The 72,089-nt window shown below is 48.1% G+C and overlaps 1 protein-coding gene and 1 long non-coding RNA gene across 2 annotated transcripts; both read left to right on the top strand.

Annotated features, from left to right (window-relative positions):
- The first annotated feature begins 20,130 nt into the window (after positions 1–20,130).
- On the top strand, positions 20,131–25,267 carry LOC120234510. Its single transcript, XR_005529115.1, has 2 exons — positions 20,131–20,670; positions 24,633–25,267. It is a non-coding gene; the product is annotated as an uncharacterized LOC120234510 (long non-coding RNA).
- A 3,446-nt stretch (positions 25,268–28,713) lies between these two features.
- LOC120234526 (translation initiation factor IF-2-like) lies at positions 28,714–37,675 on the top strand. Its single transcript, XM_039236417.1, has 2 exons — positions 28,714–30,339; positions 37,244–37,675. The coding sequence occupies exons 1-2, from the start codon at positions 29,926–29,928 to the stop codon at positions 37,262–37,264; spliced, it is 435 nt and encodes a 144-aa protein (XP_039092348.1). The 5' UTR covers positions 28,714–29,925; the 3' UTR covers positions 37,265–37,675.
- Positions 37,676–72,089: the final 34,414 nt, after the last annotated feature.

Below are 72,089 nucleotides of genomic sequence, written 5' to 3' on the forward strand. Positions count from 1 at the left end.
GCTCCAGTCTCACATTCCTTGCCTCCATTCTAGAACCGACCCTTTCTCCACAGACCGCCGGTTCTTTTTGTTGGAGAAGGGTATTAGCAACCACGCTCAGGATGCAGGGTGTGCTCACTGCTACGGGGCTGCGGAGCTTTCACAACTCTGCACATGTAGCGTGCGACCGGGATCAGTTGCCAGCATCTCCTGAGACAGGATGCAGGCATCAGTGTTTTGAAAGCTTTGTCTGTCTGTCAAGCTGTTTCTACTTTTATATTTGATCAATAGGTAGAGGCCTCCTAGGCTTGGGATGAACTCCTTTACATCAAGCATATGGATACAGGGTGCCCCTCCACGCTCCAGAAACAGTGTGGAATGTTACCATGATGCATGGGGCTCAATGTTTGAAAGAACTTTTGAGGGGCTGAATCCTTTCGTTGTTTGGGGTGGGGGATGGGGGATGGAGGAGTGCCCGCCCCTCCCTCTGTCTGCCTCTCCCTTACCTTTATTTCTTGTTCCTCCATAGGCCCTTGAGAAGTACCTGCCCAGGGATCAGACCATTACAGTCTCAGAGGCCAGACTGGCTCTCAGCTTCCACCCCTCCTTCCTAGCTGGTGACTGAAAGCAAGGGGCTTCATCTCTCCTCCACCTGTAGCCGCAGATGCACTGAGATCACTGCTCATTGAAGTAGGCAGGCAAGCTTAGCACAGCATGCGGCACGCGGTGCGCACTGATACAGCCCCAGGGAAATAAGACAGGCATGCCGCTCGGCTGGAGGCCAGCTTCTCACCTGCCCTGAACCAGAGCTCGGCACCACACCTGGGGGCTCCCCTGCAAAGCAGAATCCAGGTGGGTCTACACAGTCAGAGCAGCTGGACAGACCTCTGGAGTCAGAGCACCCCCGTGTCGCAGTGCCCATGCAGTGGGAGTGCTGTGCGCCCCTGCCCTGTGGAACTTTGCTGTGGTTGGGGCTGCCCCCTCCTACTCACTCAGATGCTCAGGGACCACTCCCACGGGAGTCTGCTTTGTGCCACCCACTGACCAGTGACGACTGTTCAAATCAGAGGAATCCAGTCGATCGTGAGCCATTCTTACTTGGAAATGCTTTGGAGCAACAAGAGTCCTTCACTTTAGAAGCCTGTTTTGTCGGCCAAGGCTGCTTGGGAGGCCAGCTGTGAAGGCCTCTCTGGCAGTCCTGATCGCACAGTGGGGCCCCTGAGAGGACTCTGGGGTGGCCCACCGAACCCGGGGTCCCGCCCAACAGCTGAGCCTCACCTCTGGCAGCCCCCCTGGGGCACACCGTGTGGGGACGTGACTCCACGGGACTCTCGTCCAAGTCTCACAGTCTCGGGAACAGAGACTTCTGACCACCAGGGAGGTGCCTCTCCCTGCGGGTAAATCAGCCACCGCTGGAGGGGCAGAGGAGTGGGACCACAGGCCACTGGGTGAATTATTATCAGCTGAGCAGCCCCTCTGGGGGTCCAGGTAGTTAACTAACAATAAACTCATACCGGCAACAATAGCTCCTCGTGGAGCAAGTATCTCATGCTAGGTCCTGTAGCCATCATTTGCTGGGGACTCTCTGAACAACCATACCGTGTGGACATTGTTCAACCCACAGAGATGAGAAGGCAGGTCGAGGAAGGAGGTCAAGTACTACTGCCAAGGTGACCCAGCCGACACACTTTGGAATGGGGACCAGAGACTCCAGAGTGAGTTGTCTTAGAGTGTGACACTAGTGCAGACAACCTGTACGTGACCATCCAGGTGACAGGGGGACACAGAAGCCATGCTTGCCCGGAGCTGCCGAAGCAAGTGCAAATGGCCGGGTTCCAAGTGCCAGGATACCCGCAACTGAGCACCCATGTCCCACACCAGCCTCGGGAGCTCTTCCCAAACCGGGGCCCTCGCTGTCTCCCACACGTGCCTTCGTTCATGCTGTCTCCTCCCGTCTCCCACCTGTTGGGCGCTGCAGGACTCAGTACAAATGCGTCTTCCTGGGAAGCCTTCCTGAGTGTTCCCCTTTCCACATTACTCTCAGATACTCTTGTGGTTCTCTCTCCCTCTTTAAAGATTTGTTTACTTATTTTTGAGAGAGAGACAGAGAGACAGAGCGTGAAGGGAAGGGGCAGAAAGAGAGGGAGACAGAATCCAAAGCAGCTCCAGGTTCTGAGCTGTCAGCACAGAGCCCAACACGGAGCTTGAACTCACCAAGCACAAGATCATGACCTGAGCTGAAGTTGGATACTCAACCTACTGAATCACCCAAGCGCCCCTTCTCATGGCTTTCAATAGTCCTCCTTGTGATCCTTTGCTTTGCCCTGAGGTACTGGAGCTCATTTATGACTCCTACTGCCTTTCTTCTATCCTTCCCTTCAGACAAGATGAGGGTTTCCTCGTCACCGTACCCTGTACAGTGTCCAGCCTGGGGTGGGCTCTCAGTCCTTGTTGGGTTGAGTTGATTGAGTCCTTCCCTGTGGGGAGAAGAACCTTCTCCATCACACCGATTCCCACCACCTAGAAAAGACATGTTGAGCAGATTCGTGACCAGTCCTTACAGTGACGGAGAGATACAGAAAAATTCCACACGTGACTGTGGACTTTGTGATGTGTGGACAGATCTGGTCTTCTCTGCTGCCCTGAAGGTAGGTGCAGCCACAGGACTTGCTTTGGGCAATGAAATGTGGATAATGGTGAAAGTGTCTCTCCCAGGCGGAAACCGAGGGTCGAGGCACTCGCTGGGCTCCCATGCTCCCTTTGTCCTGGCTGGGCACTCGACAGAGCCTGTGTCTAGATAAAGTACTATCAGTGGTAGGGGGACCCCTACGGTACCCCCATGAGAAGACCTCCCCCGCTGCCCTACACTTAGGGAGAAGAATCAGCCCCTATGTTGAGCCATGGAGACTCTGGGTTATTTGTTGCCATGGCTCAACCTAGCATTTCCATATTGTGCCTTTGTGGATACAAGTGGCACTTTCCTGAATAATCCAGATCTTATCTGTTGACGGGAAAGAGGGTTCATAATAATGACACTAAATAACTGAGTGTGGCAACAAAATGTGTGTAACAGGCCTCAGCCCTATTGTGCAGTGTAGCTCTGAGCAAACGCACACATACACAGAAGCACACAGGGACGACTTTCCTTGGAAGCAATTTTTCATGCCTCTATGAAAGCTGTTAATTTTTCTCGTTGGAGGTAGGCCAATTCGGCTCAGTTCATGGAGGCGTCCATTGCAAAATTCATCTTGCATTGTTCCCTAAAGCTACCTAAGGTGCAGACTGGAAGAATGGGTATTTTCTCTTAATGAAAAGATAGTCAGATGAGGGGGAAAATGCCTTTCCTTTCTTCCTTTCTCTTTCTTCCCTGAAAAAAAACTCAAAATGATGTTGTGATTAACTTGCATTTTGCAGCATAGTGGGTATGACAGTCAACCAAATTAATCCCATTATGCAAAACCCAGTTCACAAATGGTTTTGCATTTTTGCAAAATTATGTCAATTTCCCTATAAATTGGAGAGACTGTGTCAGTTTCCTGAACTGCACAGAGACACTACTTAGTGCTGTATATCTATATTCCTCTAATTCAGAAAGATACAGATTTTAGCTCCGTGGCACAAATTAGGATTCATAACTTTAATGCAGATACTTTTGTTTACATGAGCCTTGCACGAGAATTACCAATAGTTCTCACATCCATTTAAAATCTTCCTCCCCACCGTACTCATCGTGGTGGTAAAAAAAGAATTAGGAGCTCGAACAGAAAATGATGAGAACAAAATCCTGAAATATTGTGATATAGGGACCATGATTCCTTCTTTCTTCCACCCCCGAAGACTTTGGCGGCTCCAGCCAGGCTCCCGCACCCTGGCCGGGGCTTTGCCTCTCTGTCGGTGGCGTGAGCACGGGGAAAGCGGGGTGACCGCCCACCTGCCGTCCTCACGGCCAGCCGCAGACGTGCTGTTGGTGGCCGAGTCTGCTTGCCACGGACCGCGATCTGTGAACTCCCTGTAACTGGACCAACTTGTCAAATGAAGCCCGCTCCTACGTGGAGCTGCAGGGCGGCCTGGATCTGGGAGTCCCGGCTCCCCGACCCCTGTCACCAGCCCTCCGAGCCCCGAACATCTGCTCTCTGGGAGCTGCCTCTTCACCTGGTTCATTTCAGATGCAGCAGAGCCCTCCATCCCGAGCTCAGCATTGCCCTCTCTCTCTCTTACGGGGAGAAAGATAAAGCTCCCTTGTTTCGAAGGCTGGCGCTCTGAGGGCTAAATTACTCACTGAATTCAGAAAATCTATTTTTTAATGGTTATTCTTTCTCCGCGTGGCACTTTTTATTCTGGTAATGCTTTCTTGAGCAGTGGATTGTTGACTTTTTATGCTTTAGACACGTGTCAGCTTGTCAGCCTCCTGCCGTTTGCATTTGCGTCCACCTTGCAAACAGCAGGGAAAAATCCTTTTTTTTTCCCTGAACGCTCACTTCTTGGCAGTTCTGAAACAAATTTTTGAACAGTTGCTGTTCCTATTGATAGCAATAGTTTGATGTTTCAAAAAAAAAAACCCAGGGTTTTATTTTCCCCTAAATTTTTGACATGTTCTGTCATACCCTATCATATCATACCCTGATGCATCAAAAACAAAAAGAAGGGAGGTCCCAGCCTGCACTGTTCACATAGATCACGAGTCTTTGCTAAACACCCCTCCATCTGTTCACCGCGTCCATCCTTTTGTCCCCGCTCCAATGCTGGTTTCCCTCAATAAAATCTGTTCTTGCTTCTTTCTAGACACTGCGCTCTCTCCAGCAAGGCTTCCTGATCTTGGTGAGCAATAGTCTCAAGGAATTAGGAGGCTGTGTGCATTTTCCTTTCGCTGGCGGCCCGGGATTCGGACACTTCCTGCGACGGATGACGAACAGTAATGAAAAAGAAGAAATACAAATGAAGTGAATGCCCCAGCAGCCTCAGGCGAACGTCCCCTGCGATTGCTGATCCTGTGAAAAATAAAAAAGTCGGCCATCAAAACTCCTCTTTCCAGAGACTCTCCCCGCCGGGGTCACCGGGACCCCCACGCTGCAGCTCTGGAAGGAGGGACGCAGTGGGACGTGCTGGCGTCTGCTCTGACCTGGCGGCAGCTTGCTCTCCGCCCCAGCTGCAGCGCTTGCGGAGAGGGGACGTGGGATCAGGGTGGGCCGGACTGTGCTCCATCCTCACTCGGGCTGCCTGGCCACTCTCAGGACCCCCCTTGGATGTGGAGTCTTCTGGGGTCTCTCCCACTAGCTCCCACCGCAGGGGAAGGACCAGCTTCCCAGGGAACAGGTGTCTGGGGAGAATCAGGGGCTTTGGGTAGACCAGGAGGCTCAGGATGACCTTACGAAGGGCTGTGAGGTGGCGCCTCACTCAGTGCACCAGCCTGAGCCGGGCACACGGCCTTGTGAGGATGTACACAGGTAGATGGCGGCTGCGTGAGAGGACCCCGGGCCAGCCTCCCAGAGGAGCTGGGGTCTGCGTGGGGAACTGGAGTGGGGTCCACTGCCTTGAGTGGAACACACATCCATCCTTCTGCAAGAACGGGCCTCCATCCAACAGCGCCTTCAGCTCGGTACAGACACCGCAGCCTCTGAAGGGCTGGGTGGCCTCGTGGGCTGAGGTCGCAGCGCCTAACCCTGTTCAGCGTGCCCACATCCGGCCCTCCACCTGCCAGCCTGTGGCCTTCGGGCAGATCCGTGCCTGACCCCCTTTATCCCTGGAACCCAGGTAAAGGGACTGAAAGGGAGTTGCCTGGGAGGCTCAGGCATGTAAGCGTCCAACTCTTGCTTTTGGCTCAGGTCGTGATCTCACAGTTTGGGGGACAGACCCCTCTGTTGGGATCTGTGCTGACAGCATGAGCCAGCTTGGGATTCTCCCTCTCTCTCTCTGCCCCTCCTCCATTAGTACCGTCTCTGGTTCAAAATAAATAAACTTTAAAAAATTTGTTTTCAAGGAACCTGAAAGGTTATGGGGAAGCCAAGCTCTTAGAGGATTTTAAGCTGGGACTTGAGTAGATTTGCATTTTAGAGACATTTTTCTCTGCGAGACGTGAGAATGGATTGTGGATCTGGGTCAAGGGGCAGGTAGGAGATGTTGGTGATTGTCCTGGCAGAAAACAGGAAGGTCCAACCTAGGGGCTGGGCGTAGCGACAGTGGAGAGCCAGTGGGAGACATTTAAGTGGAAGGGTCAAGAGGATGTGTTTGCTTGTGGGGAAGAGGGCAGGAGAATGACATCGGCGACCAATCAGGCCGGGGCGCTCAGAAGGGCAGGTAGGCTCTGTTTGTGCTGAGCAGGGAAGGGGTCTCAGCTGGGGGGATGGGGTTGGTGGGAGGGCACTGGGGGGCCACTGAGCTCTGGCCTTGGGGTCCTGTTCTGTGTAAGAAGAATGGGCTTGGTTCCTTCCAAGACCAACATTCTAGAACTCTGCTGGGTTTTCCATAAGGGAAACTCAGCGTGATGCCCTTTTTTACGTGACTCCCTGCCTTCCTGGAGCTGCATTAGTTTTCAGGGGCTGCAGAACAGAATACAAAAACCCGTGACTTAAAACAATAGAAATTTGGGGGCACCTGGGTGGTGCAGTAGGTTAAGCATCTGACTCTTGATCTCAGCTCAGGTGATGATCTCACAGTTCTTGAGTTCAAGCCCCGCATTGGGCTCCGTGCTGTTGGTGCAGAGTCTGCTTGGGATTCTGTCTCTCCTTCTATCTGGCCCTCCCCTGCTTGTTCTCTCTCTCTCTCTCAAAATAAATAAGTAAACTTGAAAAATATATATAAATTAATTCTAATTATCTCCTGGTTCTAGAAGCAGAAGTCTGAAATCAATGTGTTGACAGGGCTGTGCTTCCCCCCAAAGCTCTAAGGAATAATCCTTCCTTGCCTCCTCCAGCTTCTGATGGCTCCTGCCAGTCTTTGGCTTGAGGCTACATCACTAATCTCTTGCTCCAGTGTCCTATGGCCTCTGTGTCTTCTCCTCTTATAAGGATATTAGTCATTGGATTTAGAGCCCACCCTAATTCAGTATGGGTGGGTAATCTGAACAGGTTACATCTGCCAAGACTCTATTTCCAAATCAGGTCACATTCTGAGGTTCCTGGTGGACTTGAACTTTGGGGGAACACTATTCAATCCATTATACCTACATTTTCTTTAAAAAAATTTTTTTAAATGTTCATTCACTTTTGAGAGAGAGAAAGACAGAGTGAGTGGGGGAGGAACAGAGAGAGACACACACACAGAATCTGAAGCAGCTCCAGGCTCTGAGCTGTCAGCACAGAGCCCGACATGGGGCTCGAACCCATGAACCATGACATCATGACCTGTGCCACCCAGGTGCCCCTATACCTACACTTTCTTATCATTGTAGGAATTCTTCCCTAAACCAGGGCTCCAACATGGACCATGCATCTACGATCACCACAGGTCAATGAGAAGAAAATAGAAGTTCTATGTATTTGAAATTGTTATCTGGACATAAGTTGTATAACATACATAATACAGTAGTAATGTGTTATGTGTATGTAATTAACAAGTAAATTTACATTCATTGCAGGGCTTACTAACTTGTTAACAACGAGGTCATTCGGTGAAAAAAGCAGGGAGATGCTCTATACGGTGGAGGATCCTGTCTTGAGGCTGCTGGATACCTGTTGCCTAGAATTCCTTACTGTGCAGTAATGAAATGGGATCGAGTTAAAAAAAAAAAAAAAAAACTAAACTAAAACTTAAAACCTTGCTCAGGGCACCGGGGTAGCTCTGTTGGTTAATAGTCTGACTCTTGGGGCTCCTGGGTGGTTTCAGTCGGTTGAGTGTCCAGCTTCGGCTCAGGTCATGATCTCACTGCTCATGAGTTTAAACCCTGCATTGGGCTCTGTGCTGACAGCTTGGAGCCTGGAGCCTGCTTTGGATTCTGTATCTCCCCCTCTCTCTGCCCCTTCCTTCTCATATTCTGTCTCTTTCTCTTAAAAATAAATAGACATTAAAAAAATAAAAAATAAGAATCTGACTCTTGATTTCAGCCCAGGTTACGATCTCACATTTCATGAGATCAAGCCTTGCATCAGGCTCTGCACTGAGCATGAAGACTGCTTGGGATTCTCTCTCCCTCTCTCTCTGCCCCTTTGCTGCTTGTGCTCATGCTTTCTCACGTGCTTTCTTGGTTGCTCTCTCTCAATAAATAATAAAATAAAATAAAACAAGATAAAATAAAATAATGAAATGAAATGAAATGAAATGAAATGAAATGAAAGAAAGAAAACGCTTGTTTCTTATCTCGCCCTCCAGGATGCTGTATTACAGGTGCTTATGAGCTCTGGCTCCAGAGCTCATACCTGTGGCTTGGCCACTATCTGGCCTTGTGATCTTGGGCAAATTACCTCACTGTTAGGAAGGGGGTTGAGATACCACCATCTCGGCCCACTGCAAAAACTAGATTACATAATGTTTTATATCAACAATTCGGCATAATGCCCCGTCCCCAGACATCAGCTGTTGTCTTCACTAAGACAGCAAGTGGGACTGAGGAGGCAAAACCTGGTCCACAGTGGCCCCAGCTCTGCCCCTTCTGAACTTGTGCACCTGCAAAGCCTCTGTGGCCCCCACCTGAGCACCTTCCACCTGAGCACCAGCTCGAGAACTATGATAATGGCCCTGGTGCTTTGCCCCCTCGGAGAGGAAGGGACTTTGGGGAGCAAGGTTGAGGGCCCATGTGAAGCTCAACCCCTCTCTACGCTTGAGTCCCCCTGGAAACTAAAGCATCCGAGGTGAGTGGGTTGGAGTGCGTGTGTGTGCGCGCACATGTCGGAGTGAGCGCGCGAGTGTGTGTGCGTGTTGGAGTGCATCTGTGTGCGCGCACACGTGCAGGGAGAGAGAGGAAGGGAAAGATTCTAAGCTCCCATCCCAGGCTAATGAGGCCTGTAAGTATGGGGCGAAATCACGCTGGACCATTTTGCTGCGGAATTGCACAGTAGAATTATAATTAATTTGTTGTCCGACATTACCCATAGGCCTTTTTTAGCATTTCTACTTTCCTGGCTGTTACTGCCCATTGAATTCCAATGTTTTGGATTAATATCCTCTGGTTAAATCTTCCTGCAGTTTTGCACACTGAGCCTCATTTTATTTCTTGTCCATATTTCTGAGCTCTTTGAATGATTTCTCTGTCATGGCTGGTCTTCTCAACACCTCCCAATTTTGTATAATCTGTGAATGTAATTAACAAGTCTTTACCTTCTCCTGCACATAATTAGCAAAGAAGTTAAATAAAGCCACCTTAGCACCGATCGCTAGGGCACCATGCTAGCCTCCCCCCAACATGTGATATGCAGCTATTCATCATTATCTTTGTTTACAGCCCTTACGCCAGCTCTAGGCAACCCAGCAGAGCTCACCTGCCCATAAGGGGGAACCCGGCAGCGGCGCTGATGGGAACAGACCCATTGCGGCTGCATCAGCTCTGGGACTGGACCGCATCCCCCCTCCCCAGGCTTTGCTGTCTTCGTGCTGAGCAGTGAGTCCAGTCTGGGGCACCACTCCCTCCCCACAGGCGGTGGAGCCTCCTCTTTCTCTGGCCTCTTTAGTTGGCTCGCTTCCTTTCCTGGCTCCGTATTGCTCAACATTGTGTTTACCTGCAAAGAGACCTCTCAAACCAAGCCATGTCTCCCTTAGCCTTCAAACCCGATGGTATCACCGTTATCCCCTTTTCAGTAAGAGCCACCCGCTCCTGGCTCAGGCCCAAAACCTTGGCATTGTCCTTGATTAGGCTCTTTCCTGCGCACCCTGTGGCCAATCTGCTAGCAATCCCGTTGGCACTACCTTCAAAATGCATGGAGACCAGCGGCTGCTTCCTCACCTGCAGCCTCCCTGCCGATGGCCACAACCCTCCACCTGTGGCCCCTCTCTGCCTCAGCATGGCGGCTGGCCTCCCTCAAACTTCTCTGAAGCCTTCCCACCCATCTCGGGTAAAAGCCACGTCCTGGTAGCCACGTATTAGCTTCCAGCTGCTTCTGTAACAAGTCACCACAAACTCAAAGACTTAACAACACAATTGCGTTAGCTCACGGTCCAAAGTCCCAAGTGGGTCTCATGGGCTGAAATCAAGGTGTCGGCAGGGTCCTGTTCCTTCTGAAGGCTCCGGGGGAGGATCTGGTTTTGGTCCCTTCCCAGCCACACGGGGGAGCGGGGGGGCACCTGCACTCTGTGGCTCACGGTCCCATCACTCCCAAGTCTGCTTCCGTGCCCCATCTCCTCTGACGTTCCCGTCTCTCTCTCCCATGGATGAGGACTCATGTGATTACGTTGCACCATGGGATAATACAGGGTTTTATTCTCAAGATCCTTTACTGGATGACATCTGTGGAGCCCCTTCTGCCACATGAAATAACGTGGCTCCTATTCACAGGCTCTGGGGTTGGAACTTGCACGTATTTAGAGCCACTACTCTGCCTGCCACAAATGGCTTTCAAGACCCACGTCAACTGGCTGTCTGATTACCTTGCTGACTTTGTCTTCTGCTGTTATTGCATGCTTCCTTCGGCCAGACTGGCCTTGGCACGGGGTGGGGGTGGGGGTCACGATCCGTCAGGCTCACTCATTTCCCTGGTGTAAATATTCCCACCGTGGCCCATTTCCACCTGTTGACAGGGCATCTCCAGGCGAGGAGCTGGCAGAGGTGCCGGCTGGCTCCCGCTTTGTCTCTGCAGTAACGCTCTGCCCCAGGCTCCGCAGCTCCCACGGGTGACCTCCTCCAAGCCTTCCCTTGAACACCCACCTTCACAAAGAGGCCCTCTTGCCCCCCCCTCCCGCCCCATATTCTCTTTCCTCCTTCATCACACATTCTTTGCACTTCATCATCCTCTAAAATTGTGCATCGAACGTATCTATCCCGTGTATTTCTTATGTCTCCGGCTTGGAGTGTGAAAGCCACGAAGGCGAAGTTTTGCCTGTGCTGGTCACAGCTGGCTGCCAGGCTCCTGACACCATGATGCTCACTGGGTAGCTGTGGGATAGGGGAGTGAATGAGTGCTGGACCGTGCTGAAGACAGGCTGGAGACAGGACGAGACACTCTTCCTGTCATCGCCGAGCCATCGAAGGAGCAAGGTGACAGGACGGTACCGCTCACGCTGCTGTGAAACCCATCTGTGTTTTTCTAAGAGCTCCCTTTCTTCGCTGTGTGCGCCTGTGCCCTTCCGTCTCGGCACAGCTCTGTTTTGCCAGATACCTGTGTTAGATGTGCTAGGGACTCAATGAAATAATGGTCATGCGCTTTGCAGGAAAGCTTATCAATTACTGCTTTGTAAATTCTCAGTTACTATTTCTCTAACTTCTCAGACCTCTTCTTCCATGCAGACTCCAGACTGACCCAGGCAGTAACCTGCAGCCTACACACATCTTTATAACGATAATATATAATTCAAGGAGACCATCAGGGAAAGGATTGATCCAAGAAGTCCCCAGGGAAGTATGTTGACAAGGATTCTGTGAAATGCTCATTTCCATTTAGGGATGGGGTGAAAGCTATAAGCATAACACCCAGGTTATCGCCCTAGATAGTGGAGCTTCGAGGAAAAAGTGATTCCTGTGGGGCAGGAAAGGATTAAGAATAGTTTGGAACTAAAATGATATTTAACACTTGTTGGTTACTCATGAAATGTCAAGTGCTACATGCTTTACTTACATTATCTCAAAACAAATGAGAGAAGCCCATCCAAAGATAACTGTAAGGCAGTAGGCAAGAGCAAGGTACAATCAGTGTAGTTATAAGCACATATAACCATCAATAACTAACTCCACTGTGCGAAACAAGAAATGTTCCATGGTGTCATTCAAACTTTTGGCCGTAAGCACAGGTGTGTTCTTTGACCTTTCTTCTCAGCCCTCCTCTTCCATGTGGACTCCAGACTGAGCCAGGCAGCTCACTGATGGTCTCTGGCCCCTCCAAGCTAGCGCTGGGGACCTGGATCCTGCATCTGTTAATGGAGGCTTCCCCCATCCCATCACCTTGGGGTCTCAGGATAGCTATAGTTTCATCATATTTCTCAAAGCAGGTTTGTGATGGTACTGGGAACTTTAAGAAAGAAGGTTTCCATGATCAATAGGAGCAGGAGATAATCTGTTAAAAAGTGTTATCCTGTTTTCTTTAGCACACAATAGCTCAGAACTCTTCGTGTGTAATCATGTGTGGCAAATCATGGCAAAGAGGGCATTATCTACAGTGTCTCCCAAATTTATGGAAACATGCTTAAGTTTGTTTGAGCTGTGTCCCGGGTAGTTTCTGTTCTCTGGAAAGCACTTGGGAAATATGGCTTTACCTGTACTGTGGCATTTCTTCTGTCTCCAACCAATAATCAATGCTCAGTTGACCATTCGATGGGAATATAGGAGAGGGGATTCTAGAAACAACTGGGTGAAGAGCCTTAGCTTGGGAAATGATCCTGCCAAAGACAATGAGAAAAGACAGACAGATAGACAGATAGATAGATAGATGAGAGACAGAGAGGTAGCTAGCACCAGACATAGCTATTTCTTTAAAAGGCAGTGGAGGGCTGCTGAGGGGGGCAGGACTTAGGGATCGCGACCTTAAGAGGCGGAAACTTCAGAGAAGTGAGCTGATCTATTATGAGCCACACTTTCCCTCAAGATAATTGGAGATTCTTGATATAAAGCAAAATCTAAGAACCTGGGCGGGTGCTAGAACGACGCGAGGCAGAGACGCTGTCAGAGCTTCTGGTAATCTTACAGGGCTGTAGAGATAAAAGCAGGATCTCAAGGATGCCTAAGCAGAACCAAGATCCCAGAAAGAGGACACAGAGAGGTGAGTTCAATATTCATGATTTTCCACTTGAAGCATTTGCCAAATTCTCAATCTGTGCAGCACAAAAAGCTAAGAAAGTAAATAGAAATGGACTGGAATACAGACCAAGATATTTGTCCAAGCAAAAACTATAGACTTCTGGACCTGCCAAATAGGAGGGGCTCCATTAAATATGCAGGCTCTCATCTGAGATGTTTGGATAGCTACACCCTTAAATCAGAGGTGAAAAAGTGAGCTAGACTATAAAAACTCTGAATTGGGCTAGAAACGGCTCAGTTAGTTTTTGGATTAAGATGATATGCTCCATTCTGACAATGAGAGAATAGTGAGCCATCTAGTGTTTCATACACTACACCTGACATTCAATGACAATTACTAAATGTACAAAAAAACCCAAACAAACAAAAAAACAAAAAACAGAAAAACACGACCAAGAGAAAAAATAGGCTATAGACATAGGCAAACAAAGGACTTGACCTAATTATTTGGAGTTCTCAGATATTTACTTTGACCTAACTGTGACAAACATAGTGAAGAAAGCACTGATTCACATCCAAACAATATAATCTCTAGAGTAATTATTAAAAGGACAGTCAAAGAGGGCACCTGGGTGACTCAGTCAGTTAAGTTTCTGACTTGATTTTGGCACAGGTGATGATATCATGGTTCGTGAGTTCGAGCCCCACATCGGTTTCTGCACTAGCAGTAAGGAGCCTGCTTGGGATTCTCTCTCTGCCCCTCGCCCACTCACTATCTCTCTCTCTCAAAATAAATAAACATTAAAAAATATAAAAATAAAAGGACAATAAAATGACATATAACAAACGAGCTATAAAAAAGAAAGATAAATAAAAATATTTTTAAAACTTGAAAATATTTTAACTGAATTATGATAAAAATGTAACATATCAAAACGTGCAGATTTCTGAGCAGCTAAATCTGTGCTTAGCAGAAAATGTATACCTTAAACGCATATATTAAAAGAAGAAAGCTGAAAAATCTGTGATATAAATGTCCATCTCAAAAAGTTAGAAAAAAAGCACTTAGTTAAACCAACTACAGTAGAAGGGAGAAAATAATCAGGATAAGAACAGGATCAATGAAATAGAAAATGAACCAATAATACAGAGAATTAACAAAATCTAATTATTTGAAAAGACTGGAAATTGATCAATTTCAAGACTGGTCAAAATATAAAGAAAGAAGGCACAAATTATCAGTATCAGTAATGAAAAAGGAAGTATCATATAGATTCAGATTCTATAGACATTAAAAGATAAGAGTTTTATAAACATACTTATGTCAAATGATCTAAATTTTTAGATAAAATGAACAAATCCCAAGAAAGAATTATACAAGAAGAAATAAAAATTTGAATTGTCTTATATTGATTTTAAAAATTGAGTCTGTAATTTCAAATCTTCCATCAAGAAATCTCCAGGCCCAGAAAGTATCAACATTAACAAATATTTAGAGAACAAATACTAAGACAAAGATGTTATTCAAAGATGTGTGTGCAGCAAGGATGAAATTGCCCAGCTGATTATTGTAAAGACAGGATAATCTTGATACCAAAACCACATTAAGACATTAAAAGAAAGAAAACTTATGAGCTAATCTCTCTTATGAACATAAGTGCAAAAATTGTAAAAATTAGCAAAGCAAATCTCATGGCCCATTAAAATAACACATCATATTCACGTTGAGTTAAACTCAGGAATGTAAGGATAATTTAACATTAAAAAATTTATTGTACCACATTAATAGGAGAAAATAAATAACTGTTTTAATAAAAGTGAAACCAAAAAGGTATTTAATAAAATTCTACACCCAAAGGTGATAAAAATTCTTAGTAAAGAAGAAATATCCTTTTCTAGAAATTTTTTTTAAGTTTATTTTTTTATTTTGAGAGAGAGCAAGAGCAGAGGAGAGGCAGAGAGAGAAAGAGAGAGGATGAGAGGATCCCAAGCAGGATCCTCGCTTTCCAGTGCAGAAGTCGGCATGGGACTCAAACCCACAAACTGTAAGATCATGACCTGAACCGAAATCAAGAGTTGGTCACTTAACCAACTGAATCACCCAGGAGCCCCAGGAATCTAATATTCTTAATATGATATAGAGTATCTACAAAACTCTTACCTAGAAAAATCATGCCTCATGATCCAATATTAGAATCTTCCTCCGGAGACTGGAGATGGGACAAGGTGCCACAAGCCACCACTTGTACTCAACATTTGATTGGAGGTCTAGTCTTTAACAGACAAGAAAAAGATATGAAGTTTAAGAACTGGAGAAGACATAAAATATCAATACTCATTACTAAGGGGTGCCTGGATGGCTCAGCTTGTTAAGTGTCTGACTTTGGCTCAGATCATGATCTCGCAGTTTGTCAATTCAAGCCCTGCATTGGGCTCTGCCCTGACAGTGGGGAGCCTGCTTGGAATTCTCTCTCCCTGCCTCTCTTTCCACTCCTACCTGACCCATGCTCACTCTCTCTCTCTCTCTCTCTCTCTTTCAAAAAAAAAAATAATAAACATTTAAAAAATACTCATTACTAAAACCGTGATTGCATATGTTGACAATGTATGTAGAATGTATACATATACATGTGCAACATATATGTAGAAAATCTAGAAGAATCTACAGATAAACTCAGAATATTAAAAGAATGTAGCAAGATCACTGGATACAGAAAAAATATATAGAAGTCAATTATACATTATATATATAATATACATATATGTGTGTGTATGTGTATATATATATATATATATATCCAACAGCAAATAGAAAATAAATAAATTTTAAAATACCAAATATAATAAAACACATCCAGAAACAAATATCCAAGAATAAATCAGTAAGAGATGCGTAAGAACACTAAATTGAAAACTACACAATAATATGAAGAGAGATTTAAGAAGACTTCTTCCCAAAATGGTCCATAGATTGAGACAAGATAATTACTAAAATATATGAAAGTGCAAAGGAGTAAGAATAGCCATGTTGATCCTAAAGAAGAAAAGCAAAGTTAGCGGACCTATCATTTGTGATATGTAGGTCCTCAGAGTACTGAATTCAGAAACAGACCCACATATATATACTTATTTGACACATGACTTTACTGAAGTGAGGAAGGGTGTTAGTTTTCAATAAGTGGAGTTGAGTCAATCACATAGCCATAGGTTTAAAAAAAAAATGAATTTTAACCTCCATCTGAGGCTAGACCTAAAAGTCAATCCCAGATGCAACATACAGATTTAAGTGTGAAAAGGAAAGTGCTTTTGGAAGGAAATACTGGAGAATATCTTGGGGCAAGCAGATATTTGTTAAATATGATATAAAGAGCATAGGTCATAAAGTAATAATGGATAAAGTGAACTATTTTATTTTTTATTTTTATTTTTTAATGTTTATTCATTTTTGAGGACAGAGAGAAAGAGAGAGAGCAAGTAGGAGAGGGGTAGAGAGAGAGGGAGACACAGAATCCGAAGCAGACTCCAGGCTCTAAGTATTCATCACAGAGCCCGATGAGGGTCTCGAACCCACAAACCATGAGATCCTAACCTGAGCCGAAGTTGGGGGCTTAACTGACTGAGCCACCCAGGCACCTAAAGTGAACCATTAAAGCTAAGACTTTCTGTTCATCAAAAGGCACCATCAAGAGACCAAAAAGGCAAGTCACAGAATAGGAGATATGTGAAATACAGTCACATCTGTAACACATAAAGAACACTTACCAGTCAATAAGAGAAAACAATCCAGTAGAAACACAAGGGGTTAAAAAAAACAAAAGTCCTTCACAAAGAGGATATCCAAATGGCCAAAGAAGCATATGAAAAAGATCAGTCTTGTTGGTCATCAGGGAAGGGAAAATAAACACAGTATATCCACCTGAATGCCTAAAATGAAAAAGTCTCACGAAAACAGTATTAGGGAGGGTCTGGAGCCACTTGAACTTGCAGTTCAGTCCACCACAGGTGACAGAATAAAGAGGTACGGGACTCTGGAAAACTGACATCTTCAGTGTAAATGCTGGATACATGCACATACTATGACGCAAAGTGTGTTTAGCAAAAAGTATGTACAAAAATGTGTGTTTCAGCTTCATTTGTAATAGCCCCGAACGAAACAACCTAAATGTCCATCAACAGTAAGACATAAATAAATTCCAGTACATTCCATCTGTAAAACACTATAACACAATGACAGGGAACAAACCACACAAAAAATATGGATGAATCTCATAAATACAATGTTGAGCACAAAAAGAGCACAACAACTGCAGAAGAGGAGAGACGGAATATATTCTCTGATTCCATTTATATGAGGTTCAAATAGACAAAATGGATCTTTGGGAGCTGACACGCAGGAGCGGGTGAGGGGGCTTCTGGGACACTAGTCAGATGTTACTTCTTGATCTGATGCTGGCTATGTAAGGGTGCTTAATCTGTAAATTTGCCCCAGTTTATAGTTCAAAAATGCGTTAAAACACCTTTTAGAATGGCCCAAGTCCAGGACGTGGCCAACACCCAGTGCCGGCCAGGATGTGGGGCAGCAGGAAGTCTCCTTCATTGCTGGTGGGAACACCAAACACGGCAGCCGCTCTGGAAGTCAGCTTGGTGGTGTCTTAACAAAACTAAACATACTCTTACATACGATCCAGCAAGTACGCTCCTTGGTGTTTACCCAAAGGGTGAAAACTATGTCCACGCTAATATCTGCTCACAGATGTTTATAGCAGCTTTTTCATTGTTGCCAAAACCTGGGAATGGCCCAAGGCGTCCTTCAGGGGTGATGGATAAATAAACGGTGGTCCCTCCAGTCAATGGAATATCAGTCAGCACTGAAAAGAAAAGCACTACCAAGCCATGAAAAGACATGGTGGAAGCTGGAAGGCATATTGCTAAGGGAAAGAAGCCAATCTGAAAATGTGACACACCGTACATCCAACTATATGACATTCTGGAAAAAGCAAAACTATGGGATCAGTGAAAGGATCAGTAGTGGTTAAGAGCTGGTTGTGGCGGGGAGAGGTGCCCGGTGGCTCAGTCAGTTAAGGGTCCAACTCTTGATTTCAGCTCGGGTCATGATCTCAGGGTTCACGGGTTCAAGCCCCACATCAGTTTCTGTGCTGACAGTGCGGAGCCTGCTTGGGATTCTCTCTCTCTCTCCCTCTCTGTCTCTGACCTTCCATCACTTGCACTCTCTCTGTCTCAAAATAAATAAATAAGTAAACTTAAAATAAAAAGAGCTAGCTGGGGGAAAGCTGAATAGGCAAAATAGAAAGCATCTTTAGGGCGGTGAAACTATTATACTAGTGGATATAGCTTTTTACTCATTTGTCCAAACCCATAGAACATACAATAAGCAGTAAAGTATGGACTTTGGGTGATAATGTGTTCAGGTAGGTTCATCAGTTGTAACACATTGTAACACCCTGACACGGGATTTTGGTAGTAGGAGAGGCTGTAAGGTGGGCAGTTACGGGATATGTGGGAAATCTCTGTACTTTCTGCTCAATTTTGGTGTTAATTTAAAACTGCTCTAAAAAAATGAAGTATATTTAAAACTGTTTAATCCATTAAAAAATAATGTCATGCTTGTTTCTTAAATAACAGCATATTTAAGTATTTTTTTATTTTTTTAAAAATTTTTTGGAACATTCTGATATTTTATTTTATTTTATTTTATTTTACAAATAGTTTATTGTCAAATTGGTTTCCATATAACACCCAGTGCTCATCCCCACAAGTGCCTTCCTCCATGCCCATCTCCCCCTCCCCCCTCCACATCCATCAGTCCTCAGTTTTTGTCAGCATTCAAGAGTCTCTCATGGTTTGATTCTCCCCCATGGTCCTCAGTTAAGTTCCTCCTAATCCTCCTATACGTGCAAACATATGATATTTGTCCTTTTCTGCCTGACTTATTTCATAGCAGCACTCTCAACAATGGCCAAAACACGGAAAGACCCTAAGTGTCCATCAACAGATGAATGGATCAAGAAGATGTGGTTTATCTATACAATGGAATACTACATGGCAATGAGAAAGAATGAAATCTGGCCATGTGTAGCAACATGGATGGACCTTGAGGGTGTTATGCTTATTTTTAATTTTTGAGAGAGAGAGAGTGGGGGACGTGCCAGACAGAGAAACAATTTTAAGCAGGCTCCACCCTCAGCATAGAGCCGGACACAGTGCTGAATCCCAGGACCCTGGGATCACGACCTGAGTGGAAATCAAGAGTTGGGGGATTAACAAACTGAGCCACCCAGGCGCCCCCACCTTCTTAAAGTATTTTAAACAGAAAAATGTGTGTGTGTTACCTTCACAGCCAATAGAAGTCCTTGTCCCCACGGATCCCACCTCAGAGACCCTGCTGTTAAGAGTGGCTTTATATCCCTCTTTCCAGCATCTACAAACACCCAAGGGCTAACGCCCAGGCACGCCCACCACCTAGGGTTACATCACATGATTCAGTCCCTCCACTCCTCTGGGCTCTGGTTTGCTCGTCTTTAAGTTGCCAGTGTTGAGTTAGATTAGGACTGGATTGTAAGGCCTCTGGCAGCTCTGAAATTGTACAGTTCTCTTCGTCTCCTGTATGAATTCTGCAAACTTGGCTGGGCGTCCCTCCGCCCAGTGCTAGGCACTATGTTAGGCGGGTAAACGACAGATGGTGAGTGTGTCGGAATGGATGTGTGAATGAATGAATGAATGAATGAATGAATGAATGAATGAATGAATGAATGAGATATGAGGCCCAGTCATGCCTTCCAGGAGCCTCTGGGGAGGAGCCGAGCCTGCACCTTGTGAGCAGAGGAGCAACCGAGTGACGTGTGCGTGCGGGGACAGCAGGAAGCGGAGGGCACCTCGGGGGGCGGGGAGGCCCACCGATCCTGGGGCAGGGGTGGGTGGGTGCTCGGAGTGCGTGTCCTGCGTGGCTTCCCAAGGTCCGCAGACGTTAGGCTGCCCCGCGGGCGGGTGCAGGGGGACGGGGAGAGCGGTGTGGGCTCTCCCCGGGTGTCCCTGACGCTGACACTCCTTCCCTGAACCTGTTCGTGGCCGAGGAGGTGCACTGTGGCCCTCACTCTGCTTGCAGAGACCCCGGAGCGAACCCCTGACGCTGAAATCCTGGCGAGGAGACTATCTGGGAAGGGGGCTTGGGTGCAACCCCACCTCCGGCCACGCCCCTGCCGCCGGGCCCGCCCACCTGCCGGGACGCCCACACCCAGAGCCAAATCTCGCGTGGCTTCAGGCTCCGCCCCGCCGCTGGCGCCCCGCCCACAGCAGGTGCGCCTGCGCCGCTGCGCGTGGGCCGGGTCTGGGCGGTGACCTCTAGAGAAGTCGCTGCTGGGAGTGAAGTCACAACCCCTTGGCCCGCTAAACGGCAAATAAAAGGGCTGCCCGAGATGTAAGGCAGGTCCACGGGAGAAGGGGAGGGATAGGCCCAGTTCCCCTCCGTCTCCTTCCTTTCTCCCTGAAGAGGCCCCGCCCTTCGAGGGGGGAGAAGCCCGCGCACCTGACCTTGGCACTTGGGACAGAAGGCAAGCGAGGGAGGGCAGGCGCCGTGGGTTTCCTAACGCCCGTACTGATGGACAGATTTTGCTCATTTCCCCAATGAACATAAGGCTTTGAAAAAAAAAAAAGTTTAAAAAAAGGAAAGAAGAAAAAAAAAAACAAAAGCTGTGCTATCGATTTAGCCAAAAAGACCAGGAGAAGCAGCAGCATCTGGCTGTAGGAACACCTGCCCCCCCACCTTCCAGGCCCCCCCCCCCGCCCCCCAGCACATCCTGAGAAGGGCCGCAGCGAGCCACCGCCGGAAGGAACAGAAGAGCAACTAGCAAAGTCATCTGTCGGTGAGGAGGTGTTTTTATCAAAATGTGATTGTTGTGGTAGTAATCGATGGTAATTACCATCACACCCGCCAAGCCCGGCCCCGCGCCTCCGAGGGTGGGGGGCGCTGCACCCCGCAGGTACCCGCTCCGTGCACAGACCTCTCCGAGAGGGGGCTGAAGCACTTGCCGCAACATGTGAAAAACAAGCCAGACATATCTCAGACTCAGGAGATATGCCTGAAACTAGCAAAAAAATTGATTTCCCCCCCATATTCGCTGCCAGATATTGCTACACTGCAGGGCTGTATGCAGATAGAGGACACTTCGCCGCTTATCACGCCGGTGATAGATCCCACACTGTCTTTAAAGGAATAAATCATTAATTTAAATTGTGCAGGTTTCTTCCATTTATAGCATAGCTGTTAGCTTTTTAACCATTTTCTCCCATTTGGGAAGAAACTGACTGACTCGTGGGTGCGTGGGCCCAGGAATTCAAGCTATTTCTTCCTTTTTTTTTTTTTCTTTAAAAGGCCATTGTTGATGAGTCATTGAAGTTTACCTTGTCATTTTAAAGAAAGCTCTTATTTTGAAAACTGATATTGTGAAATTAGTATGTGCCTGGGGGAAACTCCAGTCATTCCAGAATGGGAAAGGGAAAGTGGGTACAACCCTGTAGGGGGCAAGTCATTCATCCACCGGGCCAACCACTCACCACGAGTACTCGAGGTCATCTGTTCCCACGAAAAGCTTGGGCAGGGCCCTGCTAGGTTCTAGGCATCCGCCAGATGGGGGCGGAGCCAGGGCCCGTGTCCTCCCGGGCGTGCGATCCTGGGACTCAGGGCTCAGTCCCCATGTGAGCTGCCGCAGGTGCGTGGCGCAGTGGCCCCCCAGGGCCGGCATGGGGGAGGCCCGTGTCCAGGGAGGATGGTGGGGAGACTGCAGGGAGAAGGCTGTAGCACCTGCCGGGGACCTCACCTGGGCCCAGGTGCAGGGAGTGGCCTGGCATCCTCAGGGCGGGTGAGCTGCTGACCACCGGGTGGTGGTGGAGGGGCCAGCCTCACACTTCCGGACTTCTGGGAGCCCCAATTTCAGACATTCTTTCCCTGATATCAAACAGCTTGTTGGACTAAACCTTCCTATAGCACTGGAGAGATGCTGGTGGTTTTAGCAGGGGAAGGCCAGGCTCTCAGGAAGCGGGTCAGAGTTCCCCACGCTCCATTAAGGAGATTGGAGCTTATCCCGTGGCCCGTGGAAATCCATCCACCATCTTTGGTCAGGAGAGCCACAGGCATTTCCCGGGACTGTTGTAACAAATTGCCACAAACTGAGTGGCCGAAATAACACAAATTTATTGTTTTATATCTCTGGAGGTCAGAGGTCCCAAACTGGCTTATGCAGTAGTGTTTCTTCTGGAGGCTCTTGCCTTTTTCAGCTTCTAGAGGCTTCTGGCATTTGCTGGTCTGTGGCTCCATCCCCCATGTTCTCTCTTCCTGATGGTTGCTTCCATTGTCATGTCTGCTCTCTCCGATCTCCTGCCCCCTTAGAAGAACCCTTGTGATCACACCAAGTCTTCCAGAATTCTCTCTCCATCTCAAGACCCTAACTACAACCCCAAAGTCCTCTTTGCGCATCAAGTAACATATTCACGGGTGCCGGGCACTGAGACGTCGCATCTTTGGGCACACATTATTCTCTACATCGCAAGAATGATCTAGTAAAAGCTAACAACAGTAATAATTACAAGTAGAGTGTAGTGAAATCTATTCTGTGTAGATACTTACTTGAGATTCTATCAAACCACTGCTCCACACTGGACGTTACTCCCATTTTACAGAAAGGCAGACTGTGAGAGGTGAGGGGCTTGTTCAAGGTCTTCCACCTAACAGGACCCGTACTGGCACTCAAACACCCTGAAGAGCCTGGAAGTGTGCTGTGGGCTGGGCTGTGGTCCACGTGGCTGCTCGTGACTCAGCCTGGCGTGGGGTCTGCTTCCCCCAACACTGTTCAAGCCCAGTGTTCGCCAAGCCTGCACTTGACGCCGGCTCTGTGCTAACCCCGGAGACAGACAGCGCTGAGCCCGGGGCCTGTGGGGTCCCACAGCCTGGCTGGTGCGGGAGACAGACGGGCCCAAGGAGACAGCGTTTACCTCCGTCTGGAAAGGTTAGGGAAGATTCCCAGAGGGGGAGACATTTGAAGGTGAAGAACGAGGAGGAGTTTATCGTGTGCACGAGGCTTGGGGCACCGTGGGAGGAAAACGCCTTCAGGCGGAGGCAATTTCCTAGGCAAGAAATGTGTGGGTGAGAGACAGAGAGACAGAAACAGAGGACAGAGAGACAGAGAAACAGACTGAGACAGACAGACTGAGGGGGAGACAGAGACGGAGGCAAACAGGGACAGACTGACAGAGACACAGAGACAGAAACAGACAAACTGACAGAGACACACAGAGCATTACAGAGACAGAGAGATAGAAATGGAGAAAGAGACCCCCATGGAGACACACACAGAGACACAGAGAGTGAGAGAGACACATGGAGACAGAGACTGAGAGAGACATATACATAGAGATAGAGACAGAGAGCGTGAGACAGGCACACATGGAGACAGAGACTGACAGAGACAGAAAGTGAGAGAGATATACACAGAGATAGAGTCACAGAGAGAGAAAGTGCACACGTGCTCAGGAGGGAAGGGAAACCGTGTGTCCAGAGATGGGAGAAAGCAAAGGCAGGGTCCGGACGGAGACAAGGAAGGAAGAAGAGAGTCTGGAGCCAGGGGAGCCTCCGGCTAAGGGGGCAGCTGCCCTCCAGGAAGCTGGGGTGCACTGCACTGAGACCCGGGAAACACAGAGCACAGTCAGGGGAGCAAATGACAAGTGACAAGACCTGGTCTGAGTCCCGCTGCTGCTACTGACCAGCCTCCCTGCACCGCACTCTCCCCACCTGAACGAGGGCTCGCAGGCAGCCGCGTGAGGTCTCCCGAGTCCCACGTGGCCTGGCTTCACCTGCCTTGACGCTGTCCCGGGATGCAGATGTGCCTGGTGGACAGGGTGATGGCCCCTCAGGGTGGCCCCAGGCGCAGAAGCTACTCTTGTACACCAGACCCAGTGACATGGGAGTCAGGGAGATGCCAGATTCCCAGGGCCGTCGAACCTAGAGAGACGCCCCTCCCCGTGCCACCAAGCCCTGAGGGCTGGCAGCAGAGGCTGGCGACTGGGAACAGGTGTCTCCAGACTCGGGCAGCGGGCTGCTCCCCAGGCAGGCTCCTCCCCGCTCCCCCAACCCACTCTGGTCTCGAAAAGACTATTGCATAATCCAGCCGGAGGAAGGCTATACGCACAGGGTGCTCACTGCGTAAGCAGTTACAAACGTGAGTGACTGGGAACCACCTGAATACCTATCCATCGAGGGGTGGCTCACCACACTATGTGCCCCTGTATGCGCTGCATTTCAGAGCACGGGAAAAGCACGTTTGGAAATATTAATTGCCGGGAAGGACGCTCACAACAAAATGTTAGGGCAAAAGCCAGTCCCTATTTCCTGGTGTTTGAACCATGAATATTAGTTAACCATTCAAAATTCAATTCCAAAAACAATTTTAAGATGGGAGAATGTTTGCTAACCACATATGTGTATTTATAATGGCATGTGCCAGTGTGAGTGTTTTGGGGGTGGGGGCGTGTGCGTGAAAGAAAACCCCTAACAATGTGAACACGTGTGATCTCTGGGAGGGAGGGTGTTGGAGGATTATTGTTTTCTTTTTCATATTTTTCCGTATTTCCAAATGTAGTAAACATGTATTAATATTTAATCTGGGGGAGGAAGCTAAAAGAAACCACTAAATACGGGGATTTGCATGTTGTTGGACGGGATGGTGAGGATTCAGCTTGAGTCCTAGATCCCAGGGTGAGCAGGTAGCTTTCTGCGTGTTCCCTCAGTCACCTGCAGACATACTGAGGTGCTGGCCTCTGGTTATTCCCGCAGGCCCTTCACATGAACTGGAGACAAAGGCAGATTGGGTCCGGCCGCCCAGAGTTGGCAAGTACGAGCGAAGGCACTCACCACAGCAAATAAATGCATGTCGGAAAGCATCACAGGTACCTTGGAGTTCCTGTGTCTGCAGCCACGGCTCTGGGCTCGGGGACAGAGACGAGGTCGTCCTGCCTGGAGCTGGTAGCAAGAAGGCACCAGGATGGGAAGCTTAAACACACACGTTCCAGCCCCTGGTCTCCCGGGGGTGTCTGTTCCAGAACACGGCTCCCTGAGAAGGTCGTGGTGGATTGCTGATTCTCTGAAGGCAGAGGAGGCGAAGAGGAAAGATAAGCAGGTGTGTCTACAGCTCGCTCCTGCACCCCCGTCCCCCACCCCACGCCTGGACACCTTGCGTCGGTGTCCATGGCATCCGAACACCACTCTCCAGGCTCCCGGGTGCCAGGAGCGTGCTCTCACCTTGAAGATAAATTTGCACAGTGCGCACACCGTGTTCTGTGTGGAAATTTTGCCTCTTTTACAGTGATTCCAATAGAGACTTCAGAGAAATACTGCCTTCCATGAAAAAGTCTCAGTAAATACACTCCTCAGAATTTTCATTCTTAATATATCAGTAGCTTTTCAGTTCATCACAGTGTTATTAGTGAGTCTTCATAAAGTGCTATGCATCTTTATTAAAAATGGAAGTTCACATCATTTTATGTTCCCATAAAAATGGGTGGTGGTAGCTTTGATTAATTTCTTCACATACAGTGAACTTTACAGCAAATTGGACAGTGTAATTCAATTCCTATTTCTGCAGATTTTTTTGTTGGTAGAAAATTGATATCATTCATATGTAATCATATTGCCTTTGCAAGAGATATTTAAGAAATAATATCCTGAGGTAATGATCGCATGGCTTAATTATTAATACCATGCTTCCACACATGGCCGTGTGGGTTCCTTCCCCAAGCTTGACTTCCATCAGAAAATATTTCTCCAATCTAAATTCAGCAGCGTGCCACCAGTGTGCACATGAGTGTGCGTGTGTGCGAGAGGTGTTTCTTTCCTGAGCAGCTCGAGCGCCCCTTCTACAGTAATCGTGGGTTGTCAGGGGCTTAGCCACAGGACTGCCACAGCCCAGACCAGAGGGAAATGTGAAAGGTAAGCGTTCAGATCCCAAGGTTTCCTGCCCCCACCCCTCTCCCAGGCAAACCTACTAAGTCTCTCTTAAATTTAATGATTGCCAACCAACCATATAGGAGATTTCTGACTTTGGATGCCGCGTTAACAAAGATTCTCCAGAGAGACAGAGACAGAGCAAGAGAGGGAAGAAGAGATAGGGAGAAAGAGAGAGAGGGGTGAAGGAGAGACGGCTTTCGGGGACTGGTGCCTGTGGAAGTGGGCGAGGAACCCTGGGCGCCTGGCACGGGAGGGCAAGCCCAGGCGTGTGGCACTGGGTGTGTTGGCCGCCTGGAAACCCCATGCGGGACGCTGCTGTTCTTGCTCATGGGGGAGCCAGATGACTGTCCCCGAGGCCAGACCACTGCTAAGTGGCAGCACTGGGGGCCTGCCCCCAAACAACGGGCTCTTCTAGAGAAAATGAACCTTTCTGGGAGCAATACACATTTAAGAAATTCATGTCTCAAGGGGCGTCTGCTTGGCTCAGTCCGTTAAGTGTCTGACTTAAGTTCAGGTCATGATCTCATAGTTTGTAGGTTCAAGCCCCGTATCAGGCTCTGTGCTGGCAGCTCAGAGCCTGGAGCGGCTTCGATTCTGTGTCTCCCCGTCTCTGCTCCTCCCCTGCTTACTTGGTTTCTGTCCTCTCTGTCTCTCTAAAAACTAAATAAACATAAAAAAAATTTTTTTAAAGGAAATTCATGTCTCAGTATCATTTAGGTAGACTGCAAGATGTCTAAACTATGAAAACGCGCACTCCCCTCTCTGTTTGAGAACAAACTGCCTCCCCAGCGATGTCAGAACTGAGAAAAGGGACCAGTGTTCCCTAAGGTCAGCGCAGGGCAGGACAGCCTCCTCGGGCCCCTGTCCCTCTGGGGAACCCGTGGGAGGCGGTACTGCCCGTGTGGCCAGGACACAGGTGCCCCGGGTGGGGACACAGCCACCCAGGTGCCTAAGGGGTTCCCCTCGTGGCCTCGGGCAGCTGTAGTCACAGCAGACACGACGGAGTCGCAGGCGCGGGGCGCAGGGTCCCCGCAGGCCGCTCCGCAGGTCCGGCTGTAAATCGGCTGTAAACACCCGGCAAGTGCAAGGGGAGTGGCTTCCACGCTGGGGTTCGTGTTCATCGCGGCTACGCTGGAAACAGAATTGAATTCTTCACGGCAGAAAAACAAAGACAGCTCTGAGTTACACTGTAATTCACCGCGGGAGATTTATGAATATTATTTTCCTGTAAAATCCGGCATTTTTCTCTTTACTTGCAACCTGTGCGTGGCATAAAGCCTGTGTCTACGCAGGATGCGCTCCCTTGCTGGGGCACGTGGCCACACACCCCGGCCACTGTGCCTCTGTGTTTAGCGTGTCCGCTCAGACCGGCGAACCGAAACGCGGTTAAGTGGCCGCTTCTCACTGAAAGGTCCGGTACAACTGCAGTGACCGTTAAACAGCGTTGCAGCTGTGGCTGGGGACGCTTGCACGCTTGTGTTTACACAACTGAATGAGTTCGTCGGTGGTGGGACCCAGAACAGAAACACCCTTGGGAGCTCCAGCCACTACTGTGAAAGCTCCTACTTGTACCTAAATTTCGAAGTTTCTACTTCATTAAAAAAAACACACAAAATCAGCATCCTATGCCGGTGACATATTGACTGAAACCCTTGGAAGAGAGGGGAAGGCAGAGGATTTTCTTTGAACACGAAGAAACACACAGGGGAGGGCCCACTTCCGGGCTGCGACATGTTTGTGGCCGAGGTGATGGGTGGCTCTCGCTGCTGAGATTGGGGAGCACGTCTCTCCCCAGAGCCGCTCCGTGAACACGAGCTGACCAGGTGGGTGCTGAGCGGGGGACCCGGTCGCCTGGCTCCTCCTATATGACCTGGGGAGACAGATTTGGGTCGTAAGTAGGGTGTCTTCTCTGTGTTCAGCTCGGGGGGGTCCCATGTCCCCCGTCAAGGAGGACACCAAGGCCCCCTCTGAGCGCCCACCCACATAGATGCCACCGGCCAAACCAGCACATTTTTAAAGTGCATTTTTTGAAAAATGAAATCTCAGATTTGCTGTAAACTCGGGCCAGGGAGGATCTAGCAGATGGGCAATGTTTAAGTTACAAACCTAAGGGAAGCTTTTGCATTTAAAAAAAAAAAAAAAAAACCCCTCTTAAACTGCAGCTCTTAAAATAAAGAAAGATTTTCTGTTTTCCATAGTGACTCACTAAACCTTTATTTAGACAGTTGGTAAAAACACCACATCACATATTTCACATGTTTTTTTTTTTCACTGCTGCAGCTTAAAACAGAATCGTGTTTTTTCTTCTAGAGGGAAGCAGAAATCTACAGTAAGGCATTTTGCCTCTTTTTTTTTTTTTTTTTTTAATGAACCCTAAATGCGTTTTGGAACGGCCCTGCTCCCGGTCAGAGCCGCGGCACAGCACCCTCTGGTGCACATGTTAAGGAGAAAGATTAGGGCTGTTCCGGGGCTTTGTTCCTACGCTGTTCAACATTTCCCAGAGATGAATTTTAATGCTCATTCAAACATACGACAAAAACATAATGATCTGAAATCCATCATCCTCCCGTTCCAGCACTTTCGCGGCCGTGGCTCTTGCGAGGTTGCAGGTCGGCCGCGGGACAGCAAAGGGGGGCGACGGCCGGAGGCCGAGCGCGGCCGGTGCCCCCGCCCCGGGGTCCAGGGGTGCGGGGACGCGCAGGACGCCCCCCGCCACCGCCAGCACCACGACGCCAATCCACAGGGACTCCCAGCTCCCGCCGAGGGAGACGCGGCCGGGCGTCCCGGAGCGTGCTGTGGGGAGAGGCGCACACGGCACGCGCGTGCACGCGCACGCCCCCACGTCCGCGTGCACACACGCACGGAGCGCACCCCCACACCCACCCCCGGCCTCTCCAGCACCTTCCTTTCCCGCGTGCAGAGGCAGTCCCCGCGCACAGCCCGGAGGCGGGCCGGGTGGTGCGGCCTTCTCCGCGCACGGCGCTCGCGCGTGTAGCCCCGTGGCCGGCAAGGCGGCTCCGGCGGCCGCGCGCAAGCCTCGCCGCGGGTCCGGACGGCGGCGTGTGTCCGGCGGCCTGTGGGCGCGGCGCGGAGCGCGTCGGGCCGGGCCCTGCTCCGCCCCGACCCCGACGGCACACGCGTCGGGCCGCGGAGCCCCGCACAGCCGCCTCGGACTCCCGTGACGAGGATGACTGTTGCCCGCTCCTGTCAGAGCCAGGCTCCCGTGTCGCTAGGGACGGACTGACGCCGGACGCTCCGGGACACGATCCCGTGAAAGGACTTGCAGTGACTCCTCTCCTTTGTATGTCGTCTCTTTGGCCAGAAACCTGTATTTTTGTGCAAATACAGAAGTCCTGTGAAGTAGGAAAACTATCCTTTTTCGTCACTCAAGGACTTTCTAGAGGGTTTTAGTGACTACAGAAGACGCTGAGGCCCTTGCAGGGCCCGGCCGCATGGCGTCTGTCGCGCGGTGTGCAAACACGCGGTGCCCCCGTCGGCCGGAGGCGGACGGTGAGAGCCACGGAAGCCGTGAGGGCACTGACGACCTCACGGGCCGCGGCTGCCGCCTCCTGGAGCCGGCTGGCCACCCCAGGAGCCTGAGCGCCTCCACCTCCAGGATTCCATCCAACCGAATCCCACGTTTCTGAGGCAGAAGGGCCCTCGTGGGCCCCCCGCCCCGCGTCCTCGCAGCCTGTGACGCCCATTAGTCCTGTCCCCAAGTCCCCACCACAGCCGGTTTCCCCCGGGATGGCCGAGGCTGCACGGAACCCCCTCGTGATGACGCCGTGCGGACACATGTCATCTTTATATTGTCGCAAAGCTGAGCAGTGACGTCCTGTGACTTCCCTGAGGGTCAGGCGGACTTCACGGAAGAGGCTCCTTCTAGAATTTTCCGTGCCCACCCAGCCCCGGGTCTGGAGGGTGCCCTGGTCCGAGCGGTGCTGCGAGAAGAGCTGGGTCCCCTGTCAAGGCACCTGCGACGGGTCCCCTCCACCGCGTCCGAAGCTGCGGTCTCGCCCGGCTCCGTATTCACCTGAGCGCCCTAACGTTTGCCGTCGGGGAAAGAAGCGCTCTTCGAGGCAAGGAACGCGTGTCCCGGGCAGGAGGGAAAGGCGCCGGGGAGATGGGCCCGTCCCCCCACGGTGGTCACAGCCTGACTGCTCTGTCCGGGCCGCGAGCCCCTGTGAGCCCCCCTGGCGTGGGGACCGCGGGAAGTGTGGCCGGCGGGCTTCGGGTGGCGCAGACACGCTCAGCGCCGGCTCCCTCAGGCAGGGGCGAGCACGCGGCCCGAGGCCCGTGCCGCCGGCCGCCCGGCCCCGGGGACCAGGCAGCGGGGGTGGGGCCCCGGCCCCTGTGCGGGGGCCGCCAGGAGCTCCCGAGGCCCGCTCACCCCCGGGCGGGGCCTGGCATGTTCCCGAGGCAGACGTCACGCAGACAGAGCGCACGGAAAATGGACAGTCAGCAGTTAAGCCACTTTTACTTCAACGCTCCGGACGACAGCAGGCTTGACCCCGGAGACCCACTGCGCGTCATCCAGGTGAGCAGTTCACACACAACTCACACCCACAGGCCGCTCACCACCATTTATTCTCACATTTACAATGCATACTCACCACACACAATTCACACTCACAACTCATACACAAAGCCACACATGCAACTCACACCCACAAAACCACTCAGACATGATTCACACAATTCACACCCACAGAGCCACTCACGCAGACATGATTCATACAATTCACACAGACCACTCACACCATTTATTCTCACACAAGGTATACTCACACATCACACACAATTCATACCCACAAAAGCCTACACACACACAGACACACACACACACACACACACACACACACAAATACCCAGGTGATATAATAGTTCAGATTCCAGTGGGCTGGAGGTCAGGAGACCTATCTTTTCTCCATTCAGTAATGTGTTTATTGAGCGCCTACTATGTGCCAGGCACCAAGTGCTGGAAACACAGCAGACAGGAGACATGGGGATGCTGCCCCCAGAGTTTACGTCTCTTGAGAGACGGACTATAAACATTAGAAGACTGCAAACCAATTCTAGCAGAGAATTCATCCTCACACCCCTCGTTTCGAGCCTGCCTGCCAGTGACAGAGTGGATTCTAAGTACAACTGGGACTTGACGTGCATGTCATGCTGTGTGAGGAACCTGCTGCCCGGAGTGCCGCCATCTTCCCTGGCCCAGTTGTGATGACTGGGAGGGAGGCCTGTGCTCTGGAACGGAGGGGAGGCTGAGGAGGGAGACACCCAGACGCAGTGCTGCGTTTGTTTAAGTGCAAGTGCAAACGCCCCACACAGCCGCCCGTTCTTCCCTCTGATCGCTGGTCAGCCAGTTCCTGAAAAGCACCTGGAAAATAATGGCAGGACACCTGTCCGTTAAAGCCCCAAGGCGTCCATGTTACTGTTTGTATATTCATTGATGAGGGCAAACTGTTCGTTATAAAATCTGAAATAATGAGACATCATTACTTAATTGCATCCTTCTTCCTTCGTGTAGAATCTTAGATAGGATTTTAATAAGCCAATATAAAACAATATAGACAGCACCATATATACTCCTATTTAAAAAACACTGTCCTTTCTCTGCAAAACACCCAGGTGGAAGGAGCAGAATGTGATCATTAGGCTGGTTTTGATCACTTTCATCTCTGTAAGAAAAAACAAAAAGTTTTTCCCACCTGAGGAAGGAGGAGACAGGGCTCCGTGTGTGGAGACCCTGGAGTGGGGGATGGGCTCTGTGTGTGGAGACCCTGGAGAGCGGGGGGCGGGCTCCGTGTGTGGAGACCCTGGAGTGGGGGATGGGCTCTGTGTGTGGAGAACACGGCAGGGGCTCTGTGTGTGGAGCTCTCAGGGCTCCTGGATGGTGTTCCCGGTTTGCCTTTGGCCTGAGCCCTCTTGGTTGTATGTGGGGCTTGGCCCCCTCCCTCCCCCCATTCTGGAAGAAGTTCTGTGCTGGCTTCAGCTCTGGGAGAGCCTCTGCTACATCGCCTCCCTTATTCCCTGATGGTGCAGCCTGTACAGCCCTGCATTTGTCCCCAGCCCCGGACCCTCCAGCCCCCTGTGGCTCCCAAGCTTGGCCAGCAGGCTTCCAGCTCCTCCTGGCTGGGAAGGGCGCCGCCTGCCTCGTGGGCTGGTGGCCCTGCGAGGCCAGAAATGGGGTGGCTATGGGTGTGGCCGGGGGGCCCTGGGTCCCGCCCAGGCCCAGGGCAGCCCAATGTGGGGGGTCCAGCGGCCAGCCCTGGGGAGCCTGGAAGCAGGGCCTGGCCTGGCCTCCCCTACAAACCCACGTGGTGATTTACACTCTGTGTCAGCTTGCAGCTGGGCCTCCTTGAGGCCTTTGTGGCTCCCCCGTGGCCATCTTGAATGGCCAAACCAGAGCAGCCATTTGAGGGCCATTTCTTTCCCTCACATAACGCAAGCCACCCGGGAGCCCGCAAGCGGTGGGCAGGAAATAAACCTCAGCCGGAGGCTGTGGCAGAGGCCTGGGCTGGCAGGAAGGCTGCTCGGCCACAGGGAGTCACATGTGCGTGTGGGCAGGTCTGTCCCCAGGTGGCCTTTCCCTATCACAGCTGCCTGGGGGGATGGAGGCGGCACAGGGAGGCGTGTGTGAGCATGAGGGGGGCTGCAGGCCCGCACGGGATGGAGGCCCCTCCCGGCCCGCAGCCTCCGCCTCCGTGCTCTTCCTTGGGGTGCTCTTTGGAATGGGGGTGACGACAGCACCTCCCAGGGTTGTGGGGACGAGGCAGGAGGCAGGTGCTGGCAAAGCCTTTGCATAATAAATGTCAGGTGGCAGACGAGCGGAACCATGACCTTTAATGTTCTCTCTGCACTTTGTTTTGGGAGGTGCCCGGCTTGCACGTGGCCCCTTGGCCACACTGTCCTGTGTAGGTGGAGCGCCGTCCTTAGTCACCTCCCTTAATCATGGTTTTAAGAACGGTCTCCGCACCTTGTCCCCCACTTCTCTCAGTGCATCTTGAAATGCAGGGACAATCAAAAGGCCTCTTGAGCACTAAGAACAGACCAGGCTCCTGGGGTGGAGGGAATGGACCCCGGATTCCCAGGAGGAACCAAGTGAGTTTCCAAAACCTGCACTTGTCAGGTGGGCCACATCCGTATCACAAGATGAGCCAGACTCAGGCTCTGCCGTTCGCATGCTCAGTGGTGATTTCTGCCTCCTGATGACCCATCACTGAGGGCGGTTGAGAAGAACAAACGCAACAGTGTTTACAAAGCACTAATCCAAACATTCAATAGATGGTAAATAGTCTTGCTTTCATGATAAATATTTGCAAAATTTGCTTTTCTTTGACCTTGACTTGTTGCTATGGAACTGAACTCCGTTCATAGAACCATCTCTTTTTGAGGCTGCTCACCTTTGCTTTGATTTTTCAAAAGAGTTGGCAATCCCACCAAACCTTGTAAAATGAAAAGTGTAGTGCAAACTCGAAGTGTTTCCCAGACACACCCAACTCCCTGGCAATGTCGTTTGGGGATTCTGATCCCAGAGCTGAGCTGTCTGAACACCCAGTGTTCACCTTGACAGCACCTGCTGCGCCAGACACACAGCCCCCCTTCCGGGATGACCCTCTACCCACGCGGGTTTTTTTTAAATGTTTATTTAGTTTGAGAGAGAGTGTGTGAGTGGGGGAGGGGCATAGAGAGAGAGAGAGAAAGAATCCCAAGCTGGCTTGCTGCTGTCACACATTGATACGGGGCTCAAACCCACCAACTGTGAGATCATGACCTGAGCCAAAATCCAAAGTCAGATGCTCAACTGACTGAGCCGCCCAGGAGCCACCTCCCCCCAACACAGGTTTAAGACAGGCAGAATGCCGTTTTTTTTTAGATCAGATGCCATTGATGAAGGAGGGGGGAGGCAGGGGATTAAAGTTGAAGAAAAAGAAAGACCTGAAAAGTGGTTGCTGAAGGAAACAGGAAGAGCCTGGTAAAAGGCACAAGCTTTCAGCTGTAGGATGCATAAGGCCGGAAGATCTCATGTAGAACAGGGTGACCATATGAATTCACTGGGAGAGTGTAACTTAGAGATCTCACACAGCAGAAAAGGTAAACATCAAGGTGATGATGTGCTAACTAATATGAGGAATCTTCCAGAATGTATACATATATCAAGTCATTACTTTGTACATTTTACATGTCTTACAATTGTATTTGTTAGTTATATCCCAGGGAAGCTGGAGGTAGCCGTGGGGGGAGGGGGGAGAGAAAAGAAAGACCGTGGAAAAAATTGGGAGACAAATTATTTTTTTCTTTCCAAACTTATCTGATCTTGAAGATAACAACCAAGTATAAATGAATTGTGTTTGCACTAATAAAATTTCCATTCACCCCCGAATTTTGACCAAGTGGAGGAGAGGATGGGGAGAGGGGCGGTTGATGAAGGTTACCAGCCATGTAAGGGCTGGGCTGGCCAGAAGCCCTTCATCCCATAAGGACGCCAGGGGAGGATGGCTGGTGGAGGAGGAAAGGTGGAGAGACAAATCAGAGGCTGCTTGGACAGCAGAGGGGAATCAAGAAAAGAGAGGCAGAATAAAAACAACTAAGGTGAGAAGTAAGAGCCTTTATCAGGAAATAAAATGATGTTTGGGTTTGCTTCAAAAAAACTTTTCAGAGTCTGTGACTCCCTCTCTCTCTGACCCTCCCCTGCTCACGCTCTCTCTCTCTCTCTCCTAGAAATAAATAAAACATTTTAAAAATTAAAAAAAAAAAAAACTAACACAGGGTGGGGACATGGAGGAGGGGGTGGCAAAGAGGGCGAGACAGGGTGGCCGTTTGGGGACACGGTGATGGGTACCTGGGGACGCATTACACAGTCCTGTCTACTTTGTAAGTTTGAGAATTCTCTGTTTAAAAAAAAATCCGAGGGACCTGGGTGGCTCAGTCGATTAAGTGTCTGACTCTTGATTTCAGCTCAGGTCATGATCTCATGGTTCACAAGATCGAACCCCATGTTGGGCTCTGTGCTGATGGCATGAAGCCTACTTGGGATTCTCTCTCTCCCTCTTTCTCTGCCACTCTCCATGCTGGTGCACTCTCTATCTCAAAATAAAGAAACATAAAAGAATCAGATTATCCTAGGGAAGCGAGGGAGTAGCCCTCAGGGACTGCCCTCACTTCTAAGCCGGCTGCACAGTTTGAGGGTTCCCAGGACTTTGCTTGGGTCTGACGATTTGCTAGAAGAACTCACAGGACTCACTGAAAGCTGTTCCACATGCAACTAGGGTTCGTTACAGTGAAAGGGCACAGGATAAAATGTGCCAAGGGAAGAGACGCCCGGAGCCAGTCCAGAGGAGACCAGCACATCCAGCTGTCTCTCCCAAGGATGTGTGACAGCACACATGGAGTATCACCAGCCAGAGGACATCACTCAAGCCCCGGTGTCCAGATATTTTATGGGGGTTGATAAGTAGACATCGCTGAGTGCCCACCCGTCTGACCTCGCAACCCCAACCACTCTGGAGGTCAAGCACATACCCTGTGGCCTGAAGCCCCCATCATAACTCACGGTGCTAGACTCCCTAGCGAGTCCAGATCCTCAGGTGAACAAAGATCTTCCTTCTAGACATCACTTCCCAAGAGACGAGGGCAAAAGTCAGATGACATATTGGGTAAGGTCAATTCTCCACTGCACGAGTCTGGTAAGTTTTGAACTACACCCCAGCAGAGAGGCCTGAAGGCCTTTAACTGGGGCTGGGGGGAACGGGGCTGGGGGGTCATGTCTTCTTGGTGGTCTGCACCATTACAATGGAAGCAGATTTTTTTTTCTAAACGTTTTATCCATTTCTAGGAGAGAGAGAGAGCACGTGAGCAGGGGAGGGCCAGAGAGAGAGGGAGTCACAGACTGAAACAGGCTACAGGCTCTGAGCTGGCAGTCAGCACAGAGCCCGACGCGGGGCCCGAACCCACGAACCGCGAGATCATGACCTAAGCAAAAGCCAGACGCTCAACCGACTAAGCCACCCAGGTGCCCCAACAATGGAAGCAGATTTTTAACCTATGTTTCAAAGCAAATGTTATGTGTTTTCCCAAATGTTATGGGTTGAATTGTGTCCCCCACAAATTCACGTGCTAAAGTCCTAACCCCCAGGACCTCAGAATGAGACCTTATATGGAAATAGGGTCTTTACGGATGCCTCTGTAAAATGAGGTCATTGGGATGGTCCCTGGTCCAGTGGGGCTGGTGTCCTGCTAAGAAGAGAGAGGTGTACACAGATGCACATACGGAGAATGCCACGTAAAGATGAAGGCAGGAATCAGGGTGAGGTGTCCACAAGCCAAGGACCCCTAAGAACTGCGGGCAAACCAGAAGCTCAGGTAAAGCCTTCAGCCCATTCCCCCTCCCAACCTCGGAAGGAGCCCGCCCCGCCGGGACCTTGGCCTCTGACTTGTGGCCTCAGGAACTGGAGAGGATAAGTTTCTGTCGATGAATCCACCGGCCTTGTGGCATTTGTTACAGCGGCCCCAGCAAATTAATACACCAAACAGCATTCAACTTACTGAACGGATCCATGGCTGTGAAACCGTGTTTGAAACCACTGAGCGAGACAATTTCTTCCATTTATGTGGGAGGAAGCTGATACCCAGACACACAAAAAAGACAGATGCGGAACAGGAGCCTCGTTCTGCTTTGTGTCCACTGAGGCGTCAGCGTGATGGAACTTTTCTTCTGTGAGCTTTGAAATTTCAGCTTGCGGACCGCCTAAGCACCTTCTGCTCTTTGTGCATCAACACAGATGCGGAGAGGAATTGCTGTAGTCCAAGTGAGAGGACGCTCCCTGAGCGCCAGCGATTAGAGCGACAGTGGGGCAAGCGGCTGAGGGGTCCCGGGGTCAACGCCATCAGGGTGGGCTGAGAATGGCAGGTCAGCACACGGGTCCTCGGCCTCTCTGCCTAAATGTATTCCTAGGTATTTTATTCTTTTGGATGTTATTCTAAATGGGATTTTCTTAATTTCTTTTTCAGGTAAGTAGTGTATAGAACTGCCGCTGATTTTTGTATGCTGATCTCATATCCTGCAACTTTACAAGATTCACTCAGTAGTTCCAACAGCTTTCTGTGGTGTCTCTAGATTTCTCCATATGTGAGATCATGGCATCTGTAAGCAGCCCGTGTTACTTCTTTCTGACTTGGAAGCCGGTTTGTTCTTTTGCCTGCCGAGTCCCTGTGGCCAGGACTTGCAGTGCAGGGGTGAGGAGGGGGGAGGAGCCGGGAGAGCACGTGCTCTCCTCTCACCCTCATCTCGGAGGGAAGGCCTCCATCTCTGCACCAGTGTGGCGTTTGCATACTGTCTACAGCTGCTTTTGAGGCACAGCGGCAACACTGAGTAGTTGTGGCAGAGACCATCTGGCCCACAAAGCCTAAAATATTTACTGTCTGGTGCTTTGTAGGAAGAAGCGACCCTGTTCTAAAGCACTGCAGCACCCACACTGCCTGAAAGCTGCCCCATGTCGTCCGCTAGGAGCATACCGCCTCTTCAGGAGACGGCAGCGGCCTTCGAGCCCAGCACCTGCCCCATTCTCTTCTCTCTCCCCACACCGAGCACCAGCCCTGCCTTGCACGGACACCAGTAAACGCTGGATGGAGAGGTGGGGGTGGATGCATCAGTGTCAAAAGAAGGAAAGCATCACTGCCCAACCCCTTCCCTTTAGCACAGAAGGTGAGCTGTGTGGAAAAATCACCAAAAACTAGTCACCCTTTTGCACGACACGGAGTTGTTGATGGAGATGGAGGGGTAGGATTCTGCGTGGTACTCAGGAGAGGTGGGGGGTGTATACCCACGTGCTTTTCATAATCAGGGATGAGTGAGTTTTGGTAAAATAGTTATTTTCTGATTGACGTGCACAAAGATTTGAATGAAGCTTTATCTTCATGTCTGATTGATCTTTCATGGGCAGCAACTTTTCATATTTTAGCACGAAAAGGTGTCAGTGACCCAAAACCAAATGATTTCCAGACGTCCTGGAGGTGTTATTTGAGGGCTTTACTGTAAGGCCTGCAGGTCACCAGATAAATGGACCCCCTTCAATTGTGGCTTTAAAGTTTCGTTTTTCATAACTGAGTTTTCTTAAAATGAGTTCTGCCCACGTGAGCTCTTAAAATGAGTTCTGTATTGAAACCCTAACAGGAAAAACCTATTTTCTATCGAGTGAAATTAAAATATTTCTTCTACTTTTTTTAATTGCAGAACTAGGATTTATAAGGAAAATGAAACTTTTTTTTTTACCATTAACAAACAAGAAGCATGTATCTTTTAAGTGGAAGTGGATAATCACTTTCCAAAACAAGTTGCAATAACATCCCATCAACAGCCTATAAATATAACCTCTTCTCTTATCCTTGTAAACAGTGTAACCTAAGTAGTTATATACATTATATATAATGCTCTAAAAAAATAGTCATTTGAAAAAAACGTATTATATATATGACAATATATATAGTGTATAGACAGTAATATATATATAAATACACACACATATATAACATCGATGTTTGAGATGACATTTCTAAGACATTAGATGTTATATACGTTATATATAATGCTCTATAAAGTCATTTGAAAAAAGCCAGTATACGTAATATGACTATATATATATATAAACACACACATATATATACACACACCGTATATATGGTAATATATACACATATATATAAAACATTAATGTTTGAAACAGCATTTCTAAAATATTAGATGTTATATGCATTATTATGATGCTCTAAAACATAAAGTCATTTGGAAAAAATAGTATATATAACATGAGTATATATATAGGGTGTATATTTAGTAATATACATACATATACCCACACACATACATATAACATGAATGTTTGAGATAGGATTTCTAAAATATTAGATGCTATATACATCATATATAATGCTCTAAACCATAAAGTCATTAAAAAACAGTATATATAATATGACTGTTTATATTATTATAAGCACACACATATAAAACATGAATGATTGAGATTGTATTTTAAAAATATTAGGTGTTATATACATTATATATAATGCTCAAAAAAGTAGTCATTTGAAAAGATAGTATACATAATATGACTATATATAGTGTATATACAGTAATATATATACATATATAAAATATTAATGTTTGAGATGGCATTTCTAAAATATTGGATATTGTATATGTCATATATAATGCTCTAAAAAATAAAGTCATTTGAAAAAATACCAGTATATGTAATATGACTATATATAATAGATATATAGTGTATACATATTATATATATATTATATACATACACACACATATAAACATATAAAACATCAATGTTTGAGGTGGTATTTCTAGAATATTAGATGTTATGTACATTATATATAATGTTCTTTTTTAAATTCTTTTTAATGTTTTTATTTATTTCTGAGAGAGAGAGAGAGCATGAGCAGGGGAGGGTCAGAGAGAGAGGGAGATACAGAATCTGAAGCAGGCTCCAGGCTCTGAGCTGTCAGCACAGAGCTCAACGTGGGGCTTGAACCCACAAACCGTGAGATCATGACCTGAGCAGAGTCGGACGCTTAACCAACTGAGCCACCCAGGTGCCCCTGTAATGTTCTAAAAAGTAAAGTCATTTAGGAAAAAAGAACCCAGTATACATGACTATATGACATATATGTATAGTGTGTATATTGTAATATATATTATACACACATGTATAAGACATCAATGTGTGAGAAAGCATTTCTAAAATAGTACATGAAGTTGTGCATACTTCTACATGTTCATTGGCTAGCTTTAATATTCTGTTCATTTTTCCATTGAGTTCTTTGTATTTTTAATTAATTTTAACAGCTCTTTATATATGTGGCAGTTAACTCTTTGTAACACGTGTTGCAAATATTTTCCTGTTGTTGTTTATCTTTTCACAGTTTTAATGGTGCTCCTTCCTATAGAGAGACTTAACCACTTCTTTTTTTTTTTTTATTTTTTTATTTTTTTTTTATTTCTAGGAGAGAGAGAGAGAGAGAGACAGCGTGAGCAGGGGACGGTCAGAGAGAGAGAGGGAGTCACAGACTGAAACAGGCTCCAAGCTCTGAGCTGGCAGTCAGCACAGAGCCCGATGCGGGGCTCGAACCCATGAACCGTGAGATCATGACCTAAGCAAAAGTCGGACGCTCAACCGACTAAGCCACCCAGGCGCCCCAAGACTTAACCACTTCTGTAGTCAGACCTCTCAGTCTTATTCTCCTTGACTCCTCGATGTTATATTTTGCTAGGAAAGGACCTCTTTCTAATATTATATATAATTCTTCTTGTTTTTGAGTACCTTTATGATTTACTTTATTTTTGTGTGAAGAGTAAGAAAAGAGTCTCGCTTCACATGTTCCCAACGGGTATCTGTTCATCTCAGAGTAGCGACAAGCTCTGACCTTTCACGCAGCCCTGATTCTGGCCTGTTGTTCTAGGTCTTATGCTGAATCATGATGTTTAGTCGCCTCCCATCATAGGTCTTCTTTCAGAGTCCCTGTCGTAGCCTGGGAATGGCATCAGTGGGGAGGGCTTAGCAATGGCTCAGCTAAGAATGGCCAGCTCAGGGTGCCGGAGAGCATTTCAGAGCCAGGCCTGGGGCCGAGTTTTGCTGTGTCTGGGAAATTCCTCCTGTAATCCATGCTGCTTCCTGTCTGATGCGTGAAGGACCAACGTGATCCAGGGCTAATGAGCTGCTGCGTGTTTCTCTTGCAATAAGGCCCAACAATCACATGAGCAAGACCTGGGCTTGCTCATGAGGAATGGCCCTTAGTGGTCAAAGGAGATGCTTTCACCCAACATTTTAATCAAACCTCTGCATTTGGTTGAGTCAGAGAAGCTTCTAGTTCCACATGAGCTGCTCAAACAGCCATGTGAAGGCCCAAGGACAAGAAAGCAGAGCATGGGCCACTCCAGGGCAGACACTGGTCACCCTGTGGCCTCTCAAAGACAACTGGAGCCCGCACTGGCCCCTCCACCCACAGCTCCCAACCCCACCACCCTATAGGCCCTCCTCACCCTGCCCTCCGGCACTGACTTCTGTGTCACAGCTGGAAGGATCTCACTGGCCGTTTCTCTGCCTGGCTTCCTACCCTTGAGGCACCATGAAATCGGTGCCCACTGAAAGAGCAGAGGTGGGCAGACCCAAACTTAAACAATGTGGGACGTGGCTACTAGTGCTGTGTTTGAATCGTGTCTTGATAGACCGTTGAGAGAGGGAAGTGAAGCAGCTGGACAGGTCTGGTGGTGCCATTCCTTCTGGCTGTCCCCAGCCACCACCCCCAGCTACCCGACTTGCACGGGGAGCCCAGTATCCCTCCCAAGGCAGCCCCTGTGGGTGGAACCAGCTATATATCCCTGGGCTGCCTGCTTGCTGTGACACGTGGGGCCACATTGGAGATGCCCAGGCTTCTGAGAAAATCATGCCCAGCCACCTCTGTCTGCTACACCAGATGCCTCCCAACAGGGCCTGGTGGTGTGTCCCCACCCCCCAGGTCCCTCCAGGCCAAGGAGTGGGGGGCATGGCAGTGAACGTGGACGTGGTCTTGTGTGTGGGTGTGAGTGTGCTATAGCAGTGAGAAGGAGATGGTCCTGGAAGCAGAGTCAGAGCCTGAGGAACAGCCGTAGCCATAGGCTGTGAGCTGGGCACTCATCATATGACGGACGAGGGAACGAACGGGGTGGACGATTTTCTCCAAGACCTGGAGGCCATATGTCAGGAGGCCTGGAGTCTAGGCTGGTTCAGGGGTTTTCCTTCCACACCAGTGAGTGAGCAACACCACGCAGACGACTAGAGGGAAAGTCTCAGAAACATCCGTGGAAGAACATCCCGCTGGTTGCAGACGTGTTCCCAGGCAGCCATGACACAGGAATCCGAAAAGCAAAATGGGACCTGGTTGCTTCTGACCCTGGACTTGCAGCCAGCATCGAGGGCATGAGTTACGGTGTCCTCTCCTGCGGGTACTCGCCTGTGGGGGCGGCGCAGACAGCATGCTGTCCACACGTGTAACTAGGAAGATGGCGGTTTCTTTCAGTCCTGCATGCAGGGAGGGGCCCACGGCTCAGTGTGTAACCGTGAACGAGGCCGGGCTACTGATCCCTTACACATGGCGCTGTGTTGGCGCCTGAGTGTGGATGTGCACACAGCTTGTCTTTCCTCATGGGGTCACAGTCTATTCTGTTATCCTGCCAGTCACTGTGGAGGCAGGACAGATGTGGTTCGTGGTGTGGGCAGGGCACACCAGGGGCACCATCAGTGAATACAGGTTAGCCTTAGGAGTAGAAATGAGGCTGTAAGCATGTCCTCATCCCAAACCTGTCCCCCTTCTGCCACTTCTCTGCTGCCCAAATGAAAGATGTGGCTGGGAGACCATACCAAAATAGGGAGGTCCCCAGCTCGCCACATGAGAGCAGCTGGGAACTCTGGCTCCTTACCTTGGACTACGGGGGAAGATGGCGCCCTCCTTGGCCTAGACCCTGGGCTGTGGCTGGAAGGAAGCCCCCATCTACTACTGCACTGTTGGGGTAATTCTCTGGGTCTCACTCTGTAGACCCAAGTATTTACTTTTACCTCTTTTCAGTGTATAGAAACATTACTTCATGGTTTTATTTCTGTTGAAAATGACCACATGCAATACCATTGCCTTGAAATAGAATATTCCATGACCACCATGATAAGGAGTTTAAAACTGTTGCAGGCCAGTGAAATGTGATTGTATCAAAGTCCAGAAATAATTCTAAGATGGAGAATAAACTACTTGGAAGCCACATTTCTAGAGGATCACAGATGGTAATATATAAACCACTGAAGTAAAGTTCAAGTGGTGTGTAAATGTCACCAGGTCCATGATATTAAAATTGCCATTTTATAGCATGCGTCGTTTGGGTGGAGTTCATGATTATTAAATCTTGGGTAGCACCGGTCAACACGTTTGGAATGTGAGATTCCCGTGTGGGACTGTGTGGATGCATTACCCAGGCTGCCTCACTCCCATCCAGGGGTTCGGTGAGCCAGGGCCCTTGCTGGGTGGGACATGCCAGCAAAGGGGACCAGCCTGCCTTCTAGGAGCTGCTCTCTCAGGGGAGAGGGCAAGACCTTACTCCTCTTTGCAGCAGGCAGAGTGCTGCGTTTTCTGCCTGGACTGTCGGGGCCAGCAGCACAGTGCCCACGCCCAAGCCAATCACTTGGTTTGTTCTTTTTGTACAGATAGAACTGGCTAATTCGCTCCCTTGTAATCTGACAAGCATTTATTGAGTATCTATTTTAAAGGCTGTGTTTGGTCATTGTCACCCATTATTTCCCAGTGGAAAACCATGAGGACAGAAAACAGACCCAGTAGACTGGAATATAACACTTCTGGTTTTCACAAATATAAATCAAGTCCCCAGTGGGGTTGCAATGGTGCATAAATGGTGGAAAGCATCTGCCACAAGTGTTTCATACAATGTTCACTCAGCCCCTTGGGGAGGGTGTCCCTGTGCATATAAGTGGGTGCTGAGAGGTAGTGACTCCAGCTGCTGAATTCAGACACTAGCCACGGAGCGGTCCACAGGCCAGCTGGGTCCACTGAGGCTTGAGAACACAGGTGGAAACCTGTCTACCCACAAGACGCTGGGGACGCCTAACACAAGACACCTGTAGGTGACATGAGACACCTTGTTGACTTCACACTTACCATGTGCAAGGAAAACACTGCAGATGGACCCTGACCCCGGGCAGCTCATCACCCAGGAAGAATAGGAGGTCCCCTCCTCCCACAAGAGACACAGACACACAGCCCCCGAGACACAAGAGGAGAAATGTGCCCTGACTTCCGGCTGAGACCCATCGAGTGTGTATTTCATCCTCCCTGCATTGGAAGATCCCCAGACGATTCCCAAACAGCCAAGGTGGGTGAATAGCTGGAACCATGGCCCTCGGGTGTATTCTCATCTGGCTGTCCCACGTAAGAAAGGCTCTGCAGGTTTTGAGCATATTTTTGATAACCTATTATTTTCACCATTTTCCATCAGGCTTTAGATACAATGAGAAGGGTGGAGAGTTGTGTAAAATACTTGAGTCTCTCTTGTAAATAAGACACTGGTTTTTCCAGAGTGGCCCGCGCTGAGTGGTCCCTCCTCCCTGATGGGTGTCGTGCTCCTCGGGCCCCTGGGCGTGGCCGCCCACACAGGACACTGCACCTGGAGCTGTGCACCACTTTCCTGAGAACGCTGCAATGCCACCCGCCTACTCAGGGGACACCGAGCAACAGAGGCCCTCAGTCACAAAGCAGAGGGGTGATCACAGACTCATGTCTAGTGGTGTGGTTTAATTTTTCCACCTGACGTGCCCCAGTGGGGACAGACACAATTCTGTCATCCTTCCCCAGGGGAGACAGAGAATGTCTTGGGGGAAGTTTGGTGATAAACCATCCTGTAGACCAACTGGGAGAGAAGGTTCATTTCTTTTTAAAAAAAATTTTTTTTAACATTTATTCATTTTTGAGAGACAGAGATAGAGTGCAAGCAGGGGAGGGGCAGGGAGAGGAGAGACACAGAATCTGAAGCAGCTCCAGGCTCTGAGCTGTCAGAGTCGGATGCGGGGCTCGAACCCACAAACCAAGAGATCATGACCTGAGCCGAAGTTGGACGCCTAACCGACTGAGCCACCCAGGCGCCTCCAAGATTAGCTTCTGATGCGCTTGCCTGGCCTCCTCTGCCCGGTGTTGCAAGGTGGATTCCACTCGACCTCCCACACATCCTTTGTCCCCTGTGGTCACCTCCTCAGAGCAGAACTGTGGGCTTGGGTCTCATGTGCACACAGCTTGGCTGGGTTTTCCTAATAATGGGGACAGCACCAAGGTGGCGGGTCAGCAGGGGCAGCCGCGAGTAGGGCACCTGGGCCGTGGGGACCTTGCTTTCCAAGTGGTCTTGGCTCACAAGAGGAGCTGTCCTGGCAGCACTGATGACATTTATAGATCTTCCTTCCGTTGCCACCTGACTCTTATTATGAGCCTGTACTGACGTCAGTAATAAACAATAATAAGATTGTAAACTACTGCTCTTTATAATAAAATTATGCTCCTTTGACATATTATAAATCTAATAGCTATTACATCAGCACCCATAACTATATATCATGGCTTACCTTTTAAATATACACAGGGTATTATATGGCCCAACCGAAACCGCCAGATTTATTATTACTGGTTAGCCCCAACCTTTATTACGTCACAAATGACTAATCGGTGAAAAACGAAGAGAAATGTGATTGCAGAGATGATCTGTCCCAGGGCTCAGGGGAGGGAGGGACCCGGATGGCAGACACCTCGCAGGCCCTCACTGGCCCCCCGGGCTGCCACATTTGCCATCTCAGTCCGGAGATGTTTCTGGGAGCTGCCGGAGGCTCACACAACGTGTCCTGAAGGCAGCTGTCACACTGTGCACTCCTGATGCGCAATCAACAACTTCTATGCAACCGGTCAGCTCCTAAGTTCCCTTCCACAAGTCACTGCTTCCTGGACGGGGGCCTCCCCCACCGCGAGATGGGCCTCCCACCCGCGACAAGACCCCTCCATGCCTAGGCCCCTCCACCAGAGACCCCTCCACGCAGAGACCCCTCCACGCCGCACTGGTGCCCACATCTTTGTTTTCAGCACATTCATGAGAAGGGCCAAAGGAATGGGGTGACAATAGCCGAGGACCAAAACAGCGGAGCCAAGATATTTCGTGGGATTATTATTAATAATCACGTTGACATTTGGGGACGCTTATTACAGGCGCTAAAATGCTCCACTGACAACCTCCACAGCACCCCTAGTATCTCCCCCAATGCCAAGGGCTTGGGGCAAGGGGAGGGGACATTGCAGTTTCCAGGAGGAAAACCAAGCCTAGTCACACTGAGAAGTCACTCAAGGCTGCACCTCGAACAGGAAAATCCGGCAACGCTCTGGTGCCCCATCCGGACCTGCTCCACCCAGGCCGCCTGCAGGCTGTGGGGACCAGCGATGCCCACAGGGTCCTCCAGAGATCGACCGGGGCCTGCGTCCCCCACAGCGCGGGTTGGGGTCGGAGCTGAGCTCCCGTCCTCACGGGCACGCACGCAGGGGTCACACACGGCAGGTGTGACCGTGGGGGGAATGTTGGCTCTAACGGGAAAACGGCATTGTGCCGACTCTTCCTGAGACTGGGAAGCCCACGGAGTGAGACTTCAGGTTTGGCACCTGCTCCAGAACCTTCTTGATGAAAAAAAGGTTGTCTTCATTAAGAGCGTTAATATTCATGCGGCATGGTAATTTTGACACAGAAAAGGTCTCTGTAACCTTTTCTTGTGTGAGAATTTTTTACTTCTCAAGGAAATTACAGTCCAGCAATGACTTAATTAATGCTGGCTTTCTTCGGCAGGTTTGAGGAGCTGTCAGTTTGGGCTTGAGGATCTGTCACCGGGAGCGGCTGGGGCTCGGGGAGGGAGGGGACCGGCCGGCCGTGGGCTCCCGCACTGGGGGGCACCTTCCCACATTCGTTTTAATTTAGCGGCCAGCTTTCCCTAATGCCGGGTCATTTATTATTGGGACGGAGGGCACAGCTTGAATTAATAATCCATTTTTCACCCGGCATATTTATTATTTTTATTATAATGACTTCGTTCCTAATCCGTTTGGCTCTGGTAAATTTGGGCGAGGACTGGCACAGTGGGTGGCTGGGTCCCTACGAGCAGCTGCCCGCAGCCTTCTGGGCGGGAAGGGAAACTGTCCTCATCCCTAAAAACCCTTAGCGTCCCCAGAAAAGAGGGTCCAACAGAGGAGAAGCCAGAGAGCCCAGCCCGAAGCGGGGTGGGGGGGCACCTGCCAGCACCCTTGTGAGAACTGGCTGGGGGAGGGCGGCTGGGGCAGGGCTGGGACCCAAGCACAGGGACCCACTCACAGCTGGCACGGGTCACCTCTGCCGCCCTGAGCGGCCACCGGCTAAGGCCGTCCCGCGCACTCCCCCCCCCCCCCGCCTCATTCTGTTGCCATCTGGGGCCAGTGTGGACGCTGTGGTGTGGAGTTTCTGCTGCTTATGGGGCTGCCTGGGAAGGGGCACGCCACACGGAGACTAGCAGAGCCTGACCCAGCTCACCCAAGAGCCGCGAGTCATAAAGGGAGGGAGCAGAGAAAACACGGCGCACATCCCTCTAACGGCCGTAAATCCACGCCCGCACACCCACTTCGCTCCAGCCGAATGGGGCCCATCGCCATCTGCCGACCTGTCCCTCGGTTTTTATTTCCAGGAACACTGACGATGGGTTGGAGCGTCATTCTCCAACATCCTCCACATTGAAATATGGAAGACGAAGCCGTCCCAAGAGCTCCTAAGAGGCAGATGGCTTTGGGACAACAGGATTCTCCAATATCACAGGCAAGAAAGAAGCTTCCAGAACACACAGGCCTGAGGCCAGCCTCCTGGCACTCAATTCAGGATGGAAAAGACGTCTGATGCTTCAGAGGTCCAAAGGGAGAAGAGCAGGAGTGAAAGGGGAAAGGTCAGTCTCCAGCTGCAGGGGATAAATCAGAAGCGCTCCTGTCACCGGGACGGGCCACAAGCCCCGCACATAATTTAGAGCCAGCCCCCAACGTCCCCCCTGCCTCCCCGAACAGAAACCAGTGACTCCATTAGCCAAAAGGATTCAACACTGGGCCGGGGAGGAGAAACAGTATTTCAGACATGTGTGCATTGCGTCCGCCGGGTCTCCTCTGAATCCCACTCAGTGCGGAAGGGGAGAGGCTGGCAAGGGTGGGATGAGCCTGTGCTCTGACCGGCCGCCCCCCTACCCCGGCCAGTACTGTGTCCCGGGTACAGGCAGCTGGACGGGCGGGCAGGCCCAGCTGGTGGGGCCAGCTCTGGGGGCCAGTGTCACCTTGGACGCAAAGCCGGTCCCCAGACTCCTGGGACTAAACGGAGGCGTCACAGTTCAAGCGGAAACACCGGCTCCCCAGGGCCCCGCTGCAGACTCGAATCTACGTTCTTTCAACATGGTGCAAAATCTTCCCAGGAGGAAGGAGGGCTCTCCCTGCCCCTCTAGCTGTGCTAAGCTCCCCAGGAAACAGAATCGTGAGCAGCACAGAGGTGGCAGAGCCCCTCCTTGCTGCAGGGCAGTGTCCGGCCGCGAGATCTTTTCCAAGAGCAGAGGATAAACAAGACATCTTGTACCTCGAATAGCATTAGGCATCACCAAGTACAACAAGTAGTCTTCACCGCCGGGGCACAGCGAAGCCGGCCGGGGCCCAGGAACGTGTTCCCATCCACGGCAGCAGACGGCACTGGAGCCAAAGAGAAGGCATGGAAGATTCCAGGCCCTTGATGGAGGCGGAAAAGGCCCTGCCAGGGTCTCGGGTTCTCTGGGAGAAGGAGAGGTGGGTGGTGACGTGTCTACAACAACATAAATACACATAGTGCGTAGGTGCATCGGAGAATATCTCCTGCGCTCCGGAGAGAGAGCCAGGGACCCGGCCGTGTTTCCAAGTATCATATTTACTGGTTCGTGACGGGACTGCCAGCACGAGAAACACCAGCAGAGTCCGTGTTAGGGCAGAAGGAGATCCCGCGCACCCAGCAAGGGCCACGGGGCCACGGGCACGCCCGCTGTGCGGGACTCTCTCCCCCGTGTGTCAATAAGAGGGACAAGAGGCGAGCCAGGCAACCCAGGACCTAGGACACATTTTCAGTAACGGAGGCGCGGCCGTCACTCGCCACTCGCCAGCTGGTGGGGGGCCTCTCCGGCCGGGCGGATGAGGTGCAGTCCAGGGACCGATGCACCAGAACCAGCTGCCCGCCCCCCCGGGCGACGCGGGCATCCCTCCTGTGGCAGGTCCGAATTCTGAGAGGTGGGGAGCCCGTGGTCCCTGGTGTCGGGCCAACTCCACACTGCGATGTGGCCTGGAAAGTGGCTGGAGGCCCGCAGGGGACAGCAAAGGAGTCACCGCAGGGCAAAGACAGCACAGGGCGGGGAAGGGGAGGAACTGTCCCAGCAGCTCCTGCCTCGCTGTGGGGGGCACGTTGCTCCTTGCCGACCCCCATTTTCCTACTAAGGAGCCTCAGTTGTGTCCAGGTGTCACGCACAGATCTCGGAGCAAATCGACTTGGTACTTACGCCCCCCTTCCTCCAGCGGGTGAGACCACAGGGGAGGTGGGCTTGTCCCCCAGCCCCAGGAGTGGTTACAGTCGGTCCAGATCCACCAGCGACTGGCCCGGGAGCAGGGGCGCGCGTGGACCAAGGGGCCGTGAGGGGAAGTCTCCCAGAGATTCTCTTATGAGGCACGGTGAGGGGGCGCCCCCTTCGTCCTGCCCCGTCTTCCCGTGAGGGTGTCCCGACGGCGAGGTGCTGGGATGACGGCACAGGACACGAGCAGCCCCCGTCCCTCGGGACCATGCTACCCCTGCAGGCGGAGCCCCGAGGGCGCCGGGTCATGTGGCCGCAGAGACAGCTGGCCCACACGGCCCAGGAGCGCAGACGCTGCTGGTGGCCGGGGACCCGGGGTCACGGGCGGGGGGCTGGCTGGGGCCCCCGGAGGAGGTAACCCCGAGCAGCTAGAAAACTTGAGGGACACAGGAGAGCCAGGCCAGAGGCTCCCAAGGTGGAAGAGCAGACCCAGAGCAAAGTCGGGAAGACCCGCCCCCACAGGACCCACGGGGCGTGCAATGGTGACCCTCGGGGACAGAGCTGCCAGTGCAGCAAACCCCCCACCCCCAGAGGCCAGCAGGGGCAGAGCTCCCAGCTCAGGGGGCTTGTCGGCAGCAGGATGGGGCTCTGTGAGCTCAGGAGCGAAGCAGGCCCACTGGACCCCCCCTCCTATCTGTAAGGCCACCCACCTCGCCCCAGAGCACTGGGTCCCCCGGGGGCACAATACGGGCTCCTTGCTGCCACTCTGACAGCGTCTGAAAGGCCTTCTATTCGTTTTTCATTTTGTGGCTGCAGTTGTGGGTTTTCTTTCTTGAAACACAGAGTGAGTGTGAGTCCGGAGGCCAGGCGTGAACCTCCGGGCCCTTCGAGGCCCCGACGGCTGCCCCGCCGAGTCTCAGAGGCTCCCTGGGGCTCCTGCGTGCGGCCAGGCCTGCCCAGCGCTCAGGGCTGGGAGGGGGCGGCCGGGGTCACCTTACCCCCCGCCGGGACAGCAAGCGGCACCCAACCAATGACGTGAATGACAGGAACCACCGCACGAACCCCGCTGCTGACAGACACGCTCCTGCAGTGGTTCGCCGTCCGCTCTAACGGCCGGGCTGCACCTCGCGGCCACGGCCCCGCGCCTGGAATGTGACGGCATCCTGCACGGAAATGCTGCTTTCAGTTTCAGAGTATCTCCAGGTGTGTTCTCTTATGTCAGTCCAAAAACATGTCATAAGGAGGTGGGATTCTAATAGCAGGCAGGAGACCCCGTGGGGGAGGGAGAAAGGAGGCAGCACCCCTGCCCCGAGATAAGAAGGGCTGGCGGGGAGGCTGTCTCAGGGAGGTTCCCTGGCCTGGCTTCACCAGGTCCAAACTCCCAAGACGGCTCTGCGTCAGGCCAGGCCTCAGGCTGCGCCGTGGGTGGTGGGTGGTGGGTGCTTCCCGCCTGGAAAGCCCCAGAGCCCTGCCCACCATGCTTGGTCTCCCCGTACCCGCCTGCCGGGCCTTGGATGTGGCGGCTTGGCTTCCAGGTTCTGTGCTGAAGTCGCCTCTGTGGAGCCTTCCAGAATGGGAGCTGACCCCCAGGAAGGCCGGAACCTTCTCTTGCAGCCTGTGTGAGCTGGGCCTGGCCAGCATGAGGGGCGTCCATGTGTCAGGGCTTGGCCGGCCCAGCAGGAAGGTAATGAGGGGTCTGCGAGCCCAGGCAGCCACACGTCTCTCTGGCTCTCCCTTCCCCCTGCCCCCCTCCCGCCCGTGAGCTGCCCTCCAGGGTCGGGTTCCCCTGGGTTCTCCACACCGAAGCCCCCGTCATCTCCTTTACATGCTTGGTTCCCAGCCCGGGCTCTTCTCTCAGCCCTTATCCAAGCTTCCTGCCCACCTTCCCCTGGGGGGATCAGAATCCCGCGCTCAAGTGCATGAGACCAGTCATGCACACCCCAACCCAGCTCTCCCCCGTGGCCACACGTGTTTATTATGAAATCAACGCTTCCCTTCCAGCCCGACCCTCGGCTCACCTTGGACTCCTCCCTCAGTTCAGTTCAATCCAATAATCTTTCCCTGAGTGCCCTGTACACCGTGCTGCTGGGGAAAGGCACATCGGGCACGGGTCCTGCAGCTAAAGGCATTAGAGACCCCGTGTAACTGGATGTTAGAGACAGGCTGGACCTTTAAGAGTATCTAGCATCCAACCTCTTATTTTACCCCTGAACAAGAGGAGGCCCACAGAGACTCAGGGGATTGCTCCAGGGAACACAGCTAAAAGCGGGCATCCGAGGACGCGGCCCCAGCCTCCTCAGCCCCGAGGCCAGTGCTCTCCCCATGGTTCTAGAGCACTCCCCTCCTGGGGCGCAGGTTGGAGCTGAGAAGATGGGGTGCACACAGACAGAACCGTTCATTAGGGGACCTTCAAGGTCTGCTCGTTTCTTTACCCAATTTCACTGTAATTAGATATTCTGCAGGCATCTTGAGGCAAGGAAGGAAAAGAACACACATGTGTGTTGGTTGGGCTCTTAGTGCCCCAAGACTTCTGACGGCAAAACAAGACTGGGCACATTTGTAAAACCCATTAACAGGTTAAAAAAAAAAAAAAAAAAAACCCTATCACAACCAAAACAAGAAGTGTTACCATAATCAGGCTTACACAAGTATTGTCCGGGATAATGCAGAGTACATACAGTCCAGTAATTTCAGTTTCAGCTGTGTAATGTCACATTTACACACCGTTCTCTAATTTCTTAGGGGAAAAATACCCTTGTTCAATCTGCACCATTTTCACTCCTCTGCTCTCCCCTGGCCGCCCCAGCTGCTGGGGTGTCTGATTTTTCACTTGCTGATTTAGACGCCCGTTGACACATCCAACCTTTTAAATAAATCATTCATTTTTTTTAAAGGTTGGCTATGTCACCGTGCTGCGAGGCACCCGATTTTTAAAGTAACTGTTTATTTGATGTCAGGTACATCAGACATAAAAATAAATGTGACTTGGTGGAACTTTCTCGTGTTCACAATCATCCTGCATTTCCCCTCAACTCTGCTCTCAGAACTGGCTCTCAGGAAAGGCTTCCGAACCAGTCCTTCAATGTGGTGTGATGTCCCTGGCACGCTCGGTGCTCCCCACCGAGCCTGCCCGTCAGGCCTCGGGACTGTGCCTGGAACACAGGAGCCCCTCCTCACTCGTTTGTGATAGGGATGAAAGGCTGGGAGTGTTTGCATCATAAGCCTTAAGCTCTAACTGGGAAATGAGACTCAGAGGCATTTGAAGTAGATATACGGGGCGAGACTCTGGAGGAGCAAACCACACCCCAGTGTAATAAGGCAAATGACACGGGATATGGACGCGGACAGTGAGCCCCACAGAGATCACCCCCAGTGTCCTCAGACACACGGTCTGCACTTGCTCTCATGCATCTGTGTGTTGGGTTTACATTCTTACTCCAAGACACATGAATTCTGGACACACATGCCCGTGTGTGTGATTTACATAACACAGGACCAGAGCACCATGACAAGGTCCATGTTGCCTTTATTGCAGAAAGCTTAATATGATAATGAGCATTGTTCGATTTTTTTAACTTTAACATTTTATTTATTTTGAGAGAGACAGAGACAGTGCAAGTGGAGGAGGGGCAGAAAGAGGGAGACAGAGGATCCCAAGCAGACTCTGCGCCATCAGCACAGAACCCAGTGCAGGGCTCGAACTCATGAACTGCAAGACCGTGACCTGAGTCGAGATCAAGAGTCGGACGCTTAACCGACTGAGCCACTCAGGCACCAGGAACATTACTAGATTTTTAAATACAGCTTATAAATTGAGTACATGTCAACATCACAACGCCAGTTACCCAATTCATATTAGTGACAGTGGCACTTACAGAAAAGCACTAATACCATCACTACTACTCCTTCTGTGTTATTATTGTCATTCCCAGGAAGCCCTGTCCCAGGCTGAGTATTAGGCCAGCTGTATGGCTAAGAAGCAATAGCACTACCATATGTTATTTGCATGCAGGAAAATGTGACTGTACCCCTGGTCTCCATTTCAGTTTCCATTAGCCAATGAGTGGGAATAAGCCAGAAAGACTCATGTTTTCAGTTCTGGTATCATGTTTTGAGATAAAGACAAGGAGAAAAATGCAGGAATCCTAAAAATCAACAAGGTAAACAGCAACACCAAGAGAGGGACAAGGAACATGAAAAGTAACTTTGCCAAGAGGAAAACTCTGGAGTCCAAAAGAGTATGAAAATATTCCCAGACCCACCAGTAACCAAAGAGCAAGCAGAAAGATGGACACAATGGGCACCTGGGTGGCTCAGTCGGTTGGGTGTCTGACTTGATCTCACAGTTTGTAAGTTTGAGCCCCACATTGGCTCCCTGCTTACAGCACAGAGCCCACTTTGGATCCTCTGTCTCCCTCTCTTTCTGACTCTCTATCTTTCTCTCTCAAAAATAAATAAACATAAAAAGGAAGATAGACACAAAACACATGAAAATGGTGGTCAGTGGGAGGGTGGGAGGAAATAAGATAAAAGGGATAAGCAAACAAAGAAACCATGTAAGAGAGGGGCCGATGAAAATAATGTACCATGAACTGAAAAGCATAACAAAGAACCCTTTTCATCTGAGGGAAAGAAATAGACTAATAAATAACTTTAAAAAACTGAAGAAAGGGAGAAGATTTTTGGATACCAGGTGAGCATTAAGAAATAATTGCACTTCTATAACCAGCAATAAATAGGAAACTAAATTTTAAGATGATACTATTTGCAATAGTATTAAGGACATCAAATATCTAAAAGTAATCTAAAAACATATGCAGGGCTTTTGTACTAACAAGTATAAAACATTTTTAAGAGAACAAAAATAAAAGATATAAGTAAATAAAGGGACATACCATATTCATGGATTGGAAGAATCAATATATTAATAATGTCAATTATCCTCAAGGTGATTTATAAGTTAAATACAATCCCAATATAAAACTCTCAGCTGTTTATTTTCCTGTGGAAATTGACAAAAGAATTCCAAACTTCCCATGAATATACAAAAGGGGCCAAGAACAACCAAGGCAATCTTAAAGAAGTGTAAGCCAGAGGACTTAAACTGCTTGATAGTAAAACCTTTTATGAAGCTATAGTAAATAAGACAATGGAGCACTTGGGCAAAGTTAAATAAACTTCCCAGTGGAACAGGAGAGGGAATCCAGAAACAGGCTTACACAAATATACTCTGACTTGGGATAAAGGTGATATTGTAGTGTGGTGAGGGAGGGATGGCATTTTCAATAAAACAAAAAGTTAGGTCAATTGGATATACATATAAGACAATAAAGAACATGGTTGTCTAAGCAAAAGTCAATTCCAAATGGGTTGCAGATCCAAATATGGGAGATAAACTTTTAGAAGAAAACACAAGAGAATATCTTTGTGACCTTTGGGTCATTGGGATGACAAAGATTTCTGAAACAGAGTAGTAACTATAAAATACCATCAAAGAGGGGCGCCTGGGTGGCTTAGTCGGTTAAGCGTCCGACTTTCGCTTGGGCCAGGATCTCGCGGTTCGTGGGTTCGAGCCCCGCGTCGGGCTCTGTGCTGACTGCCAGCTCAGAGCCTGGAGCCTGTTTCAGTCTGTGACTCCCTCTCTCTCTGACCCTCCCCTGCTCACGCTGTCTCTCTCTCTCTCTCCTAAAAAAAAAATAAAATAAAATAAAAAATAAAAAGACATTTATAAAATACCATCAAAGAGGGGCACCAGTGTGGCTCAGTTGGTTAAGCAACTACTCTTGATTTCGGCTCAGGTCATGATCTCACATTCATGAGTTAGAGCCCCACACTGGGCTCTGTGCTGACACTGTGGAGCCTGCTTGGGATTCTTTCTCCCTCTCTCTCTGCCCCTCCCCTGCTCATACTCTCTCTCTCTATCAAAATAAATAAATAAACTTAAAAAAACACCATCAAAGAAAGCATTACTGACCTGACAACCTTAAAATTTAGAACTTCTAGTCAAAAGAACCATTAAAATATTAAAAATGCAACCCACAAAATGGGAGAATATTTTGCAACACATATTTCCAACAAAGTGCATTTACAGAATGCACATATCGCCTGCTACAAGTCAATAAGGAAAAGACAAACAGCCCAATAGAGATGTGTGTGAAATAAATAAACAGACATTTCACAAAAAGAGAATAGCCAGAGGCAAGACTTCAAAAATGCAGCAGGAGGAGATTGAGGAAGCTCCTCCCACGAAAAGACATCTATTAAACCTGTCAAAATTAGCAAAGACAATTGTCAAAGTCTCTAGAGATTGAACGAATGGGGAACCATGCATTCAATAAAATTATGGAAACTTGATGAGAACAGTGAGATAGCAAGGCACTCTTGCTATGGGCTTGCTCCACAGTCTGCAGCCAGCCCCCTTTTGTGGAAGAGTTATTCTGGCAGGCTCAGAAGCCAAGTGGCAGGTCCCACTTCGGACTCAGATGCCTGGGTTGAAAGATCTATTCTGGGTCAAATAAAACAATGGCTGAACATTGCAGATCCCATTCCCCACAGCTCTGTGCTACAAAAAACCTCCCCGGATAAGGTGGGAGGGGCCAGACAGCTCCTCCATGCCCCAGTTCTCCATGCTGCAAGGAGGATCCGAGTGGGGCAGCTGGGGAGGAATGCAGTGCTCCATCCCCCACATCCATGTTGTAGACGAGCAGTTCTGGGCACAGCAGCTGAGTGGCAGCACCTGTATCCCCATATTCCTAGGGCGGAAGAGCTTCTCTCAGTGGATTGGGCAGCCAGTGGACAGAGGCCATCCCATCATCCCTAGCTCTGCACTGAGGAAGATCTATTGTAGGCAGTGGTGGCAGCTGGGCAGTGGTACAAGGTCACAAACTGCCCCCTCCCATGCACACACCCCACAGCTTCTGCTCCCTGGCACAAAGTTTCTGCCCAGAGGAGGCCGCAGCAGGACTCAAACATTGGCAATATCATGCTCCAGCCAACAGGTCCAACCTTGTGTGGATCAGACTATGGAGAAATTCATGCCAGAGGGCCTTGCTGTAAATAGTAGAGCAATTAGCTAGCAGCCAGTGAAGGCTAATAGGTGTGACACTAATGGAGACAGGTTGGCCAGGAGTTTAATAGGAAGATCAGAGCAAAAGAATAAGAGAGAGCCCTACTAAAATCGCAGCCGTCTATGAAGTTCAGAAGCCTGTGCACGCATGCCCACATTGTGGTCTCTGAAGTCCTGGAGAGGAAATTTCTGAGCTACAAGTCCCTGGGGTTGGGGGTAGAGGACAAATCTGTAAACTTGCTATGTGCCTCTAAGCCACACACAGAGACAAAAGTAAACAGTAAAAATCTTACTGGTTCAGGGGCTCAGGCACAACCTCTGACAGTCAGTGGCTGACCGCAAATCTGTGTTGGCCAAGCCTAACCCCTAGGAAGCCAGGCTTAGCAATAAAAAAAATAAAGAAAAAAATAGGAGCAGAGATAAAAAAAAAAAAAGTATATTTAAAGAAAGTAAACAAGGAAGTGTGACTCAGACACAATTTTTTTAAAAAGCTGGGAATAGAAAGCAATTGCCAATTCTCTAGAGATTGAACAAATTGAGAACCATGTAGTCAATGAAATTATGGAAACTCAGTGAGAACAATGACTCATGGCATTCAAACTACGGGTTGGCCCCATAGCAAGCCCAGATGCTGGACTTATTAGACAGACCCCAAAGCAGCACAATAAACATGCTCACAGAACTAAGGGACACCATCTTTAAATAATTAAAAGAAAGTATGATAACAATGACTCATCAAGAAGAGAATGTCATGACACAATAGAAAATGGATAAAAGAACCAAATGAAAAATCCTGAAGTTTAGAACTACAATTAAAATGAAGATGTCAGGAGCACCTGGGTGGCCCAGTCGGTTAAGCATCTGACTTTGGCTCAGGTCATGATCTCACAGTTCATGGGTTCGAGCCTCACGTCGGACTCTGTGCTGACAGATCAGAGCCTGGACCCTGCTTCCGATTCTGTCTCTTTTTCTCTTTCTGGCCCTCCCCCACTTGTGCTCTGTCTCTCAAAAAAGAATAAACATTTTTAAAAATTTAGAACGAAAAAGAAATTAAAATTTCACTAAAACCTATTAACAGTTCTTTTGAGCTGGCAGAAAAAAAGAATTGGATAATTTGAAGATAGATTAATAAAGATTAAGTAACCTGAATAACAGAGAGAGAACAGGTGAGGAAAAATAAACAGAGCTTCAGAAAAATGTGGGACTCAATTTAGGAGACCTAATCTACAAATCTAAACTCCAAGTAGGAGAATACAGACATCCACACCTAGACAGACACATATTATAGTCAAAGTATTCAAAACCAAAGATAAAGAGGAAATCTTGAAAACTCTCAGAGGGGCACCTGGGTGGCTCAGTCAGTTAAGCATCTGACTTCAGCTCAGGTCATGATCTCATACTTTGTGAGTTAAAGTCTCATGTCAGGCTCTGTGCTGACAGCTCCCTCTCTCTGCCCCTTCCCTGCTTACACTCTGTCTTTGTATCTCTCTCTCTCAAAAATAAATAAACATTAAAAATAATTTTAAAAAAGAAAGCTGTGGGAAAAACTACTCACTGTGTATAAGGGAAGCCGAGTAATATTAACAACTGACTTTTCATTTGAAATAATGGAGGCCAAAGTCAGTGAGATGTATTCAAAATAACAAAAGAAAAAAACACATGTCAACCAAGATTCCTACATCTAGCAAAACTATCTTTCACAAGTGAATGTAAAATGAAGACATTCTCAGACAAACAAAAACAGAATTTGTTGCTAACAGACCTGACCTACAAGAAATACTAAAGGAAGTTCTTAATGCTGAGAGCCAGCAATACCAGACAATAATATAAATCTATGTAGAAAAACAAAGAGCACTGGTCAAGGTAATTGTAAAATAAACAATATAATTGCATATTTCTTTTTCTTTCTCCTCAACTTATTTAAAAAGCAATTACAGAGGAGGGAGGCAAGATGGCGGAGAAGTAGTGAGCTCCCTACATTTCACTCACCCCCATATCTCAAACAGAGAAGGCCTGAAGCCCTAGGACACTGAACCACAGGAGTCTGGGAGGAAAAGAGACAGAGTCCACTAAGAAGACAACCTCATAGGTGTGTGAGTGCAAACTGGGGAAGATAAAAACGGGCCAGGACCCGGAGACACAAAGAGATGGGAGGGAACCCCCTTTGCCAGGACCTGTGGAGAGTTGAGGGAAAGAGAAAGAGCGGCTGAAACTACGCATAGAACTGTCCCTGGAGAATAGAAAAGAAAAAAAAAAAAAACCTCGGCTCGGGATTGAGAGTGGTCCTATTTCGAGCTGTGGCCCTGACTTTGGGCTGGGTGCCCCAGTCCCAGGCGGCGCCAGGAGAAACTGCTCTGCTGCTCTCCTGGCTAGATCCCCAGCTGGGAAGTGGCCAGGCCTGTGGGATTACATTTCGGGCAGTATCAATAAAGCATGTGGACTAAGACCTGGAAACGAGGCGGGGTTTGGGACATAGAACACAGCCCACCTTGGCTATGTCTGCGGCACAGGAAGATCAGACCCAAAAGAGTGATTTGCAACTCTTGGTTCAAGAAGGGACTGGGGCGCCACCATTTCTCTCCCCACAACCACAAAGGCGGGACCTCAGGGAGTGGCCCGTGGGCTGCAGTGCAGGCAAGACCTGCCTATACCAAACCACCCTCCCTGCTGCATTTTTTTTTTTTTTTTTTTTTTTACTGGAGCCCGGAGCAAGACCAACATGGACACACTGCCATGGTTAATTCTAGATATATCATCTATTCAGATATATTTTCCCTTGTGTCATTCGTACCCCTCCCTTCTTCTGGACTGGGCACTCTGGTCATTGGTTTGCTTAAACAGTCACATTTAATCCATTCTCTAGATGTATATTCTACACCTCCACTGTTACCGTCCTATCTCTCTCTGGAGTAATCAGACTATATAGTTTCTCTGAGTAACATTACCTTCGTTTCTTTCTCCTCGTCTGCTACCATCTTCTCCTCTTTCTCTCTCTGAATTAAGCCTCTTAGTCTCTCTGCCTAGTCATTGTCCAATTTCGCTTCCTACCCACCCTGTCATTTCTCTTTGTATATCCTCTTCCATCAGCACTGCATACACCCTGGTCTTTATTTATAGCTGGGAATTCTGGTTTTATGCTTTTAGACTGTCCTTTGTCTTTGTTTTTGTTTTTTTCTTTTTTCTTCTTTTTTTCTTTTTCTTTTCCCCTTTTGGTTTGCTTGTTTGTTGAATTTGTCTGTGCATTTGCATGCCTTTGTTCCTTGTGTGTTTGTCTGTCTGTTTTCCTTTCAAGGGCCACCTCAAGAAACAGGCCAAAGTACACATGGTGGAGAGTCTCCAATACCACTACAAGCAGGGAAATAACATAACCAAAGTCTCAACAAGAGAGACCAAGAGACACTATTCAAAGAACACTTCCTGAATGCACAGGCCCTGGACAGTCAGTGAGCCTTCTTTAAAATAGCGGTTCTCAGAGGTGCAGAGGGCATAACAAGCTTTTAAAACTAACAAGAGATAGGAAGCTAGCCAAAATGACAAAATGGAAGAACTCTCCTCTAAAGAAATTCCAGGAAGAAATGACAGCTAAAGAACTGCTCAAAACAGATATAAGCAACATAACTGAAAAAGAATTTAGAACAATAATCATAAAATTAATTGCTGGACTTGAAAAAGGCATGGAAGGCATCAGAGAAGCTATTTCTACAAAGACTATGGAGCTTAAAAATAGTTGTGATGAATTAAAAAATGCTATAAATGAGGTGCATGATAAAATGAAAGTGTCCAATGCACGGACTGAAGAGGCGGAGAGGAGAATAGGTGAATTAGAAGACACAATTATAGAAAAAGAGGAAATCAAGAAGAGAGATAAACTGATCCAGGAACATGAAAGGAGAGTTCAAGAACTGAGTAATACAATCAAATGGAACAATATTTGTTCCATAATATCTATATAATAGGAATTCCAGAAGAGGAAGAGAGAGGGAAAGGCGCTGAAGGAGTACTTGAACAAATTATAGCTGAGAACTTCCTCAATCTGGGGAAGGAAACAGACATTGAAATCCAAAAGGCTCAGAGAACTGCCCTCAGACATAACTTGAACCTATCTTCTGTGCAACATATCATAGTGAAACTGGCAAAACATAAGGACAAAGAGAAAATTCTGAAAGCACCTAGGGATTAAAGGGCCTTAACATACAAAGGGAGACCTATCAGAGTAGGTACAGACCGACCTACTGAAACTTGGCAGGCCAGAGAGGAATGGCAGGAAATCTTCAATGTGATGAACAGAAAAAATATGCAGCCAAGAAACCTCTATTCAGCAAGCTGTCATTCAGAATAGGAGAGATAAAGGTCATCCCAAGTAAAGAAAAATTGAAAGAATCCATCACCACTAAACCAGCCCTACAAGAAATCCTAAGGGGGCCTTTATGAGGGAAATGTTGCAAGGAACACAAGTTACCAAAGACACCACCACAGGCATGAATCCTGCAAAGAACACAATGACTCTAAACCCATATTTTTCAATAATAACACTGAATGTAAATGGACTAAATGCTCCAATCAAAAGACAGAGGGTAGAATAAAGGGGAAAAAAATCCATCTATTTGCTGTCTACAAGAGACTCATTTTAGACCTGAGGACAACTTCAGATTGAAGTAAGGGGATGGAGAAATATCTATCAGGCTACTGGAAGTCAAAAGGAAGCTGGAGTAGCTATACTTATATCAGAAAAACTGGACTTTAAAGTAAAGGCAGTAACAAGGGATGAAGAAGGGCATTATATAATAATTACAGGGTCTATCCATCAGGAAGAGCTAACAATTATAAATGTCTATGCACCAAATATGGAAGCACCTAAATATATAAAACAATCACAAACAGAAACAGTCTTATGGATAAGAGTGTGTTAATAGAAGGGGACTTTAATACTCCACTTACAGCAATGGATAGATCAACTAGACAGAAAATCACTAAAGAAACAATGGACTTGAATGACAAATTGGACCAGATGGATTTGAAAGATATATTTAGAACTCTACATCCTGAGGCCATGGAATTCACTTTCTTCTCAATTGCACATGGCACACTCTCCAAGATAGATCACATACTGTGTCATATAGCAGCTCTCAGTAAATATAAAAGAATTGAGATCATACAAAGCACACTTTCAGATCACAATGCTATAAAACTTGAAATCAACCACAGGAAACAGTCTGGAAAACCTCCAAAAACATGGAGGTTAAAGAACACCCTACTAAAGAACAGATGGGCCAATCAGGTAATTAGAGAAGAAATTTAAAAATATGTGGTAACAAATGAAAATGAAAATACAACAATCCAAACTCTATGGGATTCAGCAAAGGCAGTCCTAAGAGGAAACTACATTGCACTCTGGGCCTATTTCAAGAAATTAGAAAAAGCACAAATACAAAATCTAACAGCACACCTAAAGGAACTAGAAGGAGAGCAACAAGAGCACCCCAAAACCAGTAGAAGAGAAATAATAAAAATCAGGGCAGAAAAAAACAATATAGAATCCAAAAACAACAACAACAACAAAAAAAAAACAAACCAAACAGTTGAATAGATCAATGAAACCAAGAGTTTGTTTTTTGAAAAAATAAACAAAATGGATAAACCTCTAGCCAGGCCTCTCCAAAAGAAAAGAGAGAGCACCCAAATAGACAAAAATCGTGAATGAAAATGGATTTATTACAACGAACCCCTCAGAAATATAAGCAATTATCAGGAAATACTATGAAAACTTATATGCCAAACTGGAAAACTTATAAGAAATGGACAAACTCCTAATCACGCATGCAGTACAAAAATTCAAATGGGAAGAGATAGAAAATCTGAACAGACCCATAACTAGTGAAGAAATTGAATCAATTATCAAAAATCTCCCAACAAACGAGCCCTGGGCCAGATGGCTTCCTGGGGAATTCTACTGGACATTTAAATCGGAGTTAATACTCATTCTTCTCAAGTTAATTACTAAAAATAGAAATGGAAGGAAAACTTCCAGACTCATTCTACAAAGCCAGCATCGCTTTGATTCCCAAGCCAGACAGAGACCCAACCAAAAAAAAAAAAAAAAAAAAAAAGAACTACAGGCAAATATCCTTGATGAATATTGAATATGGATGCAAAAATCCTAAACAAGATACTTGCAAATCAAATTCAACAGCACAGAAAAAGAATTATCCACCATGATCAAGTGGGATTCATTCCTGTGTTACAGGGCTATTTCAGTATTTGCAAATCAATCAGTGTGATACATCACATTAACAACAACAACAAAAAGATAAAAACCATATGATCCTGTCAATAGATGCATAAAAAGCATCTGACAAAATACAGCATACTTTCTTAATAAAGACTCTTGAGAAAGTCGGGATAGAAGGAACTTGCTTAAACATCATAAAAGCCATTTATGAGAAGTCCTCAGCTAACATCCTCAATGGGGAAAAACTGAGAAATTTCTCCCTGAGATCAGGAACACAACAGAGATGTCCACTGTCACCCCTGTTGTTAACATAGTGCTGGAAGTCCCAGCATCAGCAATCAGACAACAAAAGGAAATAAAAGGCATAAGAATTGGCAAAGAAGAAGTCAAACTTTCACTTTTTGCAGACGACATGATACTTTAGACAGACTCCTAGACCTGATTCATGGATCCATGTATTCAGCAAGTTGCCTACTAGCCCTTATCCATGAATTCAGCAAAGTTGCAGGGTACAAAATCAATGTACAGAAATCGGTTGCATTTTTATACACCAATAATGAAGCAACAGAAAGAGAAATCAAGAAACTGATCCCATTCACAAAAAACCATAAAATACCTAGGAAGAAACCTAACCAAAGATATAAGAGATATGTATGATGAAAACTATAGAAAACTTATGAAGGAAATTGAAAAAAACACAAGGAAATGGAAAAATATTCCATGCTCATGGATTGGAAGAATAAATATTGTTAAAATGTGATTACTACCCAAAGCAATCTACACATTCAATGCAATCCCAATCAAAATTGCACCAACATTCTTCTCAAAGCTAGAATAAACAATCCTAAATTTGTATGGAACCACAAAAGACCCCGAATAGCCAAAGTAATATTGAAGAAGAAAACCAAAATGGGAAGCATCACAGTTCCAGACTTTAGCCTCTACTACAAAGCTGTCATCATCAAGACAGTATGGTATTGGCACAAAAACAGACACATAGACCAATGGAATAGAATAGAGGACTCAGAATTGGACTCACAAATGTATGGCCAACTAATCTTTGACAAAGCGGGAAAGAGTATCCAATGGAAAAAAGACAGCCTCTTTAACAGATGGTGTTGGGAGAACTGGACAGCAACATGCAGAAGAATGAAACTAGATCACTTCTCACACCATACACAAAAATAAACTCAAAATGGATAAAGGGCCTGAATGTGAGACAGGAAACCGTCAAAACCCTAGAGGAGAAAGAAGGAAACAACCTCCTTGACCTCAACCGCAGCTATTTCTTACTTGACACATCCCCAAATGCAAGGGAATCAAGAACAAAAATAAACTATTGGGACTTCATCAAGATTAAAAGCTTCTGCAGGCAAAGGAAACAATCCATAAAACTAATAGGCAACCAATAGAATGGGAAAAGATAGTTCCAAATGACATATCAGATAAAGGGCTAGTATCCAAAATCTATAAGGAACTCACCAAACTCCACACCCGAAAAACAAATAACCCAGTGAAGAAATGGGCAGAAGACTTCTCCAAAGAGGACATCCAGATGGCCAACAGACACATGAAACGATGCTCAGCATCCCTCCTCATCAGGAAAATACAAATCAAAACCACACTGAGATACCACCTCATGCTGGTGAGAGTGGCTAAAATGAACAAATTAGGAGCCTATTGATGCTGGTGTGGATGTGGAGAAACGGGCACCCTCCTACACTGTTGGTGAGAATGTGAACTGGTGCAGCCCCTCTGGAAAACTGTGGAGGTTCCTCAAAAAGTTAACACTAGAACTCCCCTATGACCCAGCAATAGCTGCTAGGAATTTACCCGATGGATACAGGAGTACTGTTGCATAGGGGTACATGTACCCCAATGTTCATAGCAGCACTTTCAACAATAGCCAAATCATGGAAAGAGCCTAAATGTCCATCAACTGACGAATGGATCAAAAAGATGTGGTTTATCTAAACAATGGAATACAACAAGAAAATGAGAAAGAATGAAATCTGGCCATTTGTAGCAACGTGGATGGAACTCAAGGGTGTTATTCTAAGTAAAATAAATCAGGCTGAGAAGTACAGATACCATATGTTTTCACTCATCTGTGGAACAGGAGAAACATAACAGAGAATCATGGGGGAGGGGAAGGGAAAAACACTTGGGGAGAGGGAGGGAGGTAAACCATGAGAGACTCTTGAATACTGAGAACAAACTGAGGGTTGATGGGGGGTGATGGGCATGGAGGAGGGCACTTATTAGGATGAGAACTGGGTGTTATATGGAAACCAACTTGACAACAAACTATAAAAGAAAAAAAGCAATTACATAAAATAGTATGTGTTCAATTGTATTGTAGAACCTGTAACAAAAAAAAAAAAAAAGAAAGTAATATATTTGACCAGAGAAACATAAAGGAGGCCAGTGGATTGGGATCCTGATTTATAATAAAGAAATGACACCAAATTATAACACAAATCCAGAGAGATAAATGAAGAGAACCAGAAACGGTAAATTAAAGATTAATATAACAAACTCTACAAATAGACGTTTATTCTCCTTTTTTCTTTCAGCTTCTTTATAAGACATAAGATTATACATGATAATAATTGTAAAAGTGTAATGTTGGATTTCTAACACACACAGATGTAATTTGTATAAAATAATGGCACAAAAAAGTGTAGAGAAAATAAAGCTATAAAGGAGAAAATTTTACATATCTTACTGGAAGTAAGGTAGTATATACCTGAAGTAGATTCTGATAAATTAAGATGTATTATAAGTCCTAAAGCGAGCACTAAGAAAATAATTGAAAATATATAGATAAAAAAATCATTAATGAATCACAATGTTACTCTAGAAAATATTGTCAGAAGGAAGTCAGAAAAGGAGAAACAGAGGAAAATAAAAGATGTGAGCCATATGGGGGAAAAAAGCAAATTACAAGACATAATATCAACCATATTAATAAAAATATTAACATTAATGAATTAAACAATCCAGCAAAAAGGCAAGATTGTCAGATTGGATTATAAAAAGCAAGATCCAGCTACATGCTGTCTACAGAAGATACATTTCATCTTCAAAAATATGAATACATTGAAAGTAGAAGGATGGTAATAGATACCATCAAACAACAGTTCTTGGAGAGCTACTGTGCTATACTGACATCAGACAAAATAAACTTGAAGACAAAACAAGTACTAGAGTAAAGAAGGACATTTTACAGTAAAAAAGGATCAATCCTCCTGGAAGATATAGCAATAGGCAACATAGATGCACCAAGCAACAGAAACCTAAAAGACATGAAGAAACTGACAGGACTGAAGGTAGCTACAAATACTTGAACAATAGCAGTTTTAATGATGGACAGAACAACTAGACAGGAGATCAATAAAGGGATAGAAGACTTTAGCAACACTACAACTCAGCTAGACTTAACAGACATATGTACACATCCACTGCCAACAGAATACTCACCCTTCCCAGGTGAGAATGGGACATTCTCCAGGATAGACCATATGTTAGGCCATGAAAGAAGCTTCAGTAAATTTAGAGAATTGAAATCATACAAGTATCTTCATCCAACACAATGGAATAAAATTGGAAATCAACAAGAGAAATAAATTTGGGACATTCCCAAGGATGTACAAATTAAACATACTCCTAAGTAATCAGTGTGTTAAAGAAGAAATCATGAACAAATCTAGGAAATACGTTTGGATTAATAGAAATGAAAACATAACATACAAAAACCCATGGGATATGTTAAATCTGTACTCACAGGGAAATCTTTGGCTGTAAATGCCAATACTAAAAAAAAATCTCAAATAAATAACCCAATTTTCTACCTTAAGACACTATAAAGAAGAAACTAAACTCAAATCAAATAGAATGAAGGAAATAACCAAGGTTAGAGTAGAAATAAGTGAAACGCAATAGGAAAACAATAAAGAAAATCAACCAATTTTGTTGACATTTGAAGAGATCAATAAATTGAAAAATATTTAGCTAAGAAAGGAGAAAAAGATTCAAATTACTAAAATCAGGAATGAAAGAGGGAACGCTACACCCACTCTTATGGCAATTAAAAAGATTATAAGGGAACACAGTGAATAGCTCTATGCCAAGAAATTAGATAACAGATAAAGTGGACAATTTCCTAGAAAGATGATAAAACACTAAAACAGATTCTAGAATAAATAAAAGATCTAACTAAACATGTAAGAAGGAAAGAGATACTTAGTAATTTTAAAACTTCCCACCAAGAAAGCCCAGGCCCATAGTTGCTTCACTGGTGAGTTCTACCAATCATTTAAAAAGGAATTAATATCAATTCTTCACAAACTCTTCAAAAACCAGAACAGAACCCTTGCCAATTCGTTCTATGAGGTCAAAATTATCTTGATACCAAAACCAGACAAACACATCATGAGAAAAAAAATCTACAGACCAATAGCTTTTATGAATATGGACGCATAAATCCTCAACAATATCTTAGCAAACAGAATTCAGCAACATATAAAAAAGATTATACACCATCACCAGGTGGGCTGTATCCCAGATATGCAACATGGGTTTTATTTCCAAAAACCAGTGAAATATAGTGTATTGTTAGAATTTTAAAAAAAGCCTCATGGTCATCTCAATGGGTGCAAAAGAATCATTTGACAAAATCAAATACCCTTTCATGGTTAAAACAACAACAATAACAACAACACTCAATGAAGTCCTAAGAGTTGGTCAGATGGAAACTTCCTCAGTCAGAGAAAGGATATCTATGAAAAATCCAGAGCTAACATCAAACTCAAGGTGAAAGACTGCTTTACTCCTAAAACAAGCAACTGGACAATGTCTCTCTCACCACTTCTAGTCAATATGGTACTGAAGGTTCTAGGCAGAACAATGAGCTAAGAGACAGAAAAAGACATTGTGATTGGAAAGGAAGAAGTAAAACTGTCTATTTTCAGATGACATGATCTTCTATATAAAAATCTTAAGGAATCCACAGAAACCTTTTAGACCTGAAAAATTATTTCACAAAGGATGCAGTATACAAGATTAATATAAAATTGTGTATATTAATAAACATAAGTAGAAAATAATCAATCACATAAAAGTTTGCTCCATATCACATGTCATCAGGGATATGCAAATTTAAACAGTGAGATACCAAGACACACCTTTTACGGTGGCAAAAATCCGGAACACTGACACCACCAAATGTTAGCAAGGATGTGAAGCCACAGGAACTCTCATACGTTGGAGTGGGAATGCAAAATGCATAGACGATATGGAAGACAGCTTGACAGTTTCTTGCAAAACTAAACATACTCTTAACCATAAGATCCAGCAACCATGTTCCTTGGTATATTCCCAAAGTTGTTGAAAATGTATGTCCACACGAAAACCCACACATGGGTGTTTATAGCGGCTTTCCTCATAATTGCCCAAACTTGCAAATAACCAAGATGTCTTTCACCAAGTGAAGGGATAAACTATGATCCCTCCAGACAATGGAATATTATTCAGCAATAAAAATAAATGAGCTGTCAAGCCATGAAAAGACACGGAGGAAGTTTAAATGTCTATCACTAAGTAAAAGAAGCCAATCTGGAAAGGCTACATACTGTATGATTCCAACTATATGGCATTCTGGAAAAAGCAGAACTGTGGAGACGATAAAAAGACCAGTGATTGCCAGGGGCTGGGGGATGGGGAGGATGGATGAGTAGGTCGTGCATGAGGAACTTTTAGGGTGGTGAAAATACTCTGTATGACACTATAATGGCGGATACAGGTCACTACATGTTTGTCTAACCCCATAGAAGGTACAACGCCAGGAGTGAGCCCTAAGGTAAACTAGGTGATTGTGACATGTCAGCGTAGGTTCATCCTCGGTAAAAAAGGTACCATTCAGGTGAGTGACGTTGATAACGAGGGAGGTTATGCACGTGGGGAGTGAGGGTCTATGGGAAATCTCTGTACCTTACTCCCAGTTTTGTGGTAGACCTAAATCCTCTAAAAAATGAAAATCTAGGAAAAATTGTAAAGGATTGCAAATTTGAAAGAGGGAGAGAGAGAGAGAGAGAGAGAGAGAGAGGATAGCCAAGCCCACTGGTCAACAAGTATCTGAAAAGCTGTTCGGTGGCATTAGTCACTACAAAGATGCAAATTAAAGCCACACTGCAACTGTATTGCTTAGCTACCTGAGTGGCTAAGATGAAAACGACACAGAATACCCAGCGTTGACACTGCTCACCCTCAGGGTTGGCCCCGGGTGTGGCACAACCACAGCAACGGCTGCCTGTCAGGTGCACACCCCACAGAAAGGTGCACACGCGTGCACCAAGAGGCAGCTGCAGGAATGTTCACGGAAGCACTCTTCGTATTTCTTTGATTTTATTTCTAGCCTGAACCTGAAACTGCCCAAATGCCCGTCCACGATGGAATGGACAGAATACAATACAGCAAAACACAGCACGTCAGTAATGCTGATGTGTGTCATCTGCACACACTGAATGGATGGTGGAAATCAGTGAAGACCAAGCAAATGAGAAGAGCAAAGGTTATTTACTCAAAGCCCGCTCAGCAAGGCGGGGGAAGGTGGGGGGGAACGGCCACCATCCTTGTGTTTGGCAGGGACCCAAAGGCAGGCAGAAGAGTGGGAAAGTTCTGTCTGGAGAAAGGGAAGGCTCCCTGTAGGCCCTGATGGAGGCTGTCAGCGGGGCAAGGCTGGAGGAGGCTGCCTAGGAGGGGGGGCGTCCTGTGTGATTGGTTAGGGTGCATATGTGGCTTTCTCTGCTTGGTCTTAAATTGGAAGTAAAGACAAAAATTAGAGAAGCTGTCAGTTATTAATCAAGTCTAAGCCATTTAGGGCCAACAGTGACACAAGTTACTAAGCAGCTGCCTGTATTATCCCTGGAGATAGCAGTTGGGCTTCCTGCAAGCATGACTTAGGGCATCCGTCTTCCTGGGCTGTTTATTTCCGATGAGGGGGCTGGTTTTCTGGGCAGGCTGCTGCAGGTGGGGGTCAGGCTCCACTTTTATATATGGTCTGGCCATTGTCTACTTGTATATTCAGACTCTCAGACACATGAATAATAAAGATGTGAGTGAGGCCCATGCACAGGGTGGATGAGTCTCATAGATCTGCTCTGCCCTCACCACTGGTTCCGTCACATGACTAAAAACACGGGGGTGGGTAAGTGGGGCCCCTGGGGTTGTGGCTGACGGGGACCAGAGAGGACATGTCCTGTTTCCGGGTTATAGAGCTGGGTCAGTCTGTGAAGACGCATCGAGCTGTACACCTGCAACATACACGCTTTGCCGTGGATGCGCTAGGGAAGGGGTCGGGAGCGAAATTCTCCGAGATTTGTTTGCCAGATATTAAGAAGGAAATCCATGGGTCACTTTTTAAATTAAATATTTTGCTAACCATGGTTTGGTGTTTAAACCATGCAAATGACCTATAAGAGCTATCTTCCTTTGATATTCAAATATTGAGAGCAGTGGGGTACCTGGGTGGCTTATTCGGTTAAGACTTCAGCTCGGGTCATGATGTCACTCACGGTTCCTGGGATCCAGCCCTGAGTCAGGCTCCATGCTGACAGCAGGGAACCTACTTGGGATTGTCTCTCCCCCATTTTCTCTGCCTCTCCCTGGCTCGTGTGCTCTCCCCCCCAAATAAATAAACATTAAAGGAAAACAATATTGAGAGTAGTGACTATAACTTCCATGGTTTTGGTAATGGAAGGCACTTGATCGTAAGAATATGAAATATAATTACGAAACTGTGTAGAACTTTTGCCCCCCAAGGAACTCAACATATTTCCTATTTATCCTCAATATTACCCAGTTAGGTTCACAACGAAGTAACAGGGACAGGTATCAAGACCTGGTTTTACAAAACATGGGGTTAATTGTGCATCTTAATATACAAACAGCCCCAAAGAAAGGTATTTTTACAGAAACTGTTCAGCAATGTGTTGAAAGGAATTCATATTTCTTGATTTTATATCTGCACATTTAACCTGCTTAATCCTTGAACTCAGACCTTCCCGCTGCCCCTGGAGGCTAAACACCCTACTGGCAAGGTCTCTCCTTCCAAGGCTGGGGGCTGCTCCATTCCCACATGCCCCTGCAGGAGAGCCCCCCCGCACGCACCCCTGCCCGTGTGCCCTCAGCGATGCCCGAGGCTCCCCTTGCGCCCTGTAAACACTGAGGTTTGGGGAGGGTGAGGGGCACAGATGTGCACTCGGCTCTCAGGCGGAGGGTCTCAAGGGTCCCTTAGCCTGGGGCGTCCATGAGCATCTCCTGACTCTGGGGCCTCCCTAGGCCCAGGGGGGCCTGTTCTGAGCTCTCTCCGAGCATATCAAGTCCCCCGGGCCCATGACCCCCGTGGCAGGAGGCTGGCTTTGAAGCCCCCAGAGCACAGGTCTCCCTGTCTAAATGGCCCAAGCAGTGAGCCCGTGTTTCTGCCGCACACTTTCCAGAAGCTTCTGGGGAACGGGAGTCCCCAGCAGCTTCCAGGGTGGAGGTGAGCAGTCACTGGGCTCCAGCAAGCACCCCAAACCGAGAGGCAAGGATTGGCAAGGTAAGCACGGTGCGGGGATGGTCTTTCTTGGAAAGATCACCCTGTGCCAAGAAGGCATATTATCCACACACTGTGCGCAAAGCAGCGGAAAAGGAAGGCGCGCGCGCTGTCGGAGTCCGGGGGCGAGGGGTGCGTCGGGGGCGCAGGCTCCACGCACCAGACAGTTAAAAATGGGAACATAAGGTAGCATTTCCTTTATCATATCCCATAAAAATAGCAATTTGCTGCAGCCTCGAAGCCCGGTGAGGAAGGGGGTGGCTTCGTGATAACGCAGCGATGACAGATAGGCCTGCGCCGAGGTGTCGCCGTGTCGCGCCGGGGAGCATAATAAATGGCGAGGAGCCGAGCAGAGGACAGTGCGCGCGCCTCCTCCCCCAGCAGCCAAATAACTCAGGCCGGCGCCGTAATTATGCTGTGTGAAAATATGGGATTAATTAGACGGTGCGCGGACACGCTGTCCTGTCATTAAAGGCTGCGCCGCGCCCGCCGCTGCCGCCGAGCGGGGCCGCCTTCTCCGTTCCCACTCGGGGCTGATTATCTGACTGCAGGTCGCGCCCGCGTCCCCCGGGCCGCAGGGCCCCGCGCCACCCTGGCTGCTTGCTGCCACCTGCTTTAACGCAAGGCAGCCCCCGAGTAGGACTTGTCAATAAAAACTGCCAGTTGGGTGCCCCGGGGAGGGGGAGGGGGAGGCGGGGGCGGGGGGAGGTGTTGGGAAGAGGAGGGAGAGCCCACCCCAGCCCTCCCCATCCAGGAGCATTTTCTGCTGCGGATTCAATTAACCGTTTAGAGCCCTCCTTGAACCACAGGAAGTCCCCCCCATGTAAGGAGGACTCGACTGACCCTGGATGGCAAGGAGCAAGCGGAGGGGCTGAGAGAACCTTCCAGAATTCCAAGCACAAAGGCCTTGAGTAAACCGGTCAGAGCCCCCGCAGGAGGTCCCTGTTTTCCGGCCCAGGGCTGCCCTGGTCTCCAACACTCAAAGCGGACCAGCGTTCGTTTGCCTGTTTGGGGCTGGGGGGCCCGGCAGCCTGGCCGCGGCGGACGTGCACACAGGAAGGGCTCCCCTGGCGTCTAGCCTCAGGCCTTTACTTCCTCTGGAAAATCTGATGGGAATCAAAGGCGGTAAAGACTCACTGCTGCTCGGAAGCCCCAGGACGTGCTGTCCCTTAGGGTACACTGACTGGGGACCGGGAGAGCACTCACTCTGCTTCAGGAAGAAGCTGAGGACAGAACCTTC

Source organism: Hyaena hyaena, unplaced genomic scaffold (genome assembly GCF_003009895.1).
Source record: "Hyaena hyaena isolate Hyena2069 unplaced genomic scaffold, ASM300989v1 scaffold_110, whole genome shotgun sequence".
Lineage (NCBI taxonomy): Eukaryota > Metazoa > Chordata > Mammalia > Carnivora > Hyaenidae > Hyaena > Hyaena hyaena.

Excerpts from the sequence above, each read along its gene's own strand:
- LOC120234526 (XM_039236417.1), top strand. The coding sequence starts at position 29,926 with ATGGGCCCGTCCCCCCACGGTGGTCACAGCCTGACTGCTCTGTCCGGG. Across the intron at positions 30,340-37,243 it reads ACCCACTGCGCGTCATCCAG|GAAGAAGCGACCCTGTTCTA; the intron begins GTGAGCAGTTCA and ends GGTGCTTTGTAG.